The sequence below is a fragment of the Hevea brasiliensis genome, chromosome 11 (assembly GCF_030052815.1).
Source record: "Hevea brasiliensis isolate MT/VB/25A 57/8 chromosome 11, ASM3005281v1, whole genome shotgun sequence".
Taxonomy (NCBI): domain Eukaryota; kingdom Viridiplantae; phylum Streptophyta; class Magnoliopsida; order Malpighiales; family Euphorbiaceae; genus Hevea; species Hevea brasiliensis.
In genome coordinates, this window is record NC_079503.1 from 9,086,825 (window position 1) to 9,158,913 (window position 72,089).

At 30.1% G+C, this 72,089-nt stretch overlaps 6 protein-coding genes and 1 non-coding gene across 13 annotated transcripts; 5 read left to right on the forward strand and 2 right to left on the reverse strand.

The window, feature by feature from the left end:
- Nucleotides 1-12,843: 12,843 nt before the first annotated feature.
- On the reverse strand, nt 12,844-13,572 carry LOC110659049 (uncharacterized). The gene is made up of 2 exons (XM_021816870.2): nt 13,150-13,572; nt 12,844-13,107 (listed from the first exon to the last, which is right to left on the reverse strand). Exons 1-2 carry the CDS (start codon nt 13,570-13,572, stop codon nt 12,844-12,846), a joined length of 687 nt encoding a protein of 228 aa, XP_021672562.2.
- A 21,910-nt stretch (nt 13,573-35,482) lies between these two features.
- Nucleotides 35,483-46,070, forward strand: LOC110651836 (E3 ubiquitin ligase PARAQUAT TOLERANCE 3). 5 transcript variants are annotated; one of them, XR_009141346.1, is made up of 17 exons: nt 35,483-35,843; nt 36,194-36,278; nt 36,377-36,446; nt 38,206-38,330; nt 38,475-38,545; nt 38,630-38,711; nt 38,800-38,930; nt 39,134-39,301; nt 39,408-39,677; nt 39,831-39,878; nt 40,011-40,051; nt 40,154-40,244; nt 40,625-40,805; nt 40,920-41,054; nt 41,941-42,647; nt 42,914-43,035; nt 43,786-46,070. XR_009141346.1 is itself a non-coding variant. In XM_058129820.1 (15 exons), exons 1-15 carry the CDS (start codon nt 35,675-35,677, stop codon nt 42,572-42,574), a joined length of 2,301 nt encoding a protein of 766 aa, XP_057985803.1. In that variant the 5' UTR covers nt 35,483-35,674; the 3' UTR covers nt 42,575-42,834. The 5 variants fall into 5 exon arrangements, 2 of the variants coding, with proteins under 2 accessions (XP_057985803.1, XP_057985804.1); XR_009141344.1 differs by having other exon boundaries at nt 42,811-46,070; XR_009141345.1 differs by having other exon boundaries at nt 42,914-46,070.
- On the reverse strand, nt 45,099-46,733 carry LOC110651838 (NAD(P)H-quinone oxidoreductase subunit U, chloroplastic). The gene is made up of 5 exons (XM_021807281.2): nt 46,407-46,733; nt 46,251-46,312; nt 46,086-46,175; nt 45,853-45,993; nt 45,099-45,420 (listed from the first exon to the last, which is right to left on the reverse strand). Exons 1-5 carry the CDS (start codon nt 46,666-46,668, stop codon nt 45,325-45,327), a joined length of 651 nt encoding a protein of 216 aa, XP_021662973.2. The 5' UTR covers nt 46,669-46,733; the 3' UTR covers nt 45,099-45,324.
- Nucleotides 46,734-46,751: 18 nt separating this feature from the next.
- LOC110651837 (peroxisome biogenesis factor 10) lies at nt 46,752-52,163 on the forward strand. 3 transcript variants are annotated; one of them, XR_009141347.1, is made up of 12 exons: nt 46,752-47,362; nt 47,454-47,485; nt 47,587-47,676; nt 47,976-48,070; nt 48,182-48,392; nt 48,724-48,793; nt 48,884-48,962; nt 49,129-49,259; nt 50,853-50,947; nt 51,172-51,256; nt 51,555-51,646; nt 51,767-51,788. XR_009141347.1 is itself a non-coding variant. In XM_021807277.2 (11 exons), the coding sequence occupies exons 1-11, from the start codon at nt 47,152-47,154 to the stop codon at nt 51,867-51,869; spliced, it is 1,209 nt and encodes a 402-aa protein (XP_021662969.2). In that variant the 5' UTR covers nt 46,752-47,151; the 3' UTR covers nt 51,870-52,163. The 3 variants fall into 3 exon arrangements, 2 of the variants coding, with proteins under 2 accessions (XP_021662969.2, XP_021662971.2); XM_021807277.2 differs by lacking the exon at nt 51,172-51,256 and having other exon boundaries at nt 51,767-52,163; XM_021807279.2 differs by lacking the exon at nt 51,172-51,256 and having other exon boundaries at nt 47,185-47,362; nt 47,454-47,510; nt 51,767-52,163.
- Nucleotides 46,826-46,897, forward strand: TRNAD-GUC (transfer RNA aspartic acid (anticodon GUC)). Its single transcript has one exon. It is a non-coding gene; the product is annotated as a tRNA-Asp (tRNA).
- A 5,032-nt stretch (nt 52,164-57,195) lies between the features above and the next one.
- On the forward strand, nt 57,196-61,512 carry LOC110645463 (40S ribosomal protein S3-1). The gene is made up of 6 exons (XM_021798649.2): nt 57,196-57,355; nt 57,690-57,837; nt 58,130-58,301; nt 60,567-60,621; nt 60,753-60,884; nt 61,083-61,512. The coding sequence occupies exons 1-4, from the start codon at nt 57,326-57,328 to the stop codon at nt 60,574-60,576; spliced, it is 360 nt and encodes a 119-aa protein (XP_021654341.2). The 5' UTR covers nt 57,196-57,325; the 3' UTR covers nt 60,577-60,621; nt 60,753-60,884; nt 61,083-61,512.
- Nucleotides 60,595-61,247, forward strand: LOC110645451 (40S ribosomal protein S3-2). The gene is made up of 3 exons (XM_058129270.1): nt 60,595-60,621; nt 60,753-60,884; nt 61,083-61,247. Exons 1-3 carry the CDS (start codon nt 60,595-60,597, stop codon nt 61,245-61,247), a joined length of 324 nt encoding a protein of 107 aa, XP_057985253.1.
- Nucleotides 61,513-72,089: the final 10,577 nt, after the last annotated feature.

Below are 72,089 nucleotides of genomic sequence, written 5' to 3' on the forward strand. Positions count from 1 at the left end.
CCCTTTCATTTCATTGGCTCACGTTCGAATGTCAACTAATAATGTTGCAAACTGTGTGGCAAAACTCTATGTAAAAGGAAAGTTCGGTATTAATTGGCTTTTTTGTTCCCCTGTAGAGCTTTTATATTTTTTTAGTTTGGATGCCAAAGGGCCTTGTAAATGCGCTTGTTGCAAATTAAAAAAAAAAAAAAAAGTACCTAGCTTAGCTTCTGCCAAATGTGCGGGCTCACACTTGAGAAAAGCTTTTTGTCATCTTTTTTAAATTTATTTTTGTTATTATTATTATTATTATTCTTTTTTTTCATGGCCAAAGTTAATTCATGTTTCGTGGGTAGCTATTTTCTGTTCATGCGAGCATAGTTCTTACGTGTGACGGGGTGGTTGGATTTAGTTTGTCGTCTTGTATATGTTCATGGACCCCAGCTGCAGAGCCGGCGATTAAGGAAAGTTGCCAATGACAACGGTAGATTACCGCAAAAATCGTAATGTTTAAGTTTAAATTTTTTTTTATCAAGAATGTTTAAATTTAAATTCGATTATAAATATTTTCTATAATTATATTCAATGCATAAAATTTAAATTTGAAATGGATATTATTTTTTAAATTTAAATATATTTTAAATAATTTATTTTAATATAATCTGATGAGATTATTTTTTTTTAAGTATTATTTTAAATATAATTAAAAATTATTTATTTTGAAATTGTTATAAATATAATATATTAAATTTAATTTTTAAATTAATTTTAATATTTTAATTAACATAATTAAAGAAGCATAATAGTTATTAATATGAATAAGAGAAATTTTATTATAATCATTTCTATATATTCAATATATTTTATGAATAGAAGAATACATAGAGTTGAATATAATAAAATGAACATCGACTAACTCTGTGTCAACAGCTATGATAATACAAAAGATAATATAATAATACAAAAGATATAAGCATTATCCGAAATGATTAAGTATAAAATTTTTGTAAGTCAATTTTTTTATTTCTTATTTAATGAATTTATATGAACTAATTATGTTTTTCTTTGCAATAACAACCCTAAAAGTAAATAAAAGTGACTCGAGATCTTAAAATAAAAGAATTAGAGATTGGTAATTAACAGTAATTTAAATAAAAAATTAGAAGAAAAAATTAATATGAAGATTTATGAAAATATAAATAATTAATTAATGAGTTTTAAAAATATAGAGACTAATCTATAAATTTTATTAAATTTCAAAACTAAATTATAATTTACTCAAATTAAAATTATTATCATAACTCATAATTTGACCACAAGTTTAAAATTGGGCGACATTTGATATTGACAATAAATTTGAAGGTTAAATTGAATTTTATACCAAATATATATATATAATTACAAATACGAAATTTCAGTGTGGTTTAAATACGAGAAAACCCATGGGATAGATATTTTAATTTATGGTGTAATTAAAAGGTCAACAGCCAATGACTCACGTGAAATAGAAATAATTGACTGAGAACAATTTAATTACTAAATTCCAACTAATATCAAGTTTTGATGATGTAAATGCTATCATGGTTCGATGTATCTTTACTATCCGCATTAATTTACTTTGAATTTCTTAATATATATTCTTCTTCTAATTTTTTTTTTCTTGTAATATTTAAATTTAAATTGAGCGTTTTGAAAATTCTGGATTTAATTTTTAGTTTGCTTATACTAATTTTTTCCTAGGTTTATATATCTTTCATAATAATAATAATAATAATAATAATAATAATTTTTTGACTTATAAAAAAATTAAATTATATATTTGAAAGTTATTTAGTACATAAATACTTTAATATAAATAATATAATATGAAAATGAAAAAATAAAATAAATAAACTCTATATTTTCAATTGAGGTTTAAATAAGTCTAAAATCAAATTTTGAGCTAAGATAAGCATGTAACTTCTTAATTAAGGCTAAATAGACTCAATTTTCAGCTAAAAAAATGAAATATTTATTGAATTTTTTAATAATAAAATATTAAAAATAATAATTTTAATATTAAATCATTTTTTTATTATGTTATTTAATTTTTTTAATTTTATTTTAATTATAAATAATAAATAATTTTTAATAATTAAAAATAGTATTTTATTAAATGAAAACTGATTTAGCAATTTAATATTTTATTTGATCTAAAATTTAATTTTAAATTTATTTAATCCTCGATTAAAAATTCATAACTATTCTTTTTTCCGTATAAAAATACTAGATGTTCTAGACCTTCTCTGTTCTCATGTAATTGCCAATAGCAAGAGGGTAACAAATAGTTTTCAAGCTTTCTTAATCAAATGCAAAATCATCTAAATAGTCTAATACGAAAAGTGTTAGGTAGGTATACCCCCACAGACCAGACACAGTTATTTTTGAAAAAAAAAATCAAATTTAAACATATTATAATTTATTAAAAAAAATTATAAATCAATATTTAAATATATCTAGCCTGACTTAATTTAATAATTAAAAATATATAATTCACTTAACAAACTCATATTCGAATCTCTACTCCTCTCTAATCTTTTACTTAAAAAATAACTTATATATATACAAACACACATAATATATATATATATAATAATAATAAATTAAATATGTAATTATTTTAATAAATTAGATCAAATAATAATAAAAATTATAGTTATCAATAATTATAATTATATATATGATTAAATTTTACAGTTAATAAATTTATTTTATACAATCAATGATAAAATAAACTCAATTAGAAATCATCTTATTAATTTCTTAAAATTTTATCTGATTCAAATTAAAATTTTGAAAATTCTTTAAGAGGAAGTAAAATATAAAAATATATATTTTTGAATTATTATTGTTGTCCTATAAAATAGTGGGGAAGGAGAGATAAGGAGAGTTATGTCCCTAAACACTTGTAAAAATAAGTAGCACATTTTAGTTTTTTTTTTTAATTATTAAGTGGAAATTCATCAAAGCATTTCAGAACCCATAATGGACAAACAAAAATTGGGGAGAAATCTTACTTTGGTCATAATTTCAAGTCATTTGATGGTGACACTCTTAATGAAGGGCCAACTCAATAAAGTAAGAATATACATTGAGTAAAATAACAAAGTAAAAGTAAAATATAATTATTGTGGCCGCCTCTTTAAATTAACTGTAAAAAGTGAGTTGAATATGTCATGTATGGAAGACATCTGCAAAATAAACATCCAATAAAAGCAAAGGAGCACAAGGTAGACATAAATTTCGTAATTTAAAGGTTTACAAGCACCCATCGAAGATCGTCAAATTTTCTCATAAGAAGACCAAAGAAAAACTTATAAAATTAATAATTGCGAATGAAGAAAAATATTAATAAAAAAAATTAATAATAATGAAAAAAATTATATTTTCTCACTTATGTTTGGATGATGAAAAGAAAATATAAGAGAGTGTCCATGACTTCATCAATGTAATGTATTTTATATTAATTATTAAATATAAGAATGTAATTTAACAATGTATAATATTTAAGAACACTAATTAAATCAAAAATCGAAATCAAAACTATTATCAAAATAAAATTGATCTTGAATCATCTGGAATTATTTAGAGCCGGACCGACGAGCCGGTGCAGTGAGCTCCATATACGATATTCCTAAATACACTGTTTAAGGTGAGAGTGAGTGTTCGAGAGAGCGCTAAGTAGTAATGTGGCACTTTCAAAAGAGAGAGGAGAAGGCAATGAATTCACGTTACGGAAATTAATTTTTTAATGATTTTGTATGACAACTGCCAACTGCCCATTGACCACATAGGACAAATCATTCTTGCCTTTTCTAAATCAATAAATGAATTTTAATTTAATAATATTAAAATTATTTTTAAAGATATAAAATTTTTAATTTAAATTTTAAAAAATTAATAAACTCGTTTTTGCAATTTTTTTATTTAAAAATTAGCTGTCCACCGACAGAAAATGTCCTACGCAGGGTTTCATCTAGTTAATTCACCCATTGTAGCTAATTGTTAATAGTGTAACTACCATCTTTTGAGTCTATGTGAATTGTCTACTTTTAATTATTAAATTAAATTAAATTAATATATAAAATAATAATATTAATCATTTAAATTATATATATATATATATATATATATATATATATTTCATTTATATTTTAAAAATTTTCCATACACAAATTATAAAAGACCGAAAAAAAAACCTAAGTAAAAATAAATTAGAACATATGGGGGATAGACTAAAAATTAAACTAGATAAATAAATTTCGTATTTCAACATTAATTAAAAAATAATAATTTTTGTGTTTTATATATACATATTCATGTTTTTCTTGTTTTTCAATTTTTTTTTTCAAAAATTAGGTATAAGGTCTTCTAAATCAATGACACGTGAGAGCAAAGAGTTCAAAACTCAAATATTGAGTTGAAAAGGAAACTCATAATCATGATTAAATGGAAAATTCCAAAAGCAACAAAAATCATCAATTCCGAATTAACTAGAAAAAGAATCTTACAATTAAGTAATCAAATGAAATTATTTTGGTAAATGTTGGCATATTCTTAAGATCAATGGAAATTCTTGTACTGATATGTAATGGGTTTAGGGATGCCTTGAAAATCAAACATTAGTATAACTTGAAAACCTTGCAGTCAACAATAGACGGCTGTTCTCATATCACTCCCAACTAAAATCAGACTAAGAGGCTACGTTAGCATAATGTCACGTGATATAATTAATTATATAATGTAATCAAAATTATAATATAATATAATTATAATTATATTTTTTATTTAATTAAAAAATAAAAATAAAAATAATAGAATATGATAATAATTTTTATTTTAATATTTAATTTATTTATAATATCAATAATAAATTATAATGATTGTAGTGATTGGTATTTGAGTGGTAGTGATGACTAAGTGATCGTATTGGTAATGACAGAATAGAAGTAGTGGTGACACCAATAATAGTGATGAGAAGTGAAAGTGATGATAATATTGATAATAAATAAAAAATAAATTAAAATAAGTAATTATAATTATATTCATTTTTATATATAATGACTATTATATTATTTTAAGTATAATTAATTATATAATATAATTATTATTTTATTATATTAAATTTTTTTATGTAATTAAATAATATAATTAAATATATAATATAATTACGATTAAATTATAACTTTGGTTATCTCAATCATAAATAATAAATAAAAGCAGACCAAAAGCTAAGGCTTTAATTTGGCAGGTTGCTTTAGCTTTACAGTCTTATCAATCTTCAATAATCAGACACAGAAGATGTAAAGTGACACAAACTCCTATTAATAAGATGTTTAAGCCTTTTTAATCATGGTAAAGACAAGATTGCAAAAGGTTAATTATATATAGATTACTTCTTTTTAGGAACATGAAGCAGAGGAAAGGAAAATTAAGAAGGCAAAGAATTAAATGAAATGATAGAAAGTGAAGAGAATGATATATTAATATCTTTCTTTTTCTCTTAAGTTGGATGCATTTGGACAGTTTATTGACTGGGGCTTAGTTAAAAGCGATTATATTAAGTTTTTTCGAAAAACTATTTTTTTTTTCTTTTTTTATTAATTTATTTTAAATAAAAAAAAAATTAGACGAAATAAATTATATTCAATAGTCGCTGCGGATGACCAAGAGCATTAAATATGTGGGGAATAAGAAGAAAATAATTATCAACTATGTGTACGAATACTCATTAAAGTTAATAATTACGAAAAGACAGTACTGAGCACCAATTATTGTACAGATTATTTAAGTCTATATTTTTTTATTTAAATTCAATTTATTATAAATTTTTAAATATAATATATATAATAAAATTTATTAATTAAATATATAAGTTTTTATCAAAAATTTCTTGAATGTCAAGTGCTTGAAAGATTACGGTTAAAAGGTAAAAAATAAAAACATGCTGCTGCGTTGCTTTTCAAACGAACAAACAACCTACCTAACCTTCCAACATGGTAAATTTTGATATAATTTTTTTTTTATGGTTACACATATATACTGTTTAATTATAATTAAACAAGCTGCTGCATGTGATTAATGACATTTTATTTTTTATTATTTTGTTCTATTTCGTAGATGTATTTGGATTTCTTATCCAGAATATGATATAGGCTCTCATCTTTCATTTTATTTTATTTTTTTCAAAAAAAAAAAAAAAACAATGATATTGAGAAGAGAACCATTAATAAAGAAGTCCTACTCCCAACTATTTTCATTGAGGCTTTTCTTTTATACTATTTAAAGCTGACCGGATAAGTTGAAAGGACAAAGGTGCGGCGATGTTTATAGTTATTAATAAAGAAATTGGCTTCCAGAGAGAGAGAATTCCATCTAGAAACTACCCTACCTAACCATTTAAAATTATAGGTGTAGATCTTGAAAGTAGTTTATACTTTTAAAAGAAATATTTTTTATAAAAATATTTTTTATTATTTAATTATAATATTAAATTAATAATATTTATTTATTATATATATATGAAAATATATTTATATTTTAATAAAATTTTTAACGTTTAAAAAATAAAAAATAAATAATAATTTTTTTAAAAATAAAAATTATTATTTTTTTAAAATAATTTAATTTTTCTTCAATTTAAAAAATATTTTTTGTTTACTGACTTTCTTAAATATTTTTAAATATTAAAAAATATAAAAAATATTTTTTTAAGCAGAATATTTTTTATAAAATAAACATAGTTTTGATGTACTCTACACGTATAACTAAATTTATTATTTAGTGAATATATTTTTTTTATTGTTATTTATTAATTTATAAAGTGTTATATTTAATTTTTTTATTTTATTTTATATAATATAAGAAAAAAAAATTGAATGTAAGTTCCCTCCAACTTCATAGGCAAGCTTGGCCATTAAATGTGTCAGACCTTTCACATCGCACACAAATGTATACGTCATCTGATCAATTGGCTAATTAAACTACAATAATTGTATTCTACAAGAAAAATGTAGTCTCCACATGTGGGTAAACCAAAGAATATTTCAGCCCTTCTAAAAAAAAAAAAAAACTCAAGCTATTACTGCCAAGCTTCCTCTGAAATAAATTATTTATAAAAAATTAATTAAAATTTTAACACAATTATATTTAATTTATATTTTTAAAACTAAAAATTAAAATTTTACATTTCCTAACATAAAATTGATAAAAAAAAATTAAATTAAAATTTTGTTTTCAAATAGGTTTAATGTTATATATATATGAATTTTTTTTTATCTAAATTAAATTCATTATGAATTTAAAATACAAGATATATGATGAGATTTATTTATGAAATAAATAAATTTATATATTTATATCTTGAGTTCATGATGGACCTAATCTAAATAAAAATTTTCTATATATATATATACACACACAGGGAGAGAGATTTAAACAAGAAATGAAAAGATGGGCTTTAAGGTCAATGTATATAGCCTTTAAGAAACCCACTTCTTACTTAGACACTATTGGGTGTTGATATATTGTTATGTTAGTTAATCCATATTGTACTATTATGTGGAAACAAGTGTTCAAATATATTTCCAAGCTTTGAAAAACATATATATATATATATATATATATATATATATATATATATATATATGCATACGTATGGAAGATTCTAAAAGACTATTGCTCACAATTTACGACCCAGCCGATCGAATGTGAATGCAATATTATTGAGTGTTGGAATGAAAAAACAAATGGAAACCAAGTCTTTGATGAGTAGAGATTTTTCAATCTTTCAAACATTAACACTCACGTAAGCTTAAACAAGTCAATGTCTGATCGGTTCATATATAGCTCCCCAATGAAAATGTTTCACCGCCTAGTTACAGAAAACCTTTAATTTCCAAACAATAATTATTAAAGACCATGATAACATGATGATATTATTAAAAGACCTTGATATGTTAACTCACCTTAGGCTAAGTAATTGTGAAAAGTCTCACATGCAAAGATTACAAGAAATTCAAAGAATTTATAAGAATAGAGGGCCAATTAAGTAATTTGTTAATTATAACTTTTTAGTAATAATTGGTTCAATTTCAAGTAAGAGCATCTCACTTTTTATAAACTCTTACTTCTACTCACTAATTCACTTCCATTCAATTCAAGTTTTTGATAATAATTACGTGTAAAGTTTAAACTCTCACAGCCTCTACTCTTATAAACATTTATAAATAATTACCAAAAAAAATATTTGGAGATGAGGGTTAGAAAAATAGCATGAATAATTAGTTGAATTGATAAGTTGGTTTATTATTTGTCTTTTTTTTTTTACTATTAAAGTGAAGAGTAAGGGTTCTGGCCCATTTATGTTGGGCCAAGACATAGGCCCATTTTACTGAATTAGATAGGTCTTATTGAAGGGGTCTTGCAGCTGCTCAAATTATTGTGCATTTCGCGAGTAGTAGAGAGGCAGCAGTAGAGTGTTTTCTTGGATGCATTTTGAGCAGCAAGACAAGAGCAAAGTGCTGCGCATTTTTCGGTGATTAATGTGTGAAAGTGAGCAAAATATTGAGAGAACAAATGTTACTCTCAGTGGTGTCCCACTCCTAGGCTTTGTGCAAGCTTTTGGTTCCAGCAAAAGGGCATTACATTAAGGTTGCGTTCTTGGCAGCAAGGGATTGCTTTTGAAGATCTTCACTTTGGTGTTCTTGGTGCAAAGGTTCTTCTATGTTTCTCAAATTTATTTTCTTAGTAACACTGCAGTTGAGGTAACTCTTAGACTATGAATTGCAAGCATTGTTGGTTAGATCTACTGATATAAGCAATGCGGCTTGAGTTTATGTATGAAATGGACATGGGTTCATGCATTTTAATTAAGACCAAATACACATCAATAATAAAAATTATAAATCTTTCAATGTTATTTTTCTCAGCGTCATTTTTTATTCTTCCCTTTCCTACTCATTTCTTCTACCACTAATTTATCACATTTCCTTACTATAGCATTTGGTTCTCTATGTTAGACATAGTCAAATCATTTGTGTGATATATGCACGCGTAAACGGATCTTAACATTCACATCTTTAGCATATTTATCTTGTAAATAAACTGTACCTTAGATATCCAACATTCACTCCCACACAACATAGCTAGTGTGATTACATTTTTATAAAACTTACCTAACTTTGTTAGGAATTTTACAGTCACATAACACACTCGTCGCTTTTCTCTATCTCATTCATTATATTATAATCCTATGAGTCATACATACTCAACTATTACTCCATTCTTTTGGATGATAGAACCTATATATTTGAATTGCCTACATTTGGCATTAAAACTCCATCCAATTGAATCTCCCCTCCACTCATTCGATAAGAGCTAAACTAGTAATGTATGTATTTCGTCTTATTTCTACTTAGGATAAAACCCTTACTTTCAAGAGTTCTTTTCACAACTCCAACTTTTAATTGACTTATAACTAGAAAAATACTTAGCTAGCACAACTATGGGGCAAATCTATGCTAATTTTATTTGAAAATCGATTCAACTTGAAAACCTAAAAAAATAAGTTAAACAGGGTATAGACATTTAATTTAATAAATATAAATTAAACAACACATACTACCTATAAATTACCAAGCATACCTTAATTTAACTATAATAATAATTTAGATTCAATCATTCACATTGATTTGCAGGTTACAAGCTAAACAACTTCAAACAGTTCACATGATTTCATGTCTAATTATATTAATTAATATTAAATTATACTAAAAAGGATTAATTTATCTCACATGTGGGGCAAAACCCTTAGGAAGCTCCCGTCTTTTAAATGTATGGTGGGGGGATGCAAAGCATAACCCCTAGGAAGCATTTACTCCTTCAATGAAGGGAGATAGAGCTACCTTAGTAAAAACTTTCTTTTACTTTGAAAAAAACTTTTGCTTACGCTAGTAAATAGCCTACATATATATATAAACCCCCTTGCCATAACTTAAAATTAATAAAACAACAGCAACACCATAAACAATAATTACAATAAAAATTTATGCATAATTATTCTAATATTAGCTCTTAATATGTTACTAAGTGATACTGCCGTGAGCTTCAGGGATCCAGTCCAAATGCCACGTAGATCTGCAAACAACAAAAAGGTGAGGTGGGTGGCCCTATATCCAACTACTTCGATGCTCAAGTCAGTGAATTAGCTATGAAAGAATAGAAAAGAATTATAATTGATTTGAGATTATGAATATGCGTATCTACTTTCTTGGTTCTTTTTGGATATTTTAGGAAAATTGGTCGTTGCCTTTATTACGGAAGTAATCTTTGGATCTAGCATGCTGAGAATATCTCCTAAAAATCTAGCCACATCCTTGATTGATACTACTTTTGTTCGGTATAGGTTTTGCTTGGCTTGTTTACTCGAGCGATGATGTTGATTCCTTCATTATCGCTCGATCTAGGATTCAACCGAGCTATCTTTTTGCTCGGCTAGATGCTGCGCATCTTTTAGCAGTCTCTTGCTTGGTTTTGACGTGCTCTGACTTTTTTACTGCCACTTCGGATATCTTATTTTGGGCATTGACACTTTGACTGTCATGTTAGAAACTTTGGGCGAGTAGTAGAAAATGGGTGTCATCCATGTTTATTCAATATCAAATGCAGTGCTTCCTCTTCATCCACAGCTGGTGTTGTTATCTATTCCATTGGAATGGGTTGGGAGAAGTGTTGTTCACTAGCTGCTGCTACTTTTGCCAAAATATCAGCTTCTTGATTCTCCTCTCTCAGTATTTAGAGGATGTTTACATCACCACTATCTGTTTGGATTTATACTGGCATACTTTGTACCCATAGTTTGTATCTGCCCAAGTTTGGGTCTTTTACTTAGTATTTTCCCTTTAATTGATTGACAACCAATTGTGAGTCCAATTAAATGTTAACTTCTTGGGCTCTTATCTCTTTGATGATTCGTAGCACCATCAGGATCACCTCATATTCAGCCACGTTATTTGTTGGGAATGCTAGTATTGCTACATATTTTAATCTTGCTTTGTGTGGTCCTTCAAAGACAATACTTATGCTTGTGCCTTATGAACTCGATATTCGGTCTATTCATAGTTCCACCTTTCCTTGGGTTTTTCCTTGTTTGGGGTACTGGTGTCAGCTCGGCCATAAAATCTATAAGTACTTAAGTGCTGTCTTTGGCACATATCTGATGTCATATGCTCTTAGGATGATGGACCATGTTGCTAATCTTTAGGATGCATCTGGTTTATTAGGATGCTTCTGGTCTATGTAAGATTTTCCTTAAAGAGTAATTTGTTCAAACTTTAATGGTATGGGCTTCGAAGTAGGGCTTCAGTTTAGTTGTTACTGATAAAACTACGTAAGCTAGCTTCTCCAAGATTGGGTTGTTCAGCTCGGACCCTTTTAGCACTTGGCTAGTGCAGTATACTAGCCTTTGCTCAGCTTCTTCCTCCCTGATGAAGAATGACTTGACAGTTTCCTTTGTCACTACAAGATAAAGGAACAATACCTCACCCAATTTTGGCAAATCAAGTAATGGTGGTGATAATAAAAATTATTTCAGATGATCAAAAGCTACCTAGCATTCTTCTACCTATTTGAAGTTATTTCTTACTCTTAAAGCTCGGAAGAAGGGCAGACATTTTTTGGCTGAACAACTCATAAATCTTCCAAGGCTTATAATCCATCAATTAAGCTACTATACTTCCTTTATGTTATTTGAGGGATGCATGTGGAGAATTGCTTGGATTTTCTCAAGGTTTGCTTCTATCCCACGTTTGGATATCGTGAAACCGATAAATTTTCCTAATTTGAATCCAAAATTACATTTATCCTAGTTTAACCTCATCCCTTCTCTGTCCAATACATCGAAAGCTTCAGCGATATCCCTGGCATGGTCTTCTAGTCTTCTTGATTTGATGATCATATCCTCAATGTATACTTTGACTATCCGACCCTTATATTCTTTGAACATTTGATCTACCAGCCTTTATTAGGTTGCTCCACCGTTCTCTAGACCGAACGATATGGCCTTGTAGCAAAACACTCCAAAATCTATTATAAAGGCAATCTTCTCTTTGTCTTTAGGATCCATCCTTATTTGGTGATATTCTGATACTGCATTGACTTAGGATACCACTGCATGCTTGGCTGTCGCATCTACTAATTTGTCAATGTTCGGTAACGGGTAGTGGTCCTTCGGACATGCTTTATTAAGGTATGTGTAGTCAATGAACATTCGCCATTTTTCGTTTGCCTTTTTTACCAAGACAATGTTGGTTATCTAGGTTAGGGATTTAACTTCTCGTATCAAAGCTGCATCAAGCAATTTCTTAACTTCATTTTTAATTACCTGTTAATTTTTTCGTGTGAATTGCCTTTTCTTTTGCTGAATCTGTTTTACTTTTGGGTCAACACTTAGCTTGTGGGTGATTATTGTTGGGTTTATTCCCTTCATGTCCTTGGCTTTCTAAGCGAATGTTGCGATTTTTTCTTTTAATGTTTGATTATTGTCTCCCTGCTAGGTCCATGAAGCGCAGTACCGAGACAAACTTTCTTTCCTTCTTCTAATTCCTCCTCTGTCACTAGGTCGACTAGTTTAGGTGAAATCTGACTCTTTGGTTTTTCCAGTAGCTCAATTAGTAGAGTTACTTCTATGGCTACCTTTGTTGATTTCTTGTAGCATTCTTGTGCTGACTTTTAGCTCCCCCATACTATTGTTATTCCTCTAGGAAGAGGCAGTTTCATAGATAACCATTGCATGCTGATTATTATACCACTGTCATTTAGGATGGGTCACCCGAGGATAATATTGTATGATAGGGGAATATCGACTATCGCAAATTTCGTGTAAATTTCCTGCTTGTATCCTTCATCACCTAAGACCACTGCCAAGTTAATAGTTCCAAGAATGAGGACTGTCTTTTCACTAAGGTTGACCAACATGACTTTTGCTAGGTTTTTTGACTTATGCCCAAGTTTCTCCAAGATTTCTTTTGTCAGGAGGTTCACTGAGCTACCTGTGTCAATTAGCACCCATAGTACTGTGTACCTATTCATCTGCACAGACACAATCAAAGGGTCAAAATGTGATTATTTTACCTCATGGTCATTAGGACTGATGGTGATGATCTCCTTGCTCAATTCATTTTTATCGACCGAGAAGATTTTTTGGCCTCTAGTATTGCTCGGCTCAGCTGGCCTCTTATTGCCTATATTTCCTATGTTTGGTCTGCCTGCGATTACACTAATTACTCTGATCAGACTCTCATCTTTTTTTGCAGTGACTTCCTTGCTTCTAGAGGTAGATGTTCTTCTTTCATCCTGACTTTCTCTTGTAAATCTTCTGAGTTGATTGTCTCTAATTAATCGTTTTATCTCATCCTTAAGTTTTCTGCATTCGTCAGTGATGTGGCCATGATCTTCATGGAACCTACAAAACTTGCTCTGGTCCCTCTTTCCTGAAGTGTCAGGGTTGAGCTTCTTTAGCCACTTGACCTGCTCGCCAATCTTTTGTTTCCACATCAGGACTTTTGATTTTGCTTTATTCAACAGTGTGTAGTTATGGAATGTCTCTCTACTTTACTCAGGTTGGAGTCCTCAGATTTGTAGCCATTGAAACAGTAAAATAGCAAAAAGATTAAAAAAAAATTGATTAAAACTGGTGATCAAAACTCACAGGTGGCACAAAAAATGAAAAATAAAGAAAAATGATCTCAGATGTGGGTTGTCAGCTTGTGATCTGAGTTGTTCCCATAAATGACAGCACTAATACTACCGTGAGCTTCAGGGATCTAGTCTAAACACCATGTAGATTTGCAAACAAACAAAAAGTGAGGTGGGTGGCCCTATAGCCAACCACTCCGACTCTCAAGTCAGTGAATTGGATATGGGAGAATAGAAAAGAATTATAGTTTATTTGAGATGATGAATATGCGTACCTGCTTTCTTTGTTCTTCTTTGATATTTATAGGCTTTTAGGGAAATTAGTCGTTGCTTTTATTATGGAGGCAATCTTTGGATCTGTCACGCTATGAATATCTCCTAAAAATCTGGCCACTTCCTTGATTAATGCTACTTTTGTTTGGTATAGGTTTTGCTTGGCTTGTTTACTCGAGCGATGATGTTCGTTACTTCATTATCGCCCGGTCTAGGGTTAGACTGAGTTATCACTTTGCTTCGTTGGGGACTGCTTATCTTTTAGTAGTCTCTTGCTTGGTTCTGACACGCTCTGACTTTTTAACTGCCACGTCTAATATCTTGTTTGAGGCATTGACACTTTGACTGTCGTGTCGGAAACTTTGGGCGAGTAGTATCACTAAGTCACATGATACATGAACATGTTATGCTTTAAATTTGTAATGTTGGTCTCTACTCAAAACCCTTAATGAGTATAGCATGCCAATAACCTTGGATTTTTTATTAGGCAACCGATTTGTGAATAATTGCATCGAAATGGTCCATAAGTCAAAATTTTTTTAAACTTATTCGAACAAATCGAGAAACAAAAATTACACGAGGTTGGTCTATACTCAAAGCTAAAAAGAAGGGGAACATTTTGTAACACCCCTATATGCATAATCTAGTATATTTTACTATTCCGGTGACCAGTGTCGGTCTGGATAATTACGGGCATTAGAATCACATCTAAGACACCTAGATAAGCCCTGAACGCAAATAATTAGTAATTTCCAGATAGTTAAGTATAAATAATAAAAACAAAACATAAAAAGTTAAATGAGATGGGAGTCACAGCGATGGGTGACCTTCTCGGGAAATGATTGCAAGGTCAGTCTTAACCTGAATTTTGAACCAGAAAATGTGACGCCGCGGTCCTAAGGACTATTGCAAATACAGTGGAAAAGAAAAAATCACAGAAAAGAATTGTTAAGCAGGTAAAATAATTAGGTCAGGGATCCGGAAAAATATTGAATTACTTGCAAACCGGATCGAACTGACGAGGGACAATTTGGTCAATTCACCCCTAGATCTTACTCCTAACCTAACTGTCTAATAAAATCAGAGAAAGAAAAGTTTTGGAGTCGAGAATTAAATTAAAGAACTATTGAAAAATTTAGGAAAATGGAAAAAGTGAAAAGAAAAGTTTATTACATCACCTTAACTCACATTTATGACATCATAATTTAAATTTAATTTACCCAATTTATTTGACCAAGTCAAATTAGTTAAAATACACATAAAATACATCAAAATTAAAAAAGAAAATCACTTCTTCGTCTCCCACTCAATTAGGCAGCCCTCACCCTCTCTCACCTCCATTGCCAAATCCACCATTAAAGCTTCGGCAAAGCTTGAGTTCACCCAACTAAACCCTAATTTCCCCAAAATTAACCCACAAAGCTTGTTATCTTCACTTGAGGAGGCATTAGAAGAAAGAAAAAAGAAGAAAAAAGTGAAGAAGTGAAGACTTGAACATCAAAGAAAGGTTAGTAGTTTGAATTGAAAATTTTAGTTGATTACTTATGTTCTTAGTTCAAGTAACCTAGAAATTAACTTAAAATCAAAAGAAAACAACTATGGGGGATTAATTAGAAATTTTGGCCAGCCTTAGGTGGAGGTTGAATTAAATGATTTTGATGGAATTGCATGGTTAATTAGGTTGAATTAAGTATGTAAACAATGAATATACACTTAAATTGCATTAGATTATAAAATTGTGTAATTAGGGTTCTTCGCCTCTTGAAAATTTGGAAAAAATTGAGGAAATAGTCAAATGATGCAAATGACATTAATTGAGGTTGAAAATGGTCAATTGGGACCATTTGTGATGTGTTTGAATTGGTAGAATGAAATTGCAATTCGGATTGGTTAGGGTCACTATTCTGGCAGCTTGACCTAGGTCCCTTTCAAAGACTAAAACTGAAAATTTACCAACCCAATTGGTGTGAGGCTAATTGGGAATAAAAATTGACACATAATGGCACATTTTTCATTTAGAAATCATACCCAGAAAATGACATTAACATAGTGAACAATTAGGTCAAACCCAGGTGTAGTGCACTGCTACAGTACCAAAATGACCAAATGAACAGTGTGCCATAACTTGAGCTATACAGGTCCAAATGACCTGATTTTTGTGACATTGGAAAGGTATGACATAGCACTATAACTTTCATGAGGAACACCAACCCAAATTCTACTCATAACTAAGTCATTTTGCCACCCAAAATTAGAGATCCAAAATTGCCAGAACTAAATTAGGTGTCCAGAAATCTGGGTTAAACCAATCCGACCAGTCATGTTCAAATTGCCATATCTTGGGCTAAAAAACTCCAAATGGAGTGATTCAAAAATGGAATTAAAGATAAGACAACAAGGAACAACTTTTATGAAGAATACTTTATCAAATTTCTACAACAACTTGATCAATAGAATAGTGCAAAATAGGACGCCAAATCTGAAAATTTGAAAATGCAATTAGGAGACCTAAAAATTGAAAAGGCAACTAAAACCAATAAATTTGGTAACCAAAATGTGGTATGTGAGTGTAATTGAAATTCTCATACCTATTAAGCATAAGAAAGTCAACAATTTGACTTGAATAGTATCATGAATAGTAAACCCAAAATGCAAAATTCAAAAAATGTTAATTTAAGCGTATTAGAGCTAGAAATAAATAGATGTGAATTTGTTATTGGATTTATTATAAGTTGTGATACTAAAACCCTGTGAAATTTTGTGTTTCAGTTGAAAAGAATACCGAGAAAGAACCCGAGATATCGAGTCAAGACCTAGAGGTGACTCGCATAAGGTTTGTGCACAACATAAAATTTTTCTGTAAATTCTCTTTGACAATTTGTTTTGATGAATAAATTATGATTTATCTTTATTGTAAATTTGTGACTAAAATGAATATTATGCTTTTTACCTAAATTGTTAAAAATTTAATTATATGTGTCTGAATTGTCAATAAATGCTTAGTAAATTGTTAATATAGTTTTGAAACCACAGTGTCATGACCATATATCTGAATGTCTCACTAGCATGACTAGTGGGAGGAATTAGTTTTGAATTTTGATTCCCTCTTTGGCTGAAGTGTTGAGGTGTATGCTAGTAGAAGAAGAAATTGAATGGGTACCCATAAATTGAGCTAGCTAGCCTTGAGATTCCTTATAAGCCTCTAGCTATTGAGATGAACATTGTACTAATGGCATGATATAACTGTGTGTTTTTATGAAATTGTTTTGTGACTTCCAAAATGAGAATGTTTGACTAAAAGTATAAATTGTGTTTTGTATCTGTTTTTCCTTTTCATTACCATAATTGAATAAATGTGATTTGATTTACACATAAAATTGTATTTCTGTTATATTGTGCACCACTGAGTCATTGTACTCAGTAATAGCTTTTCATTGATGTCGCAGATAGAGAGACTAGTATAGCAGCGGAGTGAGCTGCTAAAGATTTCAGAGCTACTTCTAGACCTTTTGTCGGGTATAATCTTATACCCTGATTGTACATGTTTATTTTGATGTAATTAACTGTATGTACATTTATAAATTGGTTATGAGCAGTTGTACAGATTTTGTAATATTATTATTATGGATTTTCAGATGAAATTTCTGGACTGATGAATGTAACTTAATTTTTCTTTAATGAAATATGTATGAAACTAATTATTACTATTTTCGAAAATATTTGAATTGAAATTTTGAGTTATGAAATTTTGATTTGAATTATGAGAGTTGAGCTAATTGTATCAATTTGAGTTGAAAGGCTGGTTGAGATTTGATGAAGTGTTATATTGGAAGTATTTCTACAGGTTAAAATTTTCAGTTTTCTCAAATACAGCCTGCACTCTGCCGAAATTTTTCAAAATTTGTAAAAAAATAAAAATAGACAAAAATTTTACATAACTTTTAAACTTTAATTAAATGTTTTTAATGCCTGTTAGAAATGCTCACCACTTTCAAAAAGTAAAAAATTGTTTTAAAATCTCTTGTAGTGTATCTAATGGGTTATCGGTAGACGGAGTCGGTAATTCATTAGATATACTACGGGATTATGTTATGCCTTACAGAGGGATAAGGTGTGACACATTTCAAGTCAAAGAACATCGACTGAGGTGTGGTTGAAGGAAAGAGAATGGTTGAAAAACAAATATGCACTAGTTGAGATATTGATGCTAGATTTCATATTTTTGGGGAGGGCAAATGAAGTTAGTTAGGGGCTGCCAGGGGGTTTGCATGAAAAATAAGAAAAGACAAAGAAAAAGAGAGGAAGGGATCAATTAGATTCAACTTGATCGAATTCAAAGTCTGGTTCAATTCAATACGACTTAGCCTAAATACTCTTTTTTACTTGGGGTGTGCATTATTTATGTGACACCCATCACCCGACTACAGTGTAACCCAGCAAGGCATGCTATATTCAATGCCGGAGCACCCTAACTTATGTTACTTTATTTCTTTAAAAATTATTGAATTCATTTAATTTAATATCAATTATTTTTCGACGAAGAAACTAACGGAGTTTCTCCTATTTTATTAACATTTGACGTGTTTTACTATTCACCTATTTGAAAATTTCAATAATATTTTAAAATAAAAATCTCATCATTTCATGCATCATCTATATATTTCAATTCCGTATTCAAACCCATAAATCTCATTCATGCTCAAAACACATAAGTAAAATTTTCAAATTTCATCAATTTACATAATTTATAAAATAATTACATAATCTCATAATTTACATGATGTATAAATTGATTACATATGAAATAGCCAAACTAATGTGAGCCTTATCTACATGCATTGTTGAGGAGGTGACAACCTTGAATACTTTAGACACTTCTGCAGATCAGAACTCTAAAATCTCTGTTTAATATTCGCTGGGCTTTACCTTTAGTACTTGCCCGAAGGAAACAAATCAATCGCGCTAAGCATTTCTACTTAGTGTTGCAATAATATAACAAAGAAAATAGTATACAATAAAAAAAAGAAATTGATCAAAATTTGGATATTCTGAAATTTAATCTAATTTCATATAATACTTCTAGTATTAACTATCCTTTGTTCTAATTTGTTTCTCTTCAGAAGTGCTCAATTCTTTCATAATAATTAAATTTTAATATCGTTCCAATTCATTTCAATTCTTTCTGCTAAATAACTAATCTAATTTATTTTAAATATTCTTACTCATTTATTTAATTGCTAATATTTTCAGTTGCAAATATTCTTAACTTATTGTTTAGTCAAAGGCTAATTACATTTTATGATATTAACTCCTTCTAACATTTTATTAATCATTTTTTTGATGATTTTGAGCTTCTTCTTTTTTTTTTATTGTAATCATTGTTGTTCTTTATCTTGATATTTAATTTCTTTATTTTCTTTAATAATCAATTCAATTACATTTATACTTTTCCATGCCCAAGTAACCTATACAAATTGACCGGACTGGATAAACGGGTAAACTATTACTGGGTACCGGGTACCTCGAGCCGTCACACCATCGGTCACCATGTGTCTCTCGGTGTGCAAACAGAATGGCTAATAAGCCATAAAAACAATAAGGCATAAAGTCAAGTATAACATCATAATCAGTATACCCATAGGCTATCATATCACAGAATGGCATGGAGCCATACATCATACGCAGTAATGCTATCAGAACCCTATTGGCATGCTAACCTATCCAAACCAATCACATTAGGCCTACTAGGGCATATTACAAAGTTATTTCTTGAATATTTATACTTAACATGTAAGGTTACTATTCATTTAGTCATTTAAGTCAAAATATTGACTTTCTCATATATAATAGTTACATGAGTTTTAATCACATAGATTTACCACGTTTTAGTTCCCAAAAGTGTTGGCATTAGTTGCCAATCCATACTTCTAACCAATGAAGAATAAATAAAAAATTTTAGTTTTGAGTGCTAGAGTTCACTGTTCCATTAGGCCATTTTACAGTGAGAATTTGGCTAAGTGTTCTTATCAAAGTTGTTCTTTATTATGTCTAGTTACATTTTACTTTTTGAATCACTCCATTTGGAGTTTTGTAGCTCAAGTTATGGCCTAAATACCATAACTGGCCGGATTGTAATTTTTCCAGAATTTTTGGGCAGAATCAATTATGCAGTTTTGATATCCTGACTTTGATAGAAAATTTCATTTAGTTTTGGTCAGAATTTAGAGTTATGGTCTCCATGAAAGTTATCCTAAATTGTCTAAGCTTTTCATTGATATCAATTCAGGTCAAATGGGCATTTCTACACTGAGTTATGACCAAATGAATAAACACTGTTCATTTGGTCATTTTCCAGGGACTGCATATTGGTCATCCGGATTAGGTTAATTTTTAGATCCACTTAGATTGGTTTTCTGGGCAGGGTTCATTCACCAAAGTTGTGGCATTATGTATCTAGTTTCACCTTCAATTAGCCTTACACCAATTGGAGCTACACAAGTTCAGTTAAGGCTATCCAAACACACTGGACTCTAAGAGTCCAGATTGCAGCACACAAGGCAGCCTACCCTTTCCAACATTCAATGACTCAATTCACTTCATATTCAGTTTGAAACTTACCAAATGGTCACTAATTGACCATTAAAATGTTCCTACACCATTATAGGAGCAAAACCTCAATTTTCTCAAAACCCTAAGTTCTCAATTTCTCAAATCTTGCATTATACATACAACTAAAGTTTTTATCTCACTTATATATATCAAGGGACATCCCTACATCATTTTAAGTCCATCAAAAGCCATCAAACTCATGGGAGTTCATGGCTGCCAAAATTTAAAGAAACCCTAACATGTATAGTTTGCTTCAAATCTTTCAATTCATTACTTAATTTGTTGTTCTAACAAGAAATAAAGATGTAAAAGAGAAAAATAAGGCACTAACCTCAATTTATCACTCTTCCAAGTTTCCAAATCTTCCTTTTCTTCTCTTCTTTTTGCTGCCTAGAGGTGTTCTAAGGTGTGAGGATCAAATTTAGCGAAGTCAAGTCAGGGATTTATGGTGATTTTTCAAGCAATTTTCTAGTGAGAAGATTAAAACAACAATGGAGGTTGGTAGAAAAATGGGTCTCGGCTGGAGAAGAAGCAGAAACCAGAATTTTTCTTTCCAATTTTCCCTCATTTAACTCTTTTTAATTGGCTTGGTGAGTTGTGATTGGTGGAGACCTAACTAATGACATCATGTGATGTCATATTTCTCAATTTCTTTCATTTTTCTTTCCTTTTCTTTTCTACTCATTTTCAATTAAATTTTTAGCAATATTTATTCATATTTTATGTTATAATAATTATTTACTTAACTAAACAAGTCGGTCAAAAATCATCTTTGAAGGCAAAATGACCAAAATGCCCTACGTTTGGCTTAAAGAGCTAAAATCGTCTGTACCAATCTAAAAAATTTCCTAAACCTTTTCTTGGCATTCTAATGCCATCAAAACCTTAATGACTCTTCTCTGGAGTCTCAAAAATTATTTCATAAATTTTTCCCTGGGTTTAGGGCTTCTAGCTGTGAAGACAGCAACTTCCCTTCGGGTTACCCATCAATAGGGTACTGACTCATTTAACTTGGTTGTATTTTATTTCTAAAATTTTTCATAAATTTTTCTTACCATTATTTGAGTCATTTATGACTCCTCACTCTAGTCTAAATATTTTTCCAAACGTTCTAGCTGTCCGGACCGATATCAGTCACCTGAACAGTAGAATGTACGAAATTGCTATAATGAGGGTGTTACAATTTAGTTCTAACAGGATAATTGAACCGAACCAATGAAATTCGATTATTTTGATAAGAGTAAATTCAGTTTGATTCGATTTCTTGTTAGCAATTTTAAAAATTTTCAGTTTTTGGTTATCGGTTTGGTTACCTTTAATTTAATAATTAAAATAATTGAATTTCTATTAATTAATATATTAATTATAATTTTATTAATAATATATTATTTATAATTATTTTTATAGATATTAAATCATAATAAAATAATAAATATATTTTTATTTACAATTAATTAATTAATTAATAATATAAAAATATATTTTTTATTTTTTAGTTAATTCAGTTATAACCGATAACCGACAAAATATTTTTTGTTTCGATTAATTTTAGTTTTTTTTTTTTTATTTTAGTTTGGTTTGGTTAATACTTTTAGAATTGGTTAATAATTCAATTAGTTAAAAATTTGGTTTGATTCGGTTTGATTCAGTTAACCGAACATTCACCCTTATTTTTTGCTTAGCCTCGGGCCAAACACAAAATAAATCACAAAAAATCTGAAAAAATTCCAAAGATAAAAAAAAAAGTTTAGAACATAAAAACTACTTAAAACATGCTACGTGGTTTTTAAATAATTTAAAGTAAATTCTAAAAATAAATGTATTAAAAATTTAAAAATAAAAAATTAAATTCTAGAAAAATTTCAAATAATTTTTTACAATTTTTTATATAGAAATACCATAAAATACATTTACAATAAGATAAAATTCGAGATGCTACAAACTTACTTAAGTTTTGGACAAATATAGGTTATTTCACAATTTTTCTAAAAAGATAGCATTGTGACATATTTAAAAAATTTGGCTTACTCTTTTTCATTTTATTTGGCTTTAACATGATAAGATATATTTTAATTTAATACTATTATTTATTTAAAAAAAATAATATGCTTTAATACATTGTATTGTATAAAAAAATATCGTTCAAATATATAAAAATTAATAATAAAACATAATGAGAAAGTAGTATTGCATAAAAAAAAGGATAAATGGTAAGAAATTGAGAAGTAATTGATAAAAATTAAAAGTTTATACATGTGAATATAATAAAAATAAAAATATATTGTACGTACTTGGTGCTAACACTTGATATTTTGGATGACCTTGGGCTTTAGGGTACGGTCATTGAAAGAAAAGGGATGGTTATCTATGACCTTTGATCTCTTTTTCATGGGTTAGAGTGAGTTAGAGGGCCAAATAGGTCTTCCTCCTTGCTCATCATAGTATGTTAGAATATACTTCTAGGGTACCAAATGTTCTCCTGGGAATAGGTAACTAGGAACCTAATTTAACTTATAATAGAGTAAAAAAGTAACTAAAGTAGTAATTAAGTAACATAAATAGCAAATTCCAAAGTGTTCAAGGGAAAAGCACCTAAAAAATTTAACTTCAGTTGCCAAACATAGGAAGACAGAAGTATAAAACGAAGGAGAATCTTAGATATTTTCTACAACCCATTTTCTTTTGCACTCTAGAGCCTTCCCATTTCCCTTCCTTCCTCTTTCTCTTTTTCTCCCTCTCTCTCTCTCCCTTTCCCTCTTAAAACCTTTGTAAAACAAGAGAAACCTAAATAACCATAGCCTTAAGAACACTTGAATAACAAGAAAGGAGAAAGAGAAACATAAATACACCATAGCCTTAAGAACATTTGAAACAACAATGAAGGAGAATCTAAAGCTAGGGAAAGGAATGCAGAAGAGAGAACAAAACAAGTATTCTTTATGTTTATGTCCATTTAAATAGAGATTGGAATAGTGTATAAGTAAGAAGGATTATTAAAAAAATGTCGTGTGATGTTAGGATTTGAATGGATTAACTAATTAAGGAGATATTGAATAATATAATTAATAGAAATAATTAGTGTTGAATGGAAACCTTAATGAATGAAGATTTGGTAGGGATGATTTTATAAAGGTGTATTAGAGTGATTAAATAAGCAGAATCAGAATATAAAGTAAAATAGGAATTCCAGAAAATATAAGTTCAACAACCGAATCATCAAACTTTGGCTGCTTAACTACGTAAACAGTAAAGTGAACAGTAAGAACCATGCATGTAGCTTCATGAGCCAAAGGTCTCATGTTCAGTTGCCAAAAGCTGTCTGCCTTAACCTAATCCTAGTGAAGCAGTTAATTAAGTACACCCATATATGTTCTTCTTATAAATCTGGGATAGAGTAACAAAGGTCAAAATTGAATGGAATACACTCAATTAAAAGTAATTGTTAAGTTAAATGGACTACTATCAAGATGAGTATAAATTATATAAAATGTTTTTCTAAATATTGTTTTACATTGCATATGCATTCATGAATCATTTAAACTATATTTTGATTAGATATTTTGCATATAGTATTTGCATATCTAATTATGTATCTTTTAACTCACAAAAATGTTGCATTTTGTGTTTGTGTTGTGTGGTAGCTATATATGACCCAATGGTTCTTAATGAAAAAGAAAAGGCATGCATGTATAATGAGCTCACATGAAATACAAGGTGTTTAGGTAAAGCAATTATATATCTCCAGCTCCTCTAGTTTGTTATGATATGACAAGAGGAAGTCCTGAAGAGCTCTTATAGTGGGTTAGGCACATTGTACATACAAAAGTAAAGGGAATAGGGAACTTTTGGTAATATAACTACCTTATTGTGAATTGTTAGTGCTGTGGAAACATTTATGTGATTGGTGCATCCATATGCTTGAACTAGTTTTTAATAATATGTTTTCCTTCCTCATGTAATTTTCTACTCATTGGGTTATATACTCACTTCTCTACTTCTACCTATCCCCTTCAAGGAGATGAGTAAAGACAGCAGTCAGCAAATTTTGGATAAGTAAGCTCTAAGGTTTGATATAGTTAAATTGTATATTCTTTTGTACCATTTTATAAGCTATTTTGAGACATGTATAATTTTAATTATTTTGGCACTGTGTTTCATATTGTAAATATTTTTTTAACAATAATACATTAAAGAGCTTTTTGTCATTTTATGAGATGGTATATATATTCTTCAAAGTAATTATGAAAGTTTCAGTTAATAAAAAATTCCCATTTACACAGATTCCATCTGCAAATGAAAGAATGTGAATGAATGTGGTGAAAGTTTTGTCCAGGCTATATGAGATAAGCTCCATAGAAATGGAAGAGGAATTTGTTGATAAATTGGAAAAATATAAATGAAATGATGTTAAATGAATAGTTGATCAATGGGTCATTCCCTAACACTTATAAAGACATGTTATAAAATGACAAAGGAAAGAAAAAGGTCACGCTTACCATGAGTTCTAGTGGCCTTATACCTCCTAGTTCTTTAGCATCAATAACGGTTCAGATTTGAGTCATTACATTGACACTCTGATGATTAAGTAATGATACTAGGGAATAAATGAGGCAATAAGTAATAAACGAGGTAATAATTAAATGAAGGGAATAAATGCTAAAGTGAATGTCTAAAGTAAAAAATTTTTCACACTTAATATGCATAGTTATATATAGGATGGTCCTTCCAATGAGAATGTGCCACTTGTCTAAGCCAGTGCAAGTGGGTAAATTATTGAATTAATGGATGCACTCATCCTCAAAACAAAGGCCTTATTTGAATAGTCTACCCAAATAGAGGTTATTATTGTACTCCAGTGGCTATTATTTAGGATCTTAGCCTTCATAGGACAAGTTCACCATAGGTTTTTAAAGGCTTTTATAAGGTTTTGTGATAATTCATACACTTGGTCAGCTATTGAATGCTATTGGGTCTAATAGAGATAGTGGGGACCACATGATAATAAGAGTATCCTTCGTGCTACCCTTCTAAGGAGATCGTAGAGAGCCAATGAAGCTTGTGATCAAATATGAGCTTCTTTATGAGTTTACGCTTATTAAGCTCAAGCCGAACTAGGCCGATTTACAACTGTCGTATTACTATGATGGCCATGTCTAATGTCCCTGACACATGATGAAAATCGAAATGACCCTTATTTACTCTTGTATCAATTGTGAAACTCATTTTTATGAGTTAGAACTTATAATAGCTGCTTCCTTATTGAGAAAGTTGAGAATAATTAGGTTTTAATGGAGTAAGCTCAAATTTGCTCTTCAATTTTTTGCCCATTTTCAAATAAGCCCATTTTTATGTTTTTGTTTCACTTATCCTATCACTTTCTGTTTAAGTTCAAATAGGCAAAAATTTTGACCAAAAAAAATTAAAATAATAATTTTCTAATAAATTTTTTTAATAATAAAAATATATTAATAATTTATTATTAAAAGACTAGAAAATTTATAATTTTTTTTTTACTAAACATTTAACATATTTGAACTTAAACAAAAATTTGTTGATTGATTAGGGTTAAAAATTAAAAATAGATTTATTTATATATAAATAAAAAATTAAATGACAAAATTAAACTTTCTTATATATTTTAATATGAATGGAAACGAGACAGATCGGAGGAGTGATCCTCGTCCCACAAAAAATCGGGTTGGGGCAAGTTTTTCCTTGTAAATTTTTCTATTTTCTTTTTATTTTTATTTCAATATATCTTTACGATATATAAATTTATTTATTAAAAAGATAAAATTATAAGTTTTAAATTCAATAATATATATATTTTTGTTAAAATTATCTATATTATATACAAATGTTGGAAGGGAGGGGGGAACATTAGTTTTGCCAATAATACCATCATTCTTCAAATTAATTACAACTATATTTTTATTATTTAAATTAATTTTAATATTTGTATAAATTAAAAATTATAAATTTTAGAGTTTACATGAATTTAAAATTATATATGATTTTAAAATTCTTAGTCCTACTTATCTAATTTCAACTAAATATAAAATTTTATAAGAAATAGTTAACTAAAATAAGAAATTAATAAGTGAAAAATAGAAAATACAATTAATCTATAATCTATCTATTTAATTTTAATATAATTATAAAATTACTATTTATAAAATATTAATTATTTAAATTTAAATAAATAAAAATATGTAGTTTTAGTCCTAAAATATTAGAAATTACAATGCAATAAATGTAATTAAGCTAAAATTTTAATGAGATAAAAAATTTTAATGTTCTAGCTGTATGAATTGCTTTAAAAAAGCCATAAATTTAATTAATTAATTAGCAAATAAATAAGTGAAATTGTGAAAAAATAAAAAGATTCTTAATTTTTATATTATTTATAATATTGAAAATTTTAATTCTACAAAAAATAATTAAGCAAGCATATTTAAAAAAAAATAAAAAAATGAATTATAAATAAGATGAACAAAATGAATTGTTAAAATAATATAAAATAGAAAAGAAAATATATGAACTCTACAAAATATTAAATTGGTTTATTTATGATTAATTGATATACACCCACTTTTATTTTATATATATATATATATATATATATATGACTAACATCCTCCTCACATACCCCATCTACTTGAAGGATAGAGCCTAGATTTTTAAAGTGATTACTTTTAGACAATACCACTCCATTCAAACTAACTCCTTCCCTATCACCAGTTTGGCCTTCACTGAACTTGCAATGCATGTATTCTGTCTTCGTTCTACTTAACTTGAAACCCTTTGACTCTAGAGTACTTTTCTAAAGCTCTAGCTTTCTATTGACTCTTCTCGTATCTCATCTATCAGAACAATATCATCTGCAAACATCATGCACCAAGGAATACTCTCTTGTACAGGTTTCATCAATTCGTCTAAAACTAATGTAAAAAGGTAAGGGCTTATGGCTGATCCTTGGTGTAATCCAATTGAGATCGAAAAATCTCTTGTGTCCCCTCCCACTGTACGCACAATAGTAGTTGCTCCTTCATACATATTTTTCAACACTTGTATATACCTAATAAATACCCTCTTTTGCTCTAACACATTCCATAAGACATCTCTTGGAACACTATCATATGCCTTCTCCAAATCAATAAAAACCATGTGTAGATCTTTCTTCACATCTCTATATTTCTCTATTAAGCTTCTAATGAGAAAGATCGCTTCCATAGTTGAACGACCGGGCATGAAACCAAATTGATTGAGAGAGATAGAAGTATCATGACACAATCGATGCTCCACAACTCTCTCCCACAACTTCATAGTATGGCTCATGAGTTTAATTCCCCTATAGTTTGAGCAACTCTGTATGTCTCCCTTATTTTTAAAAATAGGTACTAAAATACTCCTCCTCCATTCATCAGGTATTTTCTTTGAGTTTAGAATCTTATTAAATAATTTAGTTAACCATGCCACTCCCATATCTCCCAAACACTTCCACACTTCAATTGGTATTTCATCTAGTCCATAGGCTTTACCCACTTTCATTCTCTTAAGTGCTTCCTTTACTTCTAAAGATCCAATCCTTCTAGTATAATTCACATTCTTTTCTATTGTTCTATAGTCTATGTTCACGCTATTACTATTTTGACTATTATTAAAGAGATCATTAAAATAATTTCTCCATCTTTCTTTAATGTCCTCATCTTTCACCAACACTTTTCCTTCTTTGTCCTAAATGCACCTAACTTGATTGAGATCTTGACATTTCCTTTCTCTCCTCCTTACTAATCTATAAATATCTTTCTCCCCTTCTTTAGTTCCAAGTTTCTCATATAACTTTTCAAAGGCCTATGCTCTTGCTTGACTCACTGCCTTTTTTGCCTCTTTCTTTGCTATCTTGTATTGTTTATATGTCTCATTATTATCACTTTTAGATAATTTTTTATACCATTCTCTTTTTCTCTTCACTGCTTTTTGTACTTCCTCATTCCACCACCATCTCTCCTTTGAGGGTGGTCCATGTCCTTTAGACTCTCCAAGTACTTTTCTAGCTACTTCTCTAATCTTTAATGCCATCTGTATCCATATATCATTGGCCTCCATATCCAGCTTTCATACTTCGGACTCGAGAAGCTCATTTTTTTTATCTTCACTTGCTTTACTCCTTTAAACTCTCACCACTTTGTTTGAGCTACACTATTTCTTCTGACTTTACTTGAATTGTTCATAAACTTGACATTCAAGACCACCAATCAATGTTGACTTGTTAAAGTCTCTCCTGGAATGACCTTGCAATCCTTGCATAGAGCTCTATTTGTCTTCCTAGTTAAGAGGAAATCGATTTGGATTCTATGTTGCCCACTTTTTAAAGTCACTAAATGTGACTCTCTTTTTATAAAGTAGGTATTTGCTAGTATTAGGTCGTATGCCATAGCAAAATCCAGTATGCTTTTTCCCTCCTCATTTCGACTGCCAAAACCAAAACCTCCATGAACATTCTCATAACCTTATCTATCACTTCCTACATGTTCATTCAAATGTCCACTAATGAAAACATTCTCTTCATTCTGTATGCTTTGCATTAAATCATCCATATCTTCCCAAAACCTTTGTTTACTCTCACTGTCTAGTCCTATTTGTGAGGCATAAGCACTAACTACATTTATTGTTACTCCTTCTAGTACTAACTTTACTAGTATAATTATATCTCCTACTTTTTTCACAGCTATTACTGCGTCTTTTAATGTCCTGTCTATGATTATGCCCACTCCGTTCTTGTTTCTCTCCTTTTCGATAAACCACAGTTTGTACCCTGAATTACTCACTTCCTTACTTTTCTCTCCTACCTATTTAGTCTCTTGAATGCAAGCAATATTCACCCTTCTCCTTTCAAGGTTTCCACAAGCTCCATTAATTTTCCTGTAAGTGATCCAACATTCCAAGTACCAACTCTGATCCTCCTCCTATCCTGTTCCTTTCTAATTGGTCTCCTTCTATGATATCTTCTATTGTTTTCTATGTCTATCTTGTGTTCTGTTTCACTATCTGTTCTACTATCTGTCCTATGGACTAACTTATTTACCCACACCCGTCCATGATGTGGGAACCCTTGCTCACTTAACACTACACTCAGGCGCCGGCATGGCATGTCGCTTTCGGTGAATGCCCTACACCCTTATATATTTCTCACTACACCGGGGCTCCGATGTAGCTCGTCGTAAGTAGAGGACGCTCCAACGTTTATATCATTTGAATCCATATCATAAGGTGTGATGAAATTTTTACGTTGGTTGTCACCTATCGCAATCTTCCTCATTTGTCCGGGCTTAGGACCGACTAAGCACACTACTTAGGTAGAGTTTTCCCACAAAATTTGCAAGCATCCAAAATACAACGAGGGCTTTCAAAGTCATAGATTTCTCCAACTTCATTAGGTCAAATGAGAGACTCACCTTGCAACATGTATTCGCTTGGTTTCCGGTGAAAATACCGGTCCGCATTCGTTGTTGGGTTTAAGGGAACTATGGGGAGATGTTGGCTGGACCGGCCTAAAAGAATGGGAACAGAGTCGATTCCTGGATCTACTTCTCGCCTGCGATTTTCTAGCGAATATTTCAGTTGCCAAAGGTCATTCTCGAATCGGGAAAGTGATGTAACCAGCTAAGGGTAGGTCGCAGCAACTACGAAGCCTAATAGTTTATTATTAAAAAATTAGAAAATTTATAATTTGACTTTTTTTTACTAAACATTTAACATATTTGAACTTAAACAAAAAGTTGTGGATTCATTAGGGTTAAAAATTAAAAATAGATATATTTATATATAAATAAAAAATTAAATGACAAAATTAAACTTTCTTATATATTTTAATATAAATGGCAACGAGACAGGTAGGAGGAGTGATCCTCGTCCCACAGAAAATCGGGTTGGGGCAAGTTTTTCCTTGGAAATTTTTTTATTTTCTTTTTCTTTTTATTTCAATATATCTTTACAATATATAAATTTATTTATTAAAAAGACAAAATTATAATTTTTAAATTCAATAATATATATATATATATATATATATGTATATATATATATTTGTTAAAATTATCTACGTTATATATAAATGTAGAAAGGAAGGGGGGAACATTAGCTTTGCCAATAATGCCCTTCATTCTTCAAATTAATTACAACTATATTTTTATTATTTAAATTAATTTTAATATTTGTATAGATTAAAAATTCTTGATTTTAGAGTTTACATTAATTTAAAATTATATATGAATTTAAAATTCTTAGTCCTACTTATCTAATTTCAATTAAATATAAAATTTTATAAGAAATAGTTAACTAAAATAAGAAATTAATAAGTGAAAAATAAAAAATACAATTAATCTATAATCTATCTATCTATATAATTTTAATATAATTATAAAATTACTATTTATAAAATATTAATTATTTAAATTTAAATAAACAAAAATATGTAGTTTTAGTCTTAAAATATTAGAAATTACAATGCAATAAATGTAATTAAGCTAAAATTTTAATGAGATAAAAAATTTGAATGTTCTAGCTGTATGAATTGCTTGAAAAAAGCCATAAATTTAATTAATTAATTAGCAAATATAAAAGTGAAATTGTTAAAATATAGAAATATTCTTAATTTTTATATTATTTATAATATTGAAATTTTTAATGCTACAAAAAATAATTAAGCAAGCATATTTAAAAAAAATTAAAAAAATGAATTATAAATAAGATGAACAAAATGAATTGTTAAAATAATATAAAATATAAAAGAAAATATATGAACTCTACAAAATATCAAATTGGTTTATTTATGATTAATTGATATACATCCACTTTTATTTTATATATATATATATAAAAGAAAAATATATTCTTATAAAAACTTTTGACAAAATATTAACCGGACATTAATACTAATTGAAATAAAAAAAAAATAACATGTCAGCATTACATAAATGGAGACAAATATAATGTAATATCATAAAATCTCACAATATTAATTTAATAAAAATAAAAATTTATCCTTTTATTATAACAATATACTAAATCATATGCTAAAATTTTTGAAATTATCTTTAAAAATTATTTTATATATATATAGAGAGGAGATTAAGAATATATTATTATGAATGCAAACTAATTGAAGTATTAGCATGAAAAATTTAAATCATTGAGTATATTTTAATAGTTATCTCTAATTTCTAATTTTACAAATAAATTTTATATTAACATAGATTATTTTAAGGTAAATATCATCATTTATTATAAATTTTATTTTTTATATTTATATTTGATTTTTCACTTATAATCGATATAATTAATTTATTTTTTTAAAGAGATTTAAAATTAGAATTGTTATATTTAATAATGTGGTTAATATTTTTAAAGATTCTTTTAAAATAAAGGATTTAAAACTTACAACATATAGTTAAAGAAATTAATCATACTTATTTTAATATTCATGCAAAAATTAAATTGTGCCTCACCCAATTTATTGTGGTAAAAAAACATATTATACCAATTTTTTAAGAAATATTAAAATACAACTTCAAAACTTTTGATAGTATAGATGATTATGTTAAATAAAATAAAATTATGATTTTTTCCATTTAAATTTTAAAATTAATTATATTATATTGATTTAATAATATTTTTAGATAGATTTTTTTATATAATTATTTATATCAAATCAATATATAAAACTAAAGATGGAGTAAAGAAATATCATAATTATTACTTGTAATTACTATCCTAATATTTTATTTTTATTATTTAAATTCAATTATTACTTCTTTCTGTTTTATTTATTTGAATTTATTATTATTTAGATTGAAATAATAATTTTTGATCATATGATCATATATATGAAAAATTAATAGAAAATTATATAAAAGTAAATTGAATCACGAATAACGGTGTAAATAACGTGTATGGCACATTCAAAAAAATTAGAAATATTTAAATACATAAACATGTAAAAATAATTTTTTTTAATAAAAATAATATATCATTATCAAGCAGGTTATGAGAATTCGGAGCAATGAGAAAGTTTCCTATTCCTTATCTTGCATAATATCATGGTAAGGAAAAATTAATCGTAAAAACATCTTTTTTAATTTTTAATTTATAACATAAAACTATATAAACTGTAATTTCATGAAAAAAACTCCCTCTTACCTATATATTTTAACCAGTTTCCACTTATTCAACTAATGTGCCAAGAATTTTAAATTAAAAAAATTAAAATTACTTAAATACTCTTAAATAAAAATAATATTTTTCTTTGCATGTCCTTCTCTTAATTCTTTTCCATTTTTACATTATTTCCTCTTCATTTTCTCACATCCCAAACGTATTTTACCCAAAATACATATATTAAAAAAAACTATAATCAAATTTATCGTATGTCTCTCAATTATTAAGGCAAAATTAAAGAAAAAGTTCATAGTTTTAATTTAGTAAAACATTCCACTTTCTATCCATTAAACACTCTTTCTCACCAATCTTTAAGACCTTCAACTTCCATGGAAAGGCCATCATAATTCAATAAATCTTCTTCGTCAAAATCGCCACGAAATCCCAAAATTCTTTATCTTTGAACATAGTGTTCTACTAGCATATCATATTCCAAATCCCAACTTCTTTTTACCTCCTTTCTTTCACTCTCTTGATTTTTTAGCTGTATATTAAGGGTATTTTAGGCATACAATAGTTCTTCTCCTCATCTGTTTTGCTTGTACGCCAAGGTGGCGTATCAAGCACTTCTGTACCTTCTCTTATGTTTATTTGCTTGCTTTTTCTACACTTCCTCTGTGGCCTACTCTTAACTTCTACGTGGGTGGCAAGTTTAATGACATTCTCAATGAATTTCATTTTTTTTTCTATCTTTTTTTTTTGTTAATTTGATTTATTTTGATTTCTATATATTTCATTTCCCGTCCATTTTCTCACCTCACAAAACGCCCCCATCTTTGACGTCTTCCACATCGCCTTCGAGAGACCCTTCTATGATTTTAGTGTGAATTTTGCCATTTTTTTGTATTTTAGTTGTAATTTCTATAATTTTGGTTGTAATTTATTTTTGCTGAGTTATTTATTGTGGATTTTGCCTTTTTTAATTTTATAACTTACGTGATTTTGAGTAAAATATATTTGAGAGATTCGAAAATGGAAAGAAAATTATGAGAAAATGACAAGGAATGAGAGGAGGGCAAAAGGAAAAAAGTTCATTTTTCCAAGGGCATTTAAGTAATTTAGATTTTTTTAGTTTAAAAATTTTAACAAGTTAGTTGAATGACCAAAAAAATTAACTATAATATATAAGAGGGCTTTTTCATTAAATTAAAGTTTTTATATTTTTATATTAAAAATAAAATTTAAGGACGATATTATTATAATACCTTAAGTTTGAGTTCAATGATTACAAGTGATACTATTCTTTAATCTCACGAATCTATATTAGCTGCTCATGTCATATGCGCATTTTTTTAGTATTTAATGTTATCAATTACAACATACAGTAGGGTTGTGCAGTTTTTAGTTTAAATAAAAAAATAAAATCAATTTAAATTATTTCAATTTAATTATTTAATCTTTTTGTTCGATTCAATTTTAGGTTTTTTTAGTTTTTAGTTCAATTAAATTTTTTCAATGAAAAAAATTAAAAAATTGAACCGATCAATTCAGATTCTGTTGTTTTATGTCCTAGGTATAAAACCTTCCTCATTTTTCCTTGCCCTTCCAATTCTTTTACTCTTTGCCTCAAAGCCTCATGTAGCAGCACTGTCGACCACCCAGCCATCCCTTATTCCCTTTCTTTCTTTCCCGACTGTCATCGTCCACCCAGGCTCACTCACGACCAAAAACTTGTCCTCACCTCTCATCGCATCACCTCGTCTTACCATGCGGCGCCTTCCTCTCATTCCCCCTTCTCATCTTTGATTTTTCTGTGGTTGCCTCATGGTGTCGTCGATTCACTAGATTTGCACCACGTTTATTTAAAGATTTGTAGATTTGTTGGGTAATTATCCTGCGATTTTAGATTGTATATTTGCATGTGATTGTGAATTTGTACACTATAAATTTGTACCTTTGTAGAGTTTGATTATATAAATGTGATTTTGTGCAATGTGTTTTGTTTGGTGATTTTGTGTTTTTCATATTATTAATAAATTGAGAAATTGGGTGAGTTTTGTAGTTGAATTGGGTGATTTTTTTATTTGTAATGTGACTGGAGATATATATATATATATATATATATATATATATATGATACAAGGTATTCCCAACAAAAATTTAGGTGACATTTTCTTTTCTATTCTGTATTATCACATAATATTCTCTATTGTATATAATTTATAAATTATTTAATAATTATTCTATTAATATTATAATAAGTAATTTTTATTATAAAATAATTTATAATATATTAATATATATTAAGTGCATATATTTTATTTATATTATATATTGATAGATTTTAATTATTTATATGATAAAATTTTTATTAAAAAAAATTTGAGAGAAAAAAAAGTAATAAATATAAAATTTAAAATAATTAATAAAAAATTTAAAATATTATATTACTTTTATATTTTTAAATTTAAAAAAATATATAAATTAAAATTATTAATAATTAATACACATGTAATTCTCTAATTATATAATATAACGATAATTCTATATAGGATAATATAAATGAAATCATAATATATATAAATAGATTTTATAATATTTAATTTTTTTTATGTATTTAAGATAATTTCTCTTTTAAATAAAAATTATTAATTAATTTACTATTTCACATATTAATCTTATATAAAATAGCAGGACTATAAAACTACCTACTAACCGCTTAGGCTTGGTTACCTCGCGCCTTTTGTTAGGGATAGGCTTCGTATCATTCCGTACAATCTTTGTTTTAATTTCTCTTTTTGTATATATCGCATTCCGGAAAGAAATCCCCCAAAAAAAGAACCTCTCAATTCCCTGATAAATTTCTCTTTCCGTTTAGCGAACCGAGTTTTATGTTTTCACTTGCCGCTTCAACTCGACTATGGCCATCCGATTCAGATTCAGGAGCTCAGTGAACTACGACTCGGTCGTTATCGAGGGCCAACCTTCAATTTCAGTTCGCGATCTCAAAGCTAAAATCGTCCGTAGCAAGAATCTAAATATTTGCCAAGATTTTGATCTTGTTTTTTCCGATGCCGAAACTGGTCAAGGTCTGCAACTTACGTGTGTGATACGTATTATTTGAATTGTTTTTTTTTTCGTCGCTATGTAGGGTAGTACAATTAGGAACTATATTGGTTATCTTGTTTATGCTAGTTATTTTGTGGAATTGGACGCTTAAAATTGAGTTTGTTGGCGTTGATTTGGTATTTAGAGTGTCTTTGCCTGGAAATTCATGAACTTGGAATTGAATTTGATTTATAGGGATTTGGTATTGGTTTCAATTATTTCATTTATGCAATTGTTGGATGCCTTGTTTATTTGTAAAAGAATGTGTTAATAATTTGGATGTGTAGTTTATAGGGATTTGGCCTTGGTTGTTAATTTGGATTCTATGCAGAATATTATGATGAAAATATTCAACTTCCAAGTGGTTCAAGTGTGATTATCAAGAGGGTTCCTGCTGGATCAATGCGTGCAGATAAGTAAGTTTATTAATGTTTTTCATTCGTTACCAGCAAACTACTAGCTTATGTGAAGATTTATATTATACCTTCTCTTTTGTGTTGTTTCTATTTTGCAGGGGGCATGTTGAATCTTTTGAGAATGTCGGGATTAAAGACACAAATGTGTTTAGGACCTCTGCTCAAGCGGTATGTAGATGATGTTATCTTTCATTTTATTAATTGGTAAAAGTTCTCGGTTGTTTTCCACTGAGTTGGCCAGTCTCTTCCTTACTTGGTTGTGATGTGTATGCCCGTAATGAAAAAATATAGATGCATAAAAGAAATCCACATGACAATTGAAAAGTCAAATATCTTTTGCTCTTTCTAATTAGTGAACAAGAAATTAGGTAAAGGGCACAAAGAGGGTGTAAAGATGAAAGTTTGTGATTATGGACCTATGAGAGAGTGTAGGTAAGGAGTTGCTTAAGTGACAAGAAGGGCATCTTACACTTGTAGGGTTTGCTTAATGTGAATGCTTTCTCTTTTATAGTTTTAGCAGGGAAAATGAGGGAATAGACGCGGGAAACGGCGTTTTCAAAAATATAGGAAATGGAAACGTGAGAAAACGCGTAAATATAAAAAAATATAAGGGTATATATATCATGAAAGATATCAGACAATAAATAAAGTGCTAATTAACATTCAAATCCAGCCATATCAAAAAGAAAAAAAAAAAACGTGTTTACAAGTTTCATACTCATAAAAAAATATCAAATACAACACATTCAAATGTAAAAAAACAAAAAAAAAAAAAAAAAGAAGAAGAGATAATGAAATTTATGACACACTCATTAAAGCACAAGACAATAGAGTTGAATATATTACTATAGAAATTATTACAAAAATAGAATTGAACTATCTATATAGAACTATAGATAAAAACAATAGAATTGAAAATTACATATTTTTTTCCAAAAATAAATAAATAAAAGATTACATATTGTTTTTCTAAATCATAGCCAATGGTGACATGCATGCTAAATCACAATAAAATCACATCCAAATTTGGCTCAGGCCAAATAAAACCCACAAAAGCCAACCATTGATTAAGAATTTAACCGTCAAAACTCAATATACCAAAACCAATAAGAGGCAGAGCATGGGAAAGAAAAGCTAAAGGGTTATAGACTTACAGTATACACACTTGCGCCTTATGTAGCTGCTGTCGTGCCCAAGACAGTCCTCCTCCTCTTCTTCTTCTTTTGGTGCAGCGCGATTCCCAAGCCAGGTGCGACTCTGTTGCGTTTTTAACCAAACTATTTTTTTTAAAGAAATGCGCTTCCAGCATAGGAAATGCGTGTCCGACTTCTGAAAATTGCGGAAACGGCCACGAAACATTTCCCAGCTGTGTCTCGCCGTTTTAGTGTTGGAAAAGTTTTGGACATGGGAAACGCCTCCCCTCGCCGTTTCCGTGAATTACAGGTTTATGGCTGATGTTTAATAGGGATCTCTTATTTATTTTTACTGTGTGGTTTTCAACAGCAAATGCATTTTCCAATTTTAGTAGTCTGTTGAGGTGGCTGCTTCGGTTTTTTTATTTTTGCTTATTTTATAGAGTATTCTTTGTTGTAATATTTACATAAATACCAATGTGGAAGAGGGTCTTAAGTCTGTAACTAAAATCTATATATCAGCACCAAGCACATTTATAAGTGATTGCCTACTCACATAATAACTTTTCCCTTTGACTGAGCTTTTTGGTTCTGTTATCTGTAAGCCTGAGTTCTTATTTGTTGTACATCTCCATTTCTGGGAAGTCCATGAAACAATAAGATGTTGGAAGTATGCATCTTATGGTATAATATTAAAATTACATGTGTTTTCTAGCAAATCCTTTTTGTTGTTTGGATAATTGTTGGTGTTGGCAAATCTTAATAATTTAATAGTTATAAATTCTTTGTTATAGAATGTGGAAGTGGATAACTTTGATGATTTCGGGGCTGAATTGTGTCCAATTCCTGAGGCAACCATATCTGGTTCTGATTTTGATGTGGATAAGCAATTTCTCTGTACCAATGATGAGACACCAAGGTATTACACTTTCCCCCTTCTATTTTATTCTCTTCATGCATATATGGAGATATGTTTGATCTTTTCTTGGATTGTTGGTCTATTACCTTTACTATATTTTTGTGGTTTTACTTTATTGAAATTGAATTATTTTCATTGATACAGGTTTTTTGAGATTCCTAGGGTTGGATGTCAGAAACTTGATGCAAGTGAACTGATTGAATCTATTCCAACAAGTATATTATGCTTCCCTCTTATGTTTGTACATGTGCTAAATTGATTCCAGCTTTATGCTCACTGTGATGTGGTTTCTTTTTTAGGACCTTCCAATATTGGTGACAGCGAGGATGCATCTCAGATAAAATCAAAGCCTAGTGTTGATGCATTAACAAAACCAAAGAAGTAAGAATTGGCTAGTTGTTTACTGTCTTCATGATATCACTGCTCAATATGAAATTCTGATTTGTTAATTCTTTATGGAAATTTGAAGGGTGGTTACTGCCAATCCTCAATCCATGCAAAATGTTGATTTGCCAGCCGAGCTGAAATGCTATCTTTGTGGCACTTTTTTCAAGGAGGCTGTGATGATTCCTTGCTGTCAGCATAGTTTTTGTGAGAAATGTAAGTTCTGATAGTAAGCTACTGTTCATGGTTCCTGCTTTTTCAGCATTCATTTTTTGAGATTGGTGGAGATTATGTAGTTACACTTTCTGCAATTTAGTACCCTGTTTCTCTACTCGAGTTTTGGTAGATGCTTAGGCTAAGATTGCTGCTTGTTTGTTTCTTACAAAGTTACAAGGCATTAACTGTCTAATTGGATGCAGGCATTCAGCTAGTGCTTGTTGAGAAGAGAAGCTGTCCCAAGTGCTTATCTACCAAATATACAGTGAAAGATTTGCTACCAAATGTTTCTCTTAGACAGGCAATTGAACGTTTCCTTGAATCTCAAATTTTGATCAAAAGTTCAGACAATGCCTTTGGGTATGCTCCAGGTAGGAAATTTCAGTCTTGCTTGAATTTGCTCAATTTCCCAACTCCATAGTTTTGTTAAAAACTGTGGTAAAAATGGTTCATAATTTTTTGGTTAACTATAAACAGATGGAGAATCTGGAATTCAAGTGAAAGAACTGTCATGTGCTGTGAGTGTTCACCAAAGAGAAGCAGTGTTGCCTCATTCTCCCTGTGCTACAAGGAGGGGTTCCAATCAAATTATGGGAAAATCAGTTAGTGGCAAATCATCGCTTTGTCATAAGCTAAAACAATTAGATGCAGAAAAGCATGGCTCTAGACATCCGGTGGATTTGGAAAGAGGAGCTGAGGACTTGGTTTCTGAGTTTCAAGGGGAGAACCAGCCCCTGCACGAGGAAGGTATCATCATATGAAATTTTCTCCTGAGTTGAATTCTTTGAGTGGGTTTTGTACAGTTTATCTTAATTACTGATGACTGGACTTTCTTTATCTGTCTCTATTGTTTTGTCTCATCACCTCTTATCTTTTTGTGCTTCTCATATGTCACTCTAGCTGAGTCTACCATCAAGAAGAAGAGAGGATCATGTGTCAACACTGCAGGTAGAATTTACATCTAAATTATTTTGTAGTATCACATTTAAACTTTTTGTAGGCAATTAGCCCTTTTTTCCGCCTAAGGAAAATCATTTATGTTTCTTATGTCCTTTTTATTTATCTGATTGGAATTGTTAGGTGTAGACAGAAGCTTTATGGAGACAGGAAGGCACAGAAAGGTATTAAACTTGGCTGTATTATTGTATTCATATGCTGATTGCTGTGTGTGATAATTGGTATGATCATTCAAAAAATCTCATTTTTTATCTTGTTGACTTCAGGGGGACCGAACATGTTACATGTGTGGATCTCCAGATCATTTTATAAGAGACTGCCCAGCTGCTTCAAGTCCACATCCTATGCTTCAGACAGGTAAATTAACTCCAATCAAAACCTGTTCACATAACTAACCCTTTCATTTGCTCATGCATCTGTATAATGAATTTAGAAGTAGATATTCGAAAAGCATTATATTTGAAAAGCATTATACAATGTACACTAGTGCTTCTAAAATGGTATTGGAAGCAGGATTTTATAGAGCAATTCGAAGGAAATGTGATTTTTTTGTAAAGTAAGAAAAATAAGGTGCTTTGACAAAAAGTTTTCAAACTAGTTGTCGATGCTGGACCGCCTGTAATTTCCCTCCCAAAGTCAATATTTGCTATGGATGAAGTTTAAACTCATGACATTTCACAGATTTGATTTTATAATGTGGAAGGCTGTTCATTGTGTCCATTCTTTGTGGTTTTCAGGAAATGCCATGTTTCCAGGAGCTATGACAGGTTATTTATCACCTTACTGGAATGGTCCCTTTCCTCAAATCAGGCCCCTTTTAAGCCCATATGGCAATCCCTTTGCAACCATTGTTCCACCCACAACTTTTCCTGTTCCTTCTTATATGCCATCTATGTTTGGTGGCATGGCTCCCTATGGGTATGTTCAATTTTGATTCTTGATTTAAATCTGTTGCTTCTGATTGCTATAATCAACACCACTGTCTACCCTTTATATTATGTGTGAAGTGATTGACAGTAAAGTATCTTGCAGTGGTTTTACTAAAAGAGTGGGGCGTTTGGCATGCCCAGTAGGGCCCAATGCAGAGTGGCATGTAGACCGTTCAGATTGTTGGGAGCTTCAAGGTGATGAGAAGAGACGGAAGGTTTCACATAATAATTTGGGAAGGTAATAGATCAGGAAAATCAAGCAACAAGTAAATGAATTGATGGCAGTTATTTACATATGGTTCCTATGATCTATTATTGCTGTGAGCCTGATCCCCCTGAATAGCGTTCATTTCCCTTCTGCTTCATTTTTTTGGGGGGTGTTCAAAAGCTCAGATAGTTAGCTGAATGACGGTATAGCGTTGTATGCAAATCTTTCAGATTTCATTATATATATATTTTACATTAGCTATATGAGGCTTAGGTGAATAAATCTCTTGTTTATGTTTGATATTTGTGTTGAAATTTGATGTCCTAAGCATAGTTATTAAAGGCGCGCCTTAGGTACGCCTCTGGCTTAAGGTTCACTAGACTCCAACCCTAGCGCTTTATGCGCCTAGACGTGCGCCTTTGTTCCAAGCACAAGGCTTTGAAAACACATCTTTTTTGTTTCCACCTTTGACAAGCATTTTCATTGGCAAAAAACACTACCACTTGAACTTGATATTTATCAATCTATCAGAATCCTATATTGACGCACTAGAAAATTTTTGAAATTAGTTTCACTGGTGATAACTAGTAATCAAAATTTCATCAAAACTTTTAGTAGTTTATTTTTATTTTATTTGGATTGCAAAATTATTATCACTTGATTGCGTATTAGTTATTGTTATTTTTTAATTTCATGTTATTTGAAGTTTGATAGAATATTAACATTTATTTGACTTTTATGGATTTTTATTTTTATTTTTTCTTTACTTTTGCTCCTTACCTTGCTTAGGCGTGCGCCTACGCTTTATGCCTTGCACCTAGGCTCCAGGACCCCTTGGTTTCTTAGTGCGCCTAGAGCCTTTACTAACTATGGTCCTAAGCTCCTGCTGTCTAATGAATACCTTTTTGCTCACCAGGGGACAATCTTTTGATGATGATGAAGAAGATGATAGGTTTAACAAGAGACGTAAAGAACCAGAAAGATCACATGATCTCAGATCTTATCAAGACAGGGAAGACGGTGCGAGTGTCTCTAAGGACAGCTTTACTGAAAGGCCAAATTGGAAACATCGGCATTATGCTAATTTTGATGATGAACTGGAAAGGTCAAGTTCAGAAGTAGAAGATATGCCAAGTAGCTCCAACAGGCACGGTGAAGAGCGGCGTAAGTGCCGCCATAGGAACTCCAAGAAGCATGATGGTGGAATGGTGCACATTAGTGCTGATTCTAGTCATAGTCGTAGTCACGGTCAACGTCAACATCAAAGTAGTAAAACAAAAGATGTTAAAAGAAAGAGAGTTGGTTCTGAAGGCAAAAGAGACAAGCAGAAACATCATAGCCAATCAGAATCTGGTTTGCAGCAAAGCTTATCCAGTGATCATAAAGCACAATGGAAAGAGAGAGATTCCAGTCATGGATCAAGACATTCTAGGCATAATTCAAGGTCTATGAATAATGAGCTGAGTCGTGAAAGGTGGCAGATGGTCAGTGGGTCAGATGAGGATGGTGACGAAGACGATCATTACTATAAACGAAAAAGACATCACTGAAATTATCAAGAGGACTCAATTTGAGGCAAATGTGTATAAGAAGTTGCATATCTCAGCTTAGGCGATCCTTCTGGTACCCTTTACTTTCCCTTTTAGGTAATTTGTATCAGTTCATTACTAGCATGCTTTATCATCTCTTTATTTGCCAAAGAATAATGGGGTCAGAATACTTATTTGGATTCACATAGGCACATTTTGATCTAATCTGGATTCTTCTGTTGGTTTTGTTGATACAGAATTACAGATACTAGTTGACTTGAGTGGTCCGCTTTTGGAAGTAGCTTCATGGATATCTTTTATTTAATATCTGCTGCTTACTAACCCTCTTCATTTTTTTAGCTTGATCTTTGGAGGCTTGCAAACAAAAGTTTACCCAGAGGAGCTTTTGTTAATTTAATTTAGGGTTTGCTTGCTTTAAGGTGTGCTCAAACGTTTTGTGGAGGTTATTGAAGCTGGTGAAGGTACGTTTCTATTCCCACACAACCTAATATATAAAAAATAAAAATAAGAAGGGATGAAATGATGAAAGAGAAGTTCTTCATGACAATTATTTATTTTCCTACTACTTGAAATGTCCCTTCCCTCTTCTTCTTGGTTCGTAATTACGTATCAGGCCTCTTGTTGTCTGGGGTTCTTAAGTAGTAGTAGCATTCACCCTCTTAAGGTGAATGGCGGCCTTGGTCACATTTGCTTATTTTGAACTTTGATGATTAAAGGTCAATCGGTTGCCTATTTTCCTTTCTTTAGGTTAGCATCCTTGCATAATTGCTTACGGACCAACCCCCTGCCTCCCAAACCAAACAGGAAATTTACAAAATGCTCCGTAAAGAGTTTTCTCTTATGAAGCTTTTCTGCTGATATGTGTTCTACTGTTCCTTGTTTTCTTTGATGTGTCAAACCACAACCCCCCCACCCCCCAACAAACAACACACGCACGCATACCCAAAAGAAAAAAAATAATTAAAAAAAACTGAAACATGAGAAATGCTATAAATTATGTAAAGTTGCTGCTTTTCTAATAGATGCTTTAAATACCCAGCCAAATTTTATCAATTTTATTGGCAGACATTATTATTTTGTTAAACTTATTTTAAATGTTGCTCTAGTAATTTTATTTTAAAAAAAAAAAAAAACTGATTAACATTCCTTATTACTTTGAAATGACGGATTTAATCTCAACCATGGTTGTCTAATTAATTTTATATGAACAGATGGTGACTACGGCCATGTTTGGATTGAGGAAATTTAAAATTTATATAGTTTGACAAAATAAATGGAATTAAAAACTATGAATGTTTAATTTCATGGATTTATGCAATTTCCTTTGGTACAGAGGAGCATTTTTGTAATAAAAGAATTAGTTGGAATCCACATTTATCTACCTGAGGTGAATGAGCTATTTTCAACGATTTTATGGATTTTGACTGTGAAATCGACTGTTGTTTAAATTCCCTCAATCCAAATGGTACATGGATTTGAAGTCAAAAATGGGGTGATGTACAGGATCTGCGTAATTGAGTGATTGTTATATTTTGTAGCAGCTTTGCTGGTGAGATGATTTTCGAACTCATGTTTCCAGGGTGAAAGTTTCGAGGGCATAGAGAGGCCGTCAATAAATTGGAATGAGGTAGAATATAGGTGTATCCATAATTGAGAAGAGTTGGGGTGCTTTTATGCACGTCCTTTTTTTTTTTTTGAAAAAAAAATCATTATATGAATTATTAAAAGAAGTTTGAAAAAAATTATTTTATTATTTTAATATTTTTATAATTAAAATTTGTTAAATTTAATATTAAACTAATTTTTAATAATTTATAGTTGATATATTCTAAAATATATATATATTTACTGTTGCTTCATCATTAATATCAAACGGACTCTTACCGTGGGAGGGGAACAGAGATGTCCAATTGTGGCTGGGTTGGTATTGAAATCGAATCATATGTGTGGTATAATTTTGGTTTTAATTGATGTTTGGTACTTTAGTTTTTGGTTTTGTTTGATTTTTAATATTTTGATTTAGTTTGGTCTGATTAGATTTCAACTTTTGAAATAATTTTGTCATTATTGTCATAGAAAATCGTATTTAAATTATCATTTAGGTTTTAAAATTGTTAGTACATAAGACACAGTATAATATATTTTTTAATTATTATAATTATAATATATATAAAAATATATGTATGCTTTCATTTTAATTATATGTAAATATATATAATTACACTAAAAATATAATATATGTAACAACTATAGAAAAATTTATGTATAAAATGACTATTCAGTTATTTTTAGTGAAAAACTAAAACAAAAAAAATGATTTGATATAATTTTGATCAATTTAATATAATTTGTGATATTCACACGATGTTATCGTTTGGATCTCTCAAACAAAGGGCCCAAATATGCCTTCGACTTTGGTGCTGTAGGGTTTGCTACACTTCCCTTGGGCTTGAAGCGTGATAGTGCTTGCGGGCCGCTTGGTGTCTTATGAGTGAGTTCCTTGGAGATGGAATGGCTCCTAAAATTGGTCTCATTCAAGAAGTTAAAATGACATTAATTTTGAAAATATCGTCGCCATGCAAGGCAACGGCATATGTAATCAAAGTTTTAAATAGTGAAAATGAAGGAAAAAGAATAAACATATTTCTTTTGGAAAAAATATAAAATTGAAATATTGTGGGTGAACAGTGGCAATCCCTAAAAGTTGCAGGTTAAATGCAATATTAGTATAAAGAAAAAGATAAATTACTCTATCGGTTGAGGACAATAGATAATACGAAGGACAGGAGTAGCCATCCCAGCAAGAAATACCCCACCAGCCTCGTGGGTTCCACATCTTCTGGTTCCTGCCATAAGAGTCCATTTGGATCATCATATCACTAGTCCAACTCCATCACAAACACGGTTTAAAAAGTGACTCGAATTATGAAGGTCAATTTCTGATTAAATAAACAATGTTGAGATGAAGAGAGTTCGTGTTTTAATAATAATTTAAGTTTTTCTCTCAATTAACTCGTAATTTTCTATTTAATTTTAAATAGTGATTTTTATCAAAAATTAAAATAATAATTTTAAATTTTTAATAATAAATATTAACATATTTTTATTAAAAATTGAATCTATTTGAACTTCAAAAAAAATTATGAATTAATTATATTAAAATTTTTAAAATAAATTTAATTACACTTAAATTAAAAGGTTAGATGTACAATTGAACTTTTTTCTCAATTTTTTATCACGAGACATTTAGAAGATATTAAAACAAAGGAGGAGCAAACCTGTGGAGGCGGCGGCTGTGTTGGTGGCGTTAACGTGTCTGTTTCAAAAGGCCATGTATATCTCTCTGGTTTTTCACTTCTGGCCAAGCTCCAATCATACATTCTCCTCTCTTCTTCCGATGATAATATTGAATACGATTCCTATAACAGCAAAGAATGAAAAAAGAAACGGGCAATCTCTTTTACCAAAGAAGAAAAGAAAAGAAAAGAAAAGAAAATCATGAGGTAGTAACTTTTAAGTGTTCCATTTTCTGTCTGACATCTTCCTCATCTAGTCCCTGATTCAGCAATTCTTCAACCTTGTTTTTATATGCAATTGTAACCTGTTCGATAAGCACCAAGCAATCAGAGAAACGCAGCAACCCCTGTAAACAAATATGATCTCAATGTTTTCACACCTCTTCAAATGAACATCCTCTTTCAATCCCAAGTCTTCCGTAATAATCTATATCTGTAATCGCTGCATTCCAAACCAAACTCCATCAAAATAAATGCAAAAATTTTCTTAATTTGCTAAAATTAGGCTATGAATTATAATGGTTGATAGCAATTACGTATGCCGCGAAGAGCCCTCTCCACATTAAGAGCAGAAATCAAAGACGGAGGTCCTTCTGGTGCTTCAATGGATGTCTCTAACTCTTCTACTTCTGTAGCTGCTGCCTCTGTTGACCCATCACTGGAGCTTCTAATAAGAAATCTACGTGGTCTTGCTGCAAAAGTGATGGAATTTGAGAAGAAAGCGCCTTTCCTGGTAGTAGGAATGGGAAAATTTTGCCTGGAAATGTACACAGTCGCTGCAGTGGATGAGACAGCCATAGTTTGGCGATCTCTTTACATCAGTGCATATTTGGGTCTCTTATTACACTGACAAAGATAAGGCAAAGGCGTTTCGCCACTCGAATTTTATCCCGTGCCCAAAAGAAGCAAAACAAATTACGTAAGGTTTTAAATATAAGGAAAGGCAACCATCAAAGTCGTTGTAGTATAGTGGTGAGTATTCCCGCCTGTCACGCGGGTGACCCGGGTTCGATCCCCGGCAACGGCGATTTTTCCTTTTTATTTTCATTTCTTATGAATCTGTTTGCCTGTAAACGGCGTCGCAGAAGGATCTTTGTTTCTATCTAACAAGCCGTCGCTTAAATGCTTCGAAATGGATGAGGCTTGGAGCACCGTCGTCTTTCTTCTTTGTGACTGTGGACTCTCATCGGAATTTATTCCATTTTGGAGTTTTATTCAAGTGGCCTAAGCCAGGAAGGGTAAGCTGAATCTGATAAAAAAGAGAAGGGTAAGCTGAACGATATGGGAATGTCAAGGAACGCGCAATTGAATTCGGCCAGTGACCCTGGGCCGAGTGGAGAATCGGGTCCGACCATCGCCTTCTCCAGTGGTAATGAACCGCGAAGGTTCCCTCTGGCAGCTCAGCCGGAGATAATGAGAGCTGCCGAGAAGGACGACCAGTACGCCTCCTTTGTTTACGATGCCTGCCGCGACGCTTTTCGCCACCTATTCGGTTCCTCTTCTTCACCTTTTACCTCCTCCAGTTCAACTTATTATTTTCTGTTCTTGTGAAAATTAATATCTGGCTTTCCTATTCTGTTTAGGTACAAGAGTCGCTGTGGCTTATCAGAGTGAGGTTGAACAGATTTTCACAATTTACGGTTGGAAAGACCTCTTTTTTTTCATTGTATGATGATGAATTCAGATTTAGGGTACTATTTTTATTCGTTTTCGCAGACAAAGCTTCTCGGGCAGATGCTTTATTACGTATTAACAACAGGTTCTGGGCAGCAAACTCTTGGGGAGGAGTACTGTGACATTACTCAGGTTTTTGTGCTTTAGATTTACCTTACTATTGTCTACAAATCAAATGTAGATTTTCCCATAAAAATTAGAAGTGTAGAATTCTAATGAATTTTTGTGCATAGTAAAAATATTAAAATTGGATTTTTAAATGGACTCCATTTCCATAATATTTTTCTGAATTCATTTATATCAAACAAGATTGAAGTTTGCAGTTTATGACACAATTCAAGGGGGATGAATGAATTCTCACTGCTTTGTTGTATTTTCCTCAACATTTTACCATTTCACATGTTTGCTGATATGGATGGTGGTTTTGCCAGGTTGCAGGGTCACATGGACTTCCTCCAACACCTGCAAGGCGAGCTCTTTTCATTTTATACCAGACGGCAGTTCCTTATATTGCAGAAAGAATTAGGTTCACTACTGCTTTCTTGGCTAATCTGCTCTTATATTCAGTTTTAACACTTCTGTGCATTGGTTTACTTATAGCTATGAAGCTTCCCTGAAGTTCTAATTCTTTCCGCAGCTCAAGAGTTGCTTCTCATGGCATCACTCTTGCCGATTCAATGTCTGAGGAACCTTACAGCAACTATGCTCCAGGAAGCAGTCAGATCCAGACTTCTGTAATGATTGATCTCCCATCTTCCTCCACCACAGGGGCATCAGTTTCTTTACTATCTAGGTTGAGGCAGAAGTTCAGTGGACTATGGTTGCATGCAGTTCGACGATGGCCTGTGGTAATGTATACTTATACTGAAGATTCTTTAGTCAGGCAATCCTTAGATATGATCTTTTTGTTTTTTGACATCGGAAAAAAAAGTATATATCATTATTTTGCAATGAATTCCTTTTCCTTTCCATGACAAAGAAATTCTCAGAAAGGAAAATAGTAAGTTGTTTTCTTAAACTTAACTTCAATGAATCCTTTCCTGGAGTTTTGTCCTTGTTTTTACCCTTGTTGCTTTCCATTACAATTGCTTGACATTGATTCCAGTTGGTTCTGTGAAGTGTGAACTCCTTGTATAACTTGTAATTTAAAGCAAAATTTATTATCTTTGTTGCATTCAGGCACTTCCTGTGGCTTGTGAACTTTTGCAATTGATTCTTCGCACTAACCTCATGTTTTTCTACTTTGAAGGTGATTCCATGGCTCAGCTGGTTGTATGATGCAATAAAAGTTCTAATAAATGCCTAAATGAAAAATTCACAATCATTCTTCTTTCTGCAGGTTTGTATTATCATATATCGAAACGTGCAGCTGGCATTCGTTATGTTTTCATTGGAAAGCCATCAAATCAAAGACCAAGGTGAAGTTCTTATAAGTGGTTATACATATAAAATAAACTTGTTGATTTTGGGAGTGATTGTGTTTTTGCTGCTGTCACATGCAGCCAGATGCCACTTTTTTCTGTGGTTTCCTTTCTAACATTAAATGCTAAATATTTTAACACTTTAAATTGGGTTTTGGTGCAGATACCAAATACTGGGTGTGTTCCTTCTAATTCAGCTATGTATTATTGCTGCTGAAGGTCTGCGCCGCAGCAATATATCTTCTATTGCAAGTTCAGTTCATCAGACCTCCATTGATCCCCATCAAAGTTCAGGTTACTAATTTTAACATTTCCAAATTTTAATTATTAATTCTTGTCACAGATTAGATATTGTGGTTTATGATGGCACTGGCTGCCTAATTCATGTTGAGTGTTCTGCGCTCCATTTGTATGATAACCCTTTGGCATATAGTCCCATGAACCAAGGTCAAAAGAGGAAGAATTAGGTGAAGTCCTTGGATATGGTTCCTCACCTGCAGAAATGTTCTCCTATTAAGTTGGTAGCTGAAATTGCTCACCTGTAAAGAAAATATGTCAGTTAATTCTACCTGCCAATTATCATGGTATACGGCTTAGATAGACAGGCTTGATAACGGCAGAGTACAACCATGGACATGTAGGGGTGAGCATTCGGTTCAAACCGAACCGAATCAAACCGAATTAAATTATAAAAATCGAACCGTAAATTTTAGAAACCGAACCGAACCGAAATGGGTGAAAAACCGAATTGAACCGAACCGTTCTATTTCGGTTCGGTTCGGTTTAAACTGATCGGTTTGATTTTTTAATTTAGACTTGATTTTCAAGTTATTTGGTCTAATTTTAACTTTGGTTTGAACCTAATAACCATTAATCAATGAAATTAAACAATTAATATATATATATATATATATATATATATAATTAAATATAATTCATAAATTTTTCATAAAATAAATCAATTCAAAAATCGATTCGGTTCGATTTAGTTTGATTTGACTATATAAATTACTCTTTCAGTGAGTGTTGGGCACTGAAAGAGTCGTATGCATCTAAGATAAGAGTTGCAGAGATGAGAATGTTAAGGTGGATGAGTGGCCATACTAGACTAGATAAAGTCCGTAATGAGAGTATTAGAGAAAAGGTAGGAGTGGTGCCAATTGAAGATAAGTTGAGAGAAGGGAGATTGAGGTGGTTTGGTCATGTGAAGCGTAGACATACGGAGGCTCCAGTTAGACAAGTAGAGCACATTAGGTTAGAGGATAGAAAGAAAAAAAGGGGTAGACCTAAATTAACTTGGAGGAGAGTAGTACAACATGACTTAGAAGCATTAAACATTTTTGAGGATTTAACCCAAAATCGTTCAGAGTGGAAAAAGCGAATCCATATAGCCGACCCCAAATTTTTGGGATAAAGGCTTAGTTGAGTTGAGTTGACTATATAAATTACTATTCGGTTCTGTTCGGTTTAACCGATTTTTTTCTCTTCAAAACCGAACCGAACCGAAATAACCGAATTTTTTATAATGTAAAATCGAACTGAATCGATTTAGTTTTAAAACTGAACCAATTGAAACGAATTGACTCGGTTCGGTTCGGTTCGGTTTTCCGGTTTGAACCGAATTCTGCTCAGCCCTATGGACATGGACTATAGGAGATGCTGGAGGAATAACGTTGGATTTCAACTTATTGTTTTTGTACCTTTTTTTTTTAAGTGTTAATATTAGGTGAAATAAAGAGCTTTTGTCAAAGATACATTCACTATTATGTTATCCAAAAAGTGGGTCCAAATGCAAGTATTTTGTTGCATCTTATTTTCTCAAATCTCAGTATATGATTTTTTTTTATCAATCTATACTAAAATAGGACACTATTTGTGGGTTTATAGGGCGACGTTTGCCTGTCCTAAATGAAGAAGGTAATTTGATACCTATGGAGACGGGCAGGGGAGGTTGGTTGTCAGATTCCACATCAACTTCAGAGGTAAAATTTCATTTTTCTCATTGAAAAACATATTTTTTGCCCCTCATAAGTTATTATGTTCTTGTCTTGATTCCCAAGATTCTAATACAAAAGTGTTTGGTTCTTAAGTTGTGGATACTAGCGACCAAGAAATGTGAAAAAGAATAGTTTGGGTAGAAGGAAAGTACAAAGATATGTCATAATAAAGACTAGGAAAAGGATATTTATGCATTAACCTTTTGCAGGAATATGTGGACGGATGTAATTGATCAGAGAGCTTAACCATATTGGAGATTGGATTAATTTAGTCCCAATTCAGATTCAGCTTAGGTAAAGGCCAAAATTCTAGAAGTCTTGTCCTTAGAACAAGGCGTCACACATGCTTACCATTGATGGTTTAAATGACAATTAGTTTATTATCTGTTTGTTTGGGCATTGTTTAATATGTTGATATTTTACAAAATACCTACCTGTGCCACATGATAAGATCAGTCATTATACTGCTAATAGAAGTGCCACCTTGCATGCCTAACTTGTTCTGAAAATTTCTTATGCTGTGATGTTTATCTGGATACTAGTTTTAAGGCTCTCCTATTAATGTTGTTATGCTATTATTTTGTCTGATCAGTCTTACGGAGCAAATGGGGTGAGCAAATGCACACTCTGCTTGAGTAATCGGCAGTACCCAACTGCTACAGCTTGCGGTCATGTTTTCTGCTGGTTCTCTCTCTCTCTCTCTCTCTCTCTCTCTCTCTCTCTCATTTTTTTTTTCCTCAGCTTCTTGTTTGTAAGAAATAATGTGATTATTCTCATGTTTTTCAATACATGCTTGTTTTGTAGGAATTGCATAATGGAATGGTGCAATGAAAAGCCTGAGTGCCCTCTCTGCCGGACCCCAATAACTCATTCAAGCTTAGTTTGTTTATATCATTCAGACTTCTAGCATTTGATAAAGACGATTTTGGCCTTGATCAACTGCAGGACGGGAATAGATAATATACAGCAACCAAGGAGCCCTCTATCTTCTGATAATGCTTCAGAGGTGTGACATGATAATAAAAGGCATTGAACTTTGTTATGAGATCGTAGCAAAGTTGAATCAAACCCACACAAAGCAAGGTTGTTGATGATCATTTTCGGATGTGTAAAAACTATGATATTTTTGGCTTGTGAAGAATGCTGAATTCCATGTTGAAAATGATATATCAGTTGGAGAATATAATTTATTTATTTATTATTATTGTTATTATTTGTATTCTAGAAGATAAGATATTAATGTTTTGTTTGGTTAATTTGTTAATTAAGAAGAATAATTAGTCTTGAAGTTTATTTGGTGCAAATGAATTTATAGAATTTTTTTTAACTGAACTCATATACAAATTCAACACTTCAATCTATTAGAAATTTGAAAATTTTAATTTAATTTTTAGCGAAAAAATTAGAAAATTTGCAAATTAATTAAGTTAATAAAGTGAATTCTATTTTCATTTCATTTTAAATATTCATATTTATTAAAAAAAATAAAAGTAATGATGAATTGTTATTTGATTTATTGAATTTTTATTAAAATAGAAATAAGTATTATATATTATTTATATAATAAATAAATGTGTAAAGGGGAGAACATTGACTTTAATCAAATTATCTTTCATTATTTATAGTATTTATAATTATATTTTTTAGTATTTAATTTAATTTTAGAATTTTTATGAATTTAAAATTCTTATGATTTTAAATTTAATAGTCCATATAATTTTAATATATAAATCTAAAATTTTTCATATAAATTTAAAAATTTTAATCTTACTTATATTTAAAGTCTACTTAATTAAAATTTTATTATAATATAATTTTAAATAAAATTTTATAAAAATACCTTTATGATTTTTATTATTTACAAAAATAAAAAGGTATTTTATTTATATGAATCACTTTTTAATGAATTCTAATAAATTTTTATCCCTGTTTTATAATTATTTATGTAAATTTATTTTAATACAATTATATTTAAATTTACGTAAAAGAATAAAAAAATTAATTTTTGTCAGCTAAATATATAAATTCTTTTATTAAAATTTTTAAAATTCTCAATTAATTTGATTTTTCATAAGTTCATTAAAAAATATTTCACAAAAAATAAAAATTTATATTTTTCTTTCTTTTTATATATATATATATATATATATATATATATATATATATATATATATATATATATATATTCAATAACGGAAGAAAGATATTCATATTCATTGATTTATAAAAAAATATTTAATTAGTATGTGACATATATTAAAATTATATAAATCTAAATTTTTAAATAATATATAATTATGGATAAAGTATAAAAAAATAAATTTTATATGTAAAAAAAATTTAAATAGATAAACATATATTATTTAAAAATTAATAATTAACAAAAATATGCTAAGTTTAAGTTTAACTATAAAATTAATATAATTAAAAGGATAGTTATAATTTATAATACTATTTTTTTATTTTAAAATGATACATTATTAAAAGCTTAAAAATGTTAATATATGTGCACATAAAGAATATAATATTTTTTAATTTTTTAATATTATAATATTATCATAATTTGGAGAATAGTGTATGCATAAAAAAAAGTTAGAAACCATCCTTTGAATGTATAATTGTTATTTCAATTTAATAAATTTATATTTAAATATAAAGATAAATTAATAATTTATTTAAAAAAATCACAATTTTTATGTGAATACAAAGTATTACATTATTTAATAAAATTTTATTCATTTGGATTCAACCACTTTTTTTAATTGAAATTTGATATTTAATTTTAGAAAAATAATTATAAAAAAATTTAATTTAAAAATATGTTATAAGTTAGTTTGACAAAATATTTTATTGTAAACTAAATAATTATTTACACATTTTTTACTGTAATTATTTCAATTAAAAATAATAATATATTAACATTAATATTTTTTTTATTCTATTAGCATTTATTTTTTTATAGAAAAATGATATTTTAATTATTAATTTATTATTTATAAATAATAAATTAGTATCAATATATTTTTCAATCTTAATTTTAAAGTTTTTGTCCATAACATAAAAAAATTAATATAAAATATTATATATCAGATAAAAATTAATAATATTGATACTTATAGATATAGATGTACACATTTAATTTTATTAAATCATATTAAAAAATTAAATTAAAAATAAGCAGAAATAAAAAAAATTAATATTATATAAAATTTTATCAAATTAAATTTATTTTACTATTATGTATATAAACTCTTAAATAGTGTTGAAAAAAATTTATATTTTTCATGTTAATTATATATATTTTATAAAAATTATAAAATAGTAAAAATTAATTAGTCTTGATAAATTCAACACTTATGAACTAATAAAATAACAAATAGTTAAATATATATATTTACAAAACACTTATAATTATAAAATTATATTATAATAATAATAAAATTTTCATTATAAAATTCATCTCAATAATTTCTTATTTCTATTGATACACTTTCATTTTTATTAACTTAATATGAAAATGATAAGTCACGGAAAATAAAAAATTATTATATTATAATAATAATAATAGTAATTAATGTATTATAATATTATTATATTATATAAAAAATTAATAAAAAATAATATATAAAAATATTAAATTACAGATAAATACAATAAGTACAGAAAACATGTAGTGTACGTTAAAAAAAAAAGTAAAATATAAATGTGAAAACGAGGAAGGGGAACATTGGGTTTACACCAAAATACCTTTCGTTATTTATATTATTTATAAATTTATAGTAATATAATTTTTATTATTTAAATTATTTTTAGTGTTATTATCTATAAAATATATAAATGTGTGAAGTGAGGAGGATAAAATTAGCTTTACCAAAATTGTCTTTCATTATTTATAGTATTTATAATTATATTTTTTGTTATTTAATTTAATTTTAGAGTTTATATAAATTTAAAATATTTATGAATTAAAATTTAATTATCAATATATTTTTAAAGCTTATATAAATTTAAATTTTTTAACTCTACTTGTATTTAAATTCTACTTAATTAATTTTTTATTATAATATAATTTAAAATAAAATTTTATAAAAATACTTTCATGATTTATATTATTTACAAAAAGAATAGAAAGTATTTATTTATATAAATAATTTTTTTAATAAATTTTAATTGATTTTTATTTCTATCTTAATTATAATTATTTATGAAAAAAATATTTTAATACAATAATATTTAAATTTATGTAAAAAAACAAGAAAAAGAATTTTTTAATCAGTCAAACGTGTGAATTATTTTATTAATTTTTTGAATTTTTTTCAATTTAATTTCTTATAAGTTTATTGAAAATAATTTCATATAAAATAAATTTATATTTTTAATTATAGATATATTTCTAAAATTCTTAATATTACATTAATATATAGGTTAGTAAATTTATTGATAACCTCTCTCTCTCTCTCTCTCTCTCTCTCTCTCTCTCTCTCTCTCTCTCTATATATATATATATATATATATATATATATAATGAAAATTATTATAAAAAAATAATATTTGTTGATTTATAAAAAATATTTAATTATAATATATAATAAAACCATATGAATATAAAATTTTTAAATAATATATAATTACGCATATAAAATAAATTATATATATTAAAAAATTTAAATTGAAAAATATATATTATTTAAAAAATTGAATTTAATTATAAAATTAGTATAATTAATAGAGTGACTAGAATTTATAATACTAATTTTTTTTTATTTTAAAATGATACATTATTAAAAATTTAAAATATTAATATGTATACATATAAAAAAAATATAATAATTTTTTAATACTATAATCTTTTCTTAATTTGGTAATAATAAATACATATAAAAAAAATTAAGAATTATACTTTGAATATATAACTGTTATTTAAATATAATTATAAAATAATATTTTATATAAAAATATTCTAATTTTTATATAAATACAAACATAACATCATTTAATAGAATTTTTATTTTTTAAAATTTAACAGCTTTCTTTAATTAAATTTGATGTTTATTTTTGAAAAAATAATTATAAAAAATATAATTTAAAAAAAAACGTTATAAATTAGTTTGAGAAAGTATTTTATTATAAATTGAATAATTATTTATATATTTTTTATTGTAATTATTCTAATTAAAAATAATAATATACTAACATTAATATTTTTTATTCTATTAATATATATATTTTATTTTTTATATAAAAATTTAATTATTAATTTATTATGTTAATATATTTATCAATCTTATTTTAAAGTTTTTTTATTATCATAAAAAATAAAAAATTATGTAAAATATTATATATCAAATAAAAATTAATAATATTAATATTTATTGATATTTATGTTCACAATTAATTTTAACAAGTAAAATAAAAAATCGAATAAAAAATTAGAAATAAAAAACTTCAATATTATATAAAATTATACCAAATTTAATTTATTTTACTATTATATCTACAAATTATTAAATGGGATTGAAAAATATTTAAATTTTTTATGTTAATTATATATATTTTATAAAAATTATAAAATGTTAAAAGTTGATTAGTTTTGATAATTAAACACTTCATCGTTGATAAAATTTAATATAAAAATATATGAATTTATAAAATAATAAATAGTTAAATTTATATATTTATAAAATTATAATTATAAAATTATATTATAATAATAAAATTTTCATAATAAATTTTATTTCTATAATTTTTTATTTTTATTAATATACTTTATTTTCGTTATCTTGATTTAAAAATTATAAATGTATATAGAACATACATATCATATAGAAAATGAAAAATTATATAATAATAATAATATTATTATTATTATTATTATTATTATTATATTATATAAAAAATTAATAAAAATTAATATAAAAATATTAAAATTATGAATACATAAAATGTGCAAGCACACATTTTGAAAAAAATTAATTAATATTAAAAAAATTAGAAAAATTTTTATATTAAACTAATATTCAAATAATATAATCATTCAAAGTCAATGAGTAATATTTTAGAAATAATCAATAATTATAAATTTATTCTAAAAAATGTTGAAAAAAAAAAAGAAATTGGCAACATTTATATTTTAATCCAGTAAACTAGAAGAATTACGTTTTAAGATCATATTTTAAGGCATTGGTGATCCTGACCGTTCAAAATAGAAACAATTTCTTCAACCGTCAGATCAGACAGATCGCTGTTCTAACCCTTCAAATAATATACAGGCGCGAGTCCCCTGTCTCTTCACCAACACGAGGGTTTAGCTTGCCAAGAAGCTTCTAAGCGCCGAACAAGTTAGCTGCTCAAATTATCGGGAATATGGCAGCCCAAATCAGTAAGAAGCGCAAGGTAAGTCGGTTTCTTGCATCTCTCTCTCTCTCTCTCTCTCTCTCTCTGTTTTGTTTGGCTATCGAGAAATCCGGGGACAAGGACGGGAAATTCCTTTCAAAATGTATGTACAAGTCAATCCACCTTAGGATGATTTAGATTTTTCACTTTGCTACATTAACACTTGAGCGACTGTAACCGAGTGTTGGAATTGTTAATCTCGTTTGATTGCTTATAGAACAAACCAAATTAGAAAAAAAGGCAAAGAAAAAGATTTTCTGTTGATTGATTAGAAATCTATTGATAAACTTTGAATTTCTTTACCTTGCTCATGTGCCTTTTTCTTTCCCTGCAGTTTGTTGCAGATGGTGTTTTCTATGCGGAGCTAAATGAGGTACTGACCAGAGAGCTGGCTGAGGATGGCTACTCTGGGGTTGAAGTTAGGGTTACTCCCATGCGGACTGAGATCATCATTAGGGCTACTCGTACCCAGAATGTTCTTGGTGAGTCCCCCTTGTTTGACACTTCAGGGTCTCTATACAGAGTTTGAAAGCTATCTAACTGAACCAAACAATCGAGGAGCTTTTGTTTTTAAAACTTTTTTTTATTGATTTTATTGTGTTTTCTAGCAATCAAGCAAGTTATGGGTTGTTTTTTTTTTTTTTGTTTTGAAATTTGATTCCACATGAGGTAAGATTGTATATTCGGTATTTGTTTTGATTGATTTATTTATTTTGTACTATTTTTGTGGTGTTTTGACCTAGTTGTGCTAGTTTTTGACTTCTTGCTTATCAGGTGAGAAGGGAAGAAGGATCAGGGAACTGACATCTGTTGTTCAGAAACGATTCAAGTTTCCAGAGAACAGTGTGGAACTCTATGCTGAGAAAGTTAACAATAGGGGCCTCTGTGCAATTGCACAGGCTGAGTCTCTGCGTTACAAGCTCCTTGGAGGCCTTGCTGTTCGGAGGTATGTTGCAAATATCAAGAGTCAATTTCTGAGTTTTTTTGTTATATGCTTAAGTTTGTTGATATTACATAAATTTTATCTTTTGTTGACATTTTATAACTAGTGTCTAATAGAGTTGAATGGCATAAAAGTATCTGTATCATAGTTGTCAAATCAACATTTGAAATCTTCATTTTGTGAATTGAGAATCGAATAGAATCATAAGATTCCATAAAAATTCTCAAAATAAAAATTCTCAAAATTAATTAAAAATGATATATTTTCTAAAAAAATCACAATTACTTATTTTGATAAATATAGAATTATCATTTAGCTAATAAGAAGGATGCTTTATAATAGAACAAAATATTCTTATTATTTTATGTGGTTTTATGTTATAAATGATGAACGCTTGAATTGTAGACAACGATCATCATGTGCTGAAACTCCCATTTAAATTTGAACAAATAATTAAATGTTAAAAAACGATAGTGGGTTAAATTAAAAGGTTAGAATATATTAATATAAAATGTTATAATTTGACTATAATTAGAGAAGTGTATTAAAAAAGAAAGCAAAAGAAGAGGAGAGGGAAAAGAATGGCTAGTGGAAGAAAAATAGATAAGGAAAGGTTTTCGATGCACTTTTAACAATAAAAGAATGAAGTGTAATATTAAAATTTTAAGCTACTGGTTCTAACATCCCTTTAGAAAAAGAATCGGCTGAATCAATAGATTTATATTGATTCGTTCAATTCACTATTTACGATTCGGTCAGGGTTCAGGTACATTTGAGATTCAACTAACAGATTCGAATCGCTAAGACAGGAAATTGAATCGAATCGTAATATTCTAACACAATTGATTTATATAGGCGATCTCAACTAGTTTGGGATTAAGGCTTAGTTGTTGTTGTTGACATTTTATAACTGCTCTTCATGCTAATTCTTGTGAAGATACTAGACGATGATTATTTGTTGTTGTTTGGGTTACTTGAAGACCAAGCTACATAAAATTTTGTTATATGATCTTCATGCTTCTTCATGTTTATTTGCTGCCAATCTTCAGTAGACCTCAGCATGCCTCGTATATGGTTGTGTAATCAATCATTGAGTCTGTTCATTTTTACTTAGTTAATTTCATTTCATTTCTCAGTAGTTTCTGGTAATTCATCAATTTACCTTACCTTGACAATTTTCTCTTGATCAAGTTATCTCTACAGCCAGTTGGTTTTCTACAAAATATAATCTCGTGTCTGAATATGACCATATCTGGTGATGCCATCTATCTTTCAGAACCCAAGGAATAATGGTCCTTTTCCTTGCCTAGGATATTGGATGTTAAATGTCAATTTACTCTCTTTTAATGGACACACATTATTGGGAGAATAGCTTGGACTGCGTATTCCTTAACAAAATTGATTATTGCATTGTTATCTAAGCTAGACAAAAAAAGTCATTCAAGTGGCCACACGCAAACTCAAAATGACAACACACAGTGCTACTGCTTAAAAAAGTTACACTCTTTTTTAAGAACTTTTGTAGGCTTGGCCAACTGCATCTACGCTGAGTGATCTGGATATTTAAGCATTGTATTCCCCTCTTTGCCTTGCCAATTGAGCCTTGAGGGTTTCATATCAATGCTTATATAAAAGAATTCTTGTGGAGTCTGTCAGGCTTCTTGTGCTGCTGTTGAGTTGGTTGGAATTTGGAGTATTCTCCCACATGCCTACCTTTTTTTTTTTTTCATGTTGGGTGGTTGACTTCTATTTGTCTAAAGCTATGGTTGTTTTTGCCTCCAATGTTTATGAGGATTGGCCTTGGTGTATGACATTACCTTTGCCCTATATGCTTTTTGGACAAGCCTGGGGTTTCCATAAAAGAGTTTTGGAGTTTGTCAGGTTTCCTGTGTCCCTTTTTAGGCTCTTGGAGCTTGGAATGTCCTCCCACATCCCCAGCATTTACTTTATTTTGGTGATTGCATGTGCATGTACTTGTATTTTTGTTCTTGATCTTTCTGCTGTTATTGATAATGATATGGTGTCTTGCTGTGCAGTACTCTTTGTAGTTGACTAGGTGTAAGACTTCTAGTACATCTTTCTTGTAGGGTTTGTAACATGATTTGAACTTTTCTTCAGGATGATGGATAGTAAACCATTTATTTATAATCTCAAAAAAAAAAAAAAAAAGAAATTCTGTACCTTTGTCTTTTAAATAAGCTCTGAATGTGCTTATACTTTACAATCTGCGCAATGTGATTTTGAGAGTGGAATTTCTCTTTTTTACAGGGCTTGCTAAGGTGTCTTGAGATTTATAATGGAGAGTGGGGCAAAGGGTTGCGAGGTAATATTCTCAAGCGTATTATTTACTTGCTTACTTGTGCATCTTCCTTTTTTTTTTTTTTTAAAGCACACTTTTTATTATTATTATTATTATTATTATTGTAAGTGTAATGTTCTTGTATATTTCTGCAGGTTATTGTGAGTGGAAAGCTCCGAGCTCAGCGTGCCAAGTCTATGAAATTCAAGGATGGGTACATGATATCCTCTGGTCAACCTGTCAATGAATATATTGACTCTGCTGTGAGGCATGTTCTTCTAAGACAGGTCAGTTGTTTCTCATGTTTGGCTTGTTGACTATTATGTTGTATTCCCACAATGTCTGTAGTTGTTCAAGTTGTTTGCCGTCTTTTGATTCTGTTTATTTCTGGAGCCTTGTCTGCTCTCTCTCTCTCTCTCTCTCTCTCTCTCTCTCTCTCGCTTATTTTTTTTAATTTTTGAAGTTGTTACTTTCTGTGGTATTAGGGTGTGCTTGGTATCAAGGTCAAGATCATGCTTGACTGGGACCCTAAAGGCAAGGTGGGTCCAATGACACCGTTGCCTGATTTGGTCACTATCCATCCTCCCAAAGAAGAAGAGTATATTCCAACACCAGTGATGACAGCCAATATTGAGATTCCAGTTACATAAATTCTGAATTTCGACTGAAAAAGTCTGTACCACAGGCTTTTATTGGCCTGTTGTTTCTTATATATATTTTAGGAGAGAGACAAAAATTCTTGAATGCATCAGGAGTTAGTTTTTGCTTTGCTTCTATTAGCATCTCAAGTTTGGGCTAAATTTCGTTCAGCGTCTCTTAACTGTGTTGTTTTTCGTCATCCTTCACCTTTATTTTTTTTTTCTTAAAATTTTCTGAATTTTAATTCGAGCAATATGAAGTGACTGTAATATTCAATTGCAGGTTTTCAGTTTAATTTTCTTGTTTGGTGATAAAAAATAAAAAAGAGAATTTACTCGACTACCTTTTGTAAGCAACATGTACCTTGGCCTCATATTATTTATCATTCTTTGATCTTCTTTTGCCTCCAGCGTGAGACAGCCTCCGTTGGTCGTCCGCTCCTTTTAACTCCCTGCCTTCATTGCTGGAAAACTACTCTTAACGGGTGCTTTTTTCTCATTAAGAAATCCAACATATGGAAATCTGATCTGTCAGTATTTTAAAGGTTAATTTTCACTTATTGTCCTTGAACTTTGGAGGTTATATCGCAGCCGTCTCTGAATTTAAATTTGTATTATAAAAGCACATGAATTTTAATTAGACAATACCTGAAGTCCTTCAGGCCTATTTTCCAGTAGAATCTCAGGTGAATTGTTTATATAGACATGTCAAGTTAGAATAATAAATATCAAAAGTTTACTCTCTTTGCCAATTAGGATACAAAAATCTCTCTTATTGACGAGAATTGGCGAATGAACCAAAGGAGACGTTTAAGAAATCGAAATTCTCTCTTTCACCATGCAACTACTTCATTTTCACCTTTGAGGAGGCTATCTCTCTGTGATCAATTTCATCTGGCTATCTTTCTTCGAAAATCACTTTCTCCCTTCTCATTGTTCTTTTGTAAATCGAATCCCTAATAGACTGAGTTAGTGAGAGTTTAGATTTTAGGTGAAGAAAATGCAGGGAATATAAGGCGTGCGATAGTAACAAAACCTAAAAAGGTAAAAATTTTATTGTACCCATTACATTTTCCCACTTTATTTGGATTCTTCTATCGCAACACCTCACTTTCTGTTAACATTGACAATAGAATATAGAGAAGGGACCACTAGAGCATTGTTTACAGAAGTAAAAGACATAGTTTGGCAGAGAAGACAAGGACGCTTGTAGACCCTCACACACCTGAGAACGAATGGGGACTTTATACCTAGGTATTCATCATTTGAATTAGAAATTTATCGTGATGTGTGTATGGGTAAGTGTTGTAAATGCGAGGGGTTTTTGGCAGAAGTATTAAAAAATAAAAATATTTTATTAATTACTGTTTTAGATGAAGAAGCAATATTATAACACTATAGAATATACTTTTTAGGGTGAGAAATGATATTATGTAGTTATTTATTTGAACTCTTAACTGGTATATAATATTTAAATGTTGCTAAAGTGGGTTAAACTGTTTAAAATGACAGGACCTAGGTATTTTACTATATTGTTGCATGTGAATGGTACGAAGGGAATTAGGGATAATATGATGGAAATATGCGGCAAATTCCATATTGTGACAAGGATGAATTATCATTGGTTAGGATAGAAAAATATTGTCAAGGGTTGAGATTACATGGTCTATTTAGGTATTTTTAGAGAGTTCCTGGGATGGGTTATAAAGAAGGATTGTGTCCATTAGAGTCTGATACTGATGTCTTAACAATGGGGGATCACACAAAGGTTGAGGGAGAAGTTGATGTGTATGTTGAGCAGTTGAATGTTGATGATTTAAGAAGGGATTTAATTGCAAATGCTCAACTTGTAACTAATAATAGACATGGTTTGCTGCTAGAGGAGATTGTTGAAGAACTTAATGACAAGTTTGATGCAATTTCAGAGATTATTGTTGAGCTTATTATTAGCGGGAGGGTACATGCAATACCATTGTTATTTGATAAAGATGTTAATTGGACAAATGTGAATGTTGATGAGGCAGAAGTTGATGTTGGTGATGCAGAAGTGAGGAATGAGGGAGAAGTTGATGTGGGTGAACCTAATGTTGGTGATGCAGATTTGAATAATGCAGGTAATATTGGTGAGGATAATGATGATCAAAATGGTATAATAGGGAACCTAATATTGAACCTATTGAGTTTGCAACTGAGCATAATTCCCAAGAGAGGGATGTTACAGATTAGTCAAATTATTTTGATGTTATTTTAGCATAAATTATGTAGGAAAATGTTAATAATGTGGAAATTGTGGCTAAAAATGAAGGCATGAATGAAATGGGAGGGAATGAATATGATGCAATTGAAAGTGGTGTGAGTAATAAGGAGGCATCAGCTAAAAAGGGTATGGGGAATGAGGAGACTTCAGCTGCAAGGGGTTTGAGTAATGAGTTTGAGACAGATGCAAAGGTTGAAATAGCTGATGGTGCAGGTGAAGGAGATTTAAATGATAAAGACTATGACATGACAATTGATGATGATGTGCAAGCTGTGTTGGAAGAAGTTAATGTGATGTTAGGAAAAGATGAGAATGGAAATAGGAAACATAAAGGTAGGCCCGGTAGTAGTGGGGAAAGAGTTAGGACAGGGGGACTTGGGGATACACTAAGGTTTGAATTAAATGATGTTGATTTTGATTATTATGATTTAGATGAGTTGTTTACTGATTCAGATTCTAATGGTGAAGGTGGCATTAGATATCCCCAATTTATTCATGAAAGGGACATGAAAGACCCTACTTTCAAAATTGGTATGGTTTTCTCTAATAGGGAAGAGTTTAAAGCAACATGCAAAGAATATGGAATCAAGCATAAGTATCAAACATATTTTCCCAAAAATGATAAGGTTAGGGTTCAGGCAAGATGCTTCAAAGAATGTGGGTGGAAGATTTATACCAGCAAACTTAACCCTAGAGATCCTGATAATAAAACCATGCAAATTAAGACAGGGAAGTTTGAACATAGATGTGGTAAGTATTTGACAACTTTTATGTCACCTCCAAGTGGATTACTTCAGCTTATTCAGAGACATTTAGGACTGACTCAGAATGGAGTATCAATGGCTTGATTGGGAGGGTTAAAGAAGATCATAGTTTCACAATTTGTAGGATGAAGGCTTGAAGAGCTAAAGATTTGGCATTAAAACAGATTAATGGTGATGAATATGAGCAATATGGCAGATTGCATGATTACAAAGAAGAGATTTTAAGGACAAATCCTGAAAGTACTATTCTATTTAAAAAGGACAAAGGTGTTTTCCAAGAAATGTATGTATGCCTTACAACTTTGAAAGAGGCCTTTAAGAGTGGTTGTAGGAATCTGATTCGCTTAGATGGATGCTGGTTAAAGGGTACATATGGAGGACAATTGTTGCCTGTTGTTAGGGTTGATCCAAATGATTGTATCTTTGCTATAGCAAATGCAATTATGCTAGCTGAGAAAAAAGATTCATGGCAGTGTTTTATGGAGAATTTGAAGATTGACCTGGAAATGTACAATAGCCATCAATGGGCATTTATGTCTAATAGATAGAAGGTATGACAATAATCCAACTTTTATTTTTTAAAATATAGTTATCAAATGTTCAATAACTTCTTATTCTGACATATTATATTCCTTTTTTTTTATGGTTTAGTGAACAACATTGGTGAAATGTTTCCAAATTATGAGCACAGGTTATGTGTATGACACATATACAAATTTTTGGGGAAGGTTTATTATGGAATGCTACTAGAGCAACATACACTGCAAAACTAAATTATTGGTTGGATAATATTGAAGAAAAAAAATCTAAAAGCTAGGGAATGGCTTAGAGAAAGACCATGTGAAAACTGGTCTAAGGCATGTTTTTCATCGTTGCATTTTGAGACATGTTAACACGTAACCTTTGTGAATGTTTGAACAAATATATCCTTGATGCTAGGGATAAAGCCAATCATTACCATGCTTGAAATGATAACAATGAAACTAATAAGGAGGCTTTTTAGAAAAAGGAAGTGGATGAAGAAAATGGAGAAGAATATTTGTCCTAAAATAAGAAAAAAAATTAAGTGAAATGAAAGAGTTATTTGTCATGTTTCAACCACATTTCTCTGGGGGTTCTGAGGTAAAAGTGTTTAGGTTAGGTAGTCAGTTTGTAGTGAACCTGCAAAAAAGGGGACTTGTACATGTAGGAGATGGGATTTAACTAGTATCCCATGTCCACATGCATGTGCAGCTATATTTGAGAATAATGAACAACCTGAAATGTATGTTAATGACTGTTATACTATTGAGGGCTATCTAAGGGTGTTTAATCATGTGATTCACCCAATTAATGGCCATGATATGTGGCCAAAAGCACCCATGATAATAAAATCCTACCATCTGGACCAATAAAGAAAAAAAGAGGAAAGAAACAAAACGCTAGTAGAAAAGAAGCTGAGGAGTTGGAACAGGCAACATCAAAAGGAAGACATGGCAAGAAAGGGAAGGTGGCTATGACCTGCAACATCTGTGGGGCTGTGGGACACAATAGGAGGTACCATGGACTAATTGGAGCACCAGATGGAACTGCCTCAAGAATGAATCAATAGGTTTGTTAAAAATACAAACCTTGAATTTAATGTCTTTAACTGAATTATACATTTACATTATTAACATTTTTTTTCAGAAAAAGAGGAAAAGACCTATAAATACCAATACACCATCAAGCAGTAGGGTTCATGGAACACAGAGGCCTATAGATGCCATAACATCTACTGTATTAAATCCACCAACTACCATTCAATGGATGATGGATGTAAGTTGTATATTTTGAAATATGATACAATTTTGCCATATTTTATACTATTGAATATAGTGTACTAATTTCCAAAATGTGTGTTAAGGAACAAGTCAAAGACTTGCTAAGAGTTCAAGGCTCGTGCAAGAGACTGTCGTCAATGATGCCAATGTATTTAGGTCAAATCCATTATTATGTATTTAGGTTTAATACTAATTTAACATTAAATTACATAAAACATATGATATAAACTTACTATGTATAGTTCTCACCATTTTGCAAAGCTAACAAAGTACTATGTCAAATGCAAGGGATTTTGAGGCTATGACAAGCGACAAGCCGGTCAAACCAAGCTATTGGGAGAGTTGGTGAATCAAACCAAACACAAGCATCAAATATGGCAAAACAACAAATTAAAAGGGGGAAGGCAAAAATAGCTAGGAGGAAGCAGATGTAGAAGTTACCTTGTTGATATCATTTTGTGTGGTTTTTGTATGGTGTAGGTCTAGTGTAGTCATTTTGGGCACAAAGCTTGATATACATATGTGCCTTTTTGTAAATGTCTATAACTTTGAATTTCTAGACATAGATGGATGTTTTGAACTTTTTTTGTGTTCACAGTGACAGAGGATATAAAATTTTACAGGGTGATATTTTTGTATGGCATATTCATTTCATAGCCACTCTGTTGTGCTTCAACAATGAAACAGTAGCATGTACTGTTTCATGTTTGAAGCAGTAGTTATGTAACCCAGACTAAATTATTGGTGATATGGAAATTGTATTGTTATTTTTGCATGTTAATTTTAGTGCGCATCTTTTATGTTACAATTGTGTATCAGTATTAGATTGTTCATTATATTTTTGCATTTGAGCATTGGTCATTACAATTTATTTCCAAAGCAACATTTTCACATATTGTTAACTCTCTGCAATTGAAAATTGATGCATTAAAGAAATGGATTACTCTAATATAACTTTCATTTCATTAAAATCCAAATATCAACATCCAAAAAATAGCCAAAATCATTCACCAGTAGAGCACACGCAGTAGCCTACAAACAACTAACCCCAGCAACCACGCAACATATACATTATCTAAAAACCTAAACTAAACAACTCATGCCATTTCCATTCCTTAAACTAAATACTAATATCAACCTAAAACAACTTTCTCAACCACAACGTAAAAAAATTAAACAGCAGCACACAATCCTCCATTTCCTTGCACTGGCTCTGGCAGCCTTAACTTCTTTATCATGTCTCTCCATCCTTCTCAGAAGACCAGAGATAATTTGTGAAGCTCTAGATGGGAATGACTGATCATACCACTGAAAAAACCCACAATGTTCTCTTGTCTACAAAATAACCCATTCACAATTCCTTACCAAAGAACTTAACCCATAAAGAAACCCTGAAACCACAAAATATCAAAACATTTACTTCATAATTTTTGCACCCATGAAATTGCCTACCCAAATTTTGACCAGTCCATGAGGTTCGCATTTTGCCTCTAGATTACATGTACATCTTTGAACACCCACTCCTTCATTGCTTCTTGAATTCCCCTCATAGTTGCGTGAGAACCCCTCATCCATTCATGACATCAGTTCACTAAAATTCCAAATATTGTTACTGAATAAATTTTAGGTCTCAAAAGAGAAGGAAGATGATTCTTTAACGAGGAGGAAAATGGAATGCGCATGTGATGAGAGAGAAATTGTGGTGACCTTGAAACTAGAGATAAGGAAGGAGAGAGAGTCAAAGGCCTACTTGGTAGAGAGAGATAATTTTTTATATTTATTATTCCAACTTGGCATGTCCACATAAGCAATTCAGTAGAGATTCCACTAGAAAGTGGCCTAAAAGACTTTGGGTATAGTTCAATTGAACTTCGCATACTTTTGTGATATAAATTGAAGTTCAGGGACAGTTGCTTTATAACCGTCAAAGTTCAAGGACAATGCATGAAAATTAGCCATATTTTAAAAATCTATTATTATAAAAAACTATATCAGTTATTAGATTAATTTCCTTTTAAGGTGGTTGTGGTGGCAACCATTAATGGCATAGTGGTCGTCATGAGTTACTAGCTACTTTTTTGACCATTCTTAATAGTATTTGAGGGCTCATACTTATTGTAAATGATTCTCTTGGACATAAAATACAACATTTTTAAAAAAAAAATTTTAATCTCTTTTCCTTTATATTTTAATCTCGAAGATCATCTATTTTCATAACTTTCAATAGTTAGCAAAGACTTTTGCTGTGCTCCCTAAGGTGTTGCAAGATTTTCTTAGTTTCAATTGTAGATCTAAGAGGAGACTAGTAGGGGTCATCGTTCCTAAAATTTTAATTTTTAAACCTGAAAAAAAATTTCTAGCAAAAGTTTAAAATAATTATATTTGTTTATTAACCAACTCAACTCAACTCAACTCAACTCAACTAAGCCTTTATCTCAAAAATTTGGGGTCGGCTATATAGATTCTCTTTCTCCACTCTAAAAGATTTTGGGTTAAATCCTCGGAAATGTGTAATGCTTCTAGGTCATATTGTACTACTCTCCTCCAAGTCAGTTTAGGTCTACCCCTTCTTTTCTTTCTATTCTCCACCCTAATGTGCTCTACTTGTCTAACTGGAGCCTCCGTATGTCTATGCTTCACATGACCAAACCACCTCAATCTCTCTTCTCTCAATTTATCCTCAATTGGTACTACTCCTAACTTTTCTCTAATACTTTCATTACAGACTTTATTTAGTCTAGTATGGCCACTCATCCACCTTAACATTCTCATCTCTGCAACTCTTATCTTAGATTGATATGACTCCTTCAGTGCCCAACACTCACTACGATATAACATGGCCGATTGTATGGTTGTACGGTAAAATTTTCCTTTCAACTTATTGAAAATATTGCGATCACATAAAACTCCTGTGGCACGTCTCCACTTCAACCATCCGGCTTTAATCTTATAACTAACATCCTCCTCACATTCCCTATTTACTTGAACGACTAAGCTGAGATATTTAAAGTGATTACTTTGGGACAGTATCACTCCATCCAAACTAACTCCTTCCCTATCACCAGTTCGGCCTTCACTAAACTTGCAATGCATGTATTCTATCTTCGTTCTATTTAACTTAAAGCCCTTTGACTCTAGAGTACTTCTCCAAAGCTCTAGCTTTCTATTAACTCTTTTTTGCGTCTCATCTATCAGAACTATATCGTTCGCAAACATCATGCACTAGGGGATACTCTCCTGTATATGTTTCGTTAATTCATCTAAAACTAATGTAAAAAGGTAAGGGCTTACAGCTAAACCTTGGTGTAATCCAACTAAGATAGGAAAATCTCTTGTGTCTCCTCCCACTGTGAGCAAAATAGTATTTGCTCCTTCATACATGTCTTTCAACACTTGTATGTACCTAATAGATACCCCTTTTTGTTCTAACACTCTCCATAAGATATCTCTTGGAACACCATCATAAGCCTTCTCCAAATCGATAAAAACCATGTGTAAATCTTTCCTCGCATCTCTATATTTCTCCATCAAGCTTCTAATAAGAAAGATCGCTTTCATAGTTGAACGACCAGGCATGAAGCCAAATTGATTGGGAGAGATATAAGTATCATGATGTTGTCGATATTCCACAGCTCTCTCTCATAGCTTCATAGTATGGCTCATGAGTTTAATTCCCTATAGTTTGAGCAACTCTGTATGTCTCACTTATTTTCAAAAATAAGTACTAAAATACTAATCCTTCATTCATCAGGCATTTTCTATAAATTTAGAATCTTATTAAACAATTTAGTTAACCATGCCACTCCCAAACACTTCCACACTTCAATTGGTATTCCATCGGGTCCACAGGCTTTACCCACTTTTATTCTCTTAAGTGCTTCGTTTACCTCTAAAGATCTAATCCTTCTAGTATAATTCATATTCTTTTCTATTGCTCTGTAGTCTATATTCACGCTATTACCATTTTGACTATTATTAAAGAGATCATCAAAATAATTTCTCCATCTTTCTTTAATGTCCTCATCCTTCACCAACACTTTTCCTTCTTTATCCTTAATGCACCTAACTTGATTGAGATCTTGACATTTCTTTTCTCTCCTCCTTACTAATCTATAAATATCTTTCTCCCATTCTTTAGTTCTAAGTTTCTCATATAACTTTTCAAAGGCCTGCCCTCTTGCTTGTTTATTAACCAAATTGAATGAAAATTAAATAATTCATATTTTAAAATTTTAAAAAGTTATTTTTATTGATTCAACTAATATAAAGAATCCGTGGCTTATATGTTTTAAAATTATTTTAGTAATAAAAAATGAATTTTAAAAAAATTTAAATTGTTAATGAAGTACATTAAAAGATAACTAAGTTTAATTTTATGTTTGCCAATGGCCCTAAGTTTAAATACAAGACATTTTGCATCCATTGTTGACCCTTGGCTTCATAAGGTTAATGGAGACCCTTATCGTGCTTCCTAAGATGCTCTGCAAGATCTTCTAGATTCATAAGGTTAGCGAAGATTCTCATGGTGCTTCCTAAATTGCTACAAGATTTATCAACTTCCTAAGGTTGGTGAAGACACTTGTGGAGTTTCTTAAGGTTCTCCAAATATTCTCTAACTTCCTAAAGTCAATGAAAAACTTCATAAAACTTCTTAAAATTTTACGAGATTTATCAACTTTTCTTAAGATTGGTGAAGACCGCTTTTTAGTGAAATTGTGAGCTTGCTTCGTCTTTTAGCTATTCCAAGTTGAAATTAAAGCTTCCTTCATTGAGCTGTTGTTGCTTATAGACAGTCATATAGGAAGGGTGGTTGCACAAAATATATTTCTAAGTAATTGTCCCATAGATCTTCAACTCAACTCAACTCAACTAAGCTTTTATTTCAAAAATTTATTGGGGTTGGCTATATAGATTTTATTTCTCCACTCTAAACGATTTTGGGTTAAATTATCGGAAATGTGTAATGCTTCTAGGTCATATCGTACTACTGTCCTCCAAGTCAGTTTAGGTCTACCCCTTCTTTTTTTTTTTCTATCCTCTAACTTAATGTGCTCTACTTGTCTAACTGGAGCCTCAGTATGTCTAATTTCACATGACCAAACTACCTCAATCTCCCTTCTCTCAACTTATCCTCAATTGGCATCACTCATACCTTTTCTCTAATACTCTCATTACGGACTTTATCTAGTCTAGTATGGCCGCTCATCCACCTTAATATTTTTATCTCCACAACTCTCATATTAGACACATACGGATCTTTCATTACCTAACACTCACTAGCATATAACATGGTCGATTATATGGCTGTATGGTAAAATTTTCTTTTCAATTTATTGAGAATCTTGCGATCACATAAAAATCCCGTGGCACGTCTCCACTTCAACCATCCGGCTTTAATCCTATGGCTAACATCCTCCTCACATCCCCCATCTACTTGAAAGATTGAGTCGAGATATTTAAAGTAATTACTTTGGGGTAATACCACTCCATCCAAACTAATTCCCTCCCTATCCCATAGATCTTACATCTATTTATATAAAGAAGAAACCATGTGATGAAGGGAATTCTTATTTGTATAAATGTTACTTCCAACTTAGAACAAGCATGAAGAATTAACCATATTTCTTTATCTTTTGAGTAGTTCTATTAGATCAGTTGCTCAAGACCTAACATGAACCTTTGACCTACCCAGTGTATGATCGGCAAACTTGCAACACACATCAATAAAATTACTCGATAACAACTTAAATAGAATTATGATGCAATCCAAATCCAAACACTACAAAATATACAATGGGATTTTGACAGGTATGTTTCATTCATGCTCATCCATATCTATCCATCAAAGATCTCACTTGACTATTGGAGCGGTCATCCCAATCAAAGTTGAGATTCCTTTCTAACTTGATTCTTGTTGTATGTCTTCCATTCGCAGCATCGTAAGTGTAATTGTTTGGATATTATTTTTTAATTGAGCAACCAAATGATTGTTGGTTTTTATTTAAAAAAAAAAAAAAATCTGAGGTCCATA

Coding starts and splice junctions, on each gene's coding strand:
- LOC110659049 (XM_021816870.2), bottom strand. CDS start 13,572: ATGTGGAAACAAAAGATTGGCGAGCAGGTCAAGTGGCTAAAGAAGCTC. Junction 13,108..13,149: donor TCAGTCCTAATGACCATGAG/GTAAAATAATCA, acceptor GTGTCTGTGCAG/ATGAATAGGTACACAGTACT.
- LOC110651836 (XM_058129820.1), top strand. CDS start 35,675: ATGGCCATCCGATTCAGATTCAGGAGCTCAGTGAACTACGACTCGGTC. Junction 38,712..38,799: donor GCATTAACAAAACCAAAGAA/GTAAGAATTGGC, acceptor GGAAATTTGAAG/GGTGGTTACTGCCAATCCTC. Junction 39,678..39,830: donor CCAGCCCCTGCACGAGGAAG/GTATCATCATAT, acceptor ATGTCACTCTAG/CTGAGTCTACCATCAAGAAG.
- LOC110651838 (XM_021807281.2), bottom strand. CDS start 46,668: ATGGCTGTCTCATCCACTGCAGCGACTGTGTACATTTCCAGGCAAAAT. Junction 46,313..46,406: donor GAGGGCTCTTCGCGGCATAC/GTAATTGCTATC, acceptor TTTGGAATGCAG/CGATTACAGATATAGATTAT. Junction 45,994..46,085: donor AGAAAATGGAACACTTAAAA/GTTACTACCTCA, acceptor TTGCTGTTATAG/GAATCGTATTCAATATTATC.
- LOC110651837 (XM_021807277.2), top strand. CDS start 47,152: ATGGGAATGTCAAGGAACGCGCAATTGAATTCGGCCAGTGACCCTGGG. Junction 48,393..48,723: donor CAGTTCGACGATGGCCTGTG/GTAATGTATACT, acceptor TGTTGCATTCAG/GCACTTCCTGTGGCTTGTGA. Junction 51,647..51,766: donor TGCGGTCATGTTTTCTGCTG/GTTCTCTCTCTC, acceptor CTTGTTTTGTAG/GAATTGCATAATGGAATGGT.
- LOC110645463 (XM_021798649.2), top strand. CDS start 57,326: ATGGCAGCCCAAATCAGTAAGAAGCGCAAG. Junction 57,356..57,689: donor AAATCAGTAAGAAGCGCAAG/GTAAGTCGGTTT, acceptor CTTTCCCTGCAG/TTTGTTGCAGATGGTGTTTT. Junction 57,838..58,129: donor TCGTACCCAGAATGTTCTTG/GTGAGTCCCCCT, acceptor CTTGCTTATCAG/GTGAGAAGGGAAGAAGGATC.
- LOC110645451 (XM_058129270.1), top strand. CDS start 60,595: ATGGAGAGTGGGGCAAAGGGTTGCGAG. Junction 60,622..60,752: donor GTGGGGCAAAGGGTTGCGAG/GTAATATTCTCA, acceptor ATATTTCTGCAG/GTTATTGTGAGTGGAAAGCT. Junction 60,885..61,082: donor GGCATGTTCTTCTAAGACAG/GTCAGTTGTTTC, acceptor CTGTGGTATTAG/GGTGTGCTTGGTATCAAGGT.